This window comes from Globicephala melas, chromosome 19 (genome assembly GCF_963455315.2).
Source record: "Globicephala melas chromosome 19, mGloMel1.2, whole genome shotgun sequence".
Taxonomy (NCBI): Eukaryota; Metazoa; Chordata; class Mammalia; order Artiodactyla; family Delphinidae; genus Globicephala; species Globicephala melas.
Window position 1 is genome coordinate 59,455,521 of NC_083332.1, and position 70,847 is coordinate 59,526,367.

Sequence of the window (70,847 nt, forward strand, 5' to 3'; positions counted from 1 at the left end):
TCCCTGCAATGTCTCAGGAAAGGGCAGCCCCACCAGCAACCCCAGTGGGCACCCTTACCTCCTCTCTCTCATCCCATGGTCTGTCCTTCAGCAAATCCTGCTGACCCTTTTCTTCAAAATACGCCTAGATGCCAACCACATCTGCCTGCTTCCATCAACTCACTGGGCAAGCCACCCTGAGTTCTTGCCGGGCTAACCCCCTACCGCCCCCTCCCCACACTCATCTCCACACCACAGACTGAGTCTCTTTCTTTTCCACATCTAAATCAGAGTATGAAACACCTCTGTTCAAACCCTGCAACGAATCAAAAAGACCGACCATACCCAGTGACGGCCCGGAGTGCAACAACAGGAGCTCGTACGTCTCTGCTGGGGTTACAGGAGTGGCTCAACCACTCTGCAGGGCTCCTGGGCAGCTTCTAACAGAGCGAAGCACAGTCTGCCCTACGAGCTGCCAGTTCCCCGACTCTAGGTGTTTATTTACCCGAGAGAAATAAAAATACATACCCGCAAAAAGACTGAGACACGACTGCTCAAAGCAGCCTTCTTCACAGTAGCCTAAAATGGGAAACGACCCAAATATGCACCAACAGAAGGATGGGGGGTCAAGCTGTGGAATCCTCACGCAACGGAGGAAACACTACTCAGCGGTAACAGCGATAACAGAATGACGCAATGACACGTGCAACAACAAGGGCGAATCTCAAAGACACTGTGATGAATAAGAGAAGTCAGAGGAAAACTGACATGCCAGACGATTCCACTCCCATGCCGTCCAAGAACAGGTGGAACCAATCTACAGGGGCAGGAGCAGCAGCTGGCTCCTGGGCAGGACCCACGGGATGACTAGTGATTTCCATGCCTCGTCAGCGCACGATTGCCCAGGCGTACGAGAGGCCTCAGGCAGACTGTCTCCACACCTTCCCTCTGACTCTGGCCCTCCCATGACACAGGCTGTTGCCCTCTAACACCTGGGTTAGAATAGGCCAAAACTGACAGAAAGGGATGCAGCGCCAACAGAACCAGCGCCTGGTGGGTGGGTGGGGAGGCCCCTGCTTAAAAAAACGCCCTTCAGAGCAGAAGGGACTGGAGTTTCCTGTCATGTTTCAGGACCACCAGATTCACACACCCCTTTGGGACAGGAAGTAAAGACAAAACGCGCGAGCAATCTTTCTTAAACTGTATTTGAGTGCACCTGGCTCCAAGTGTCCTAGCTTCTAGGAGGTAGGTACCCCCGGGTGATTTCCAAAGGGAAGGGGATAATCAAAATCTCTCAGAGGCTTTTCAAATTTCATATGCCCCCCAACCCCGACCCCAAATAAATGTGACATTCATTCTTTACTAGTAATGAGCCATTCATAGCTCCAGGTGAGAAAAAGACTGCAACGGTTCAGGATGAAGACCGTGTGCCTCTTTGATGTGGTATTTTCTTCTCGGTTTTTTTCCAACAGCTTTACTGAGGCATAATCGACATACCATACCATTCACCATTCAATGGTTTTTTAGTATATTCACAGAGTTGTGCACCCATCACTTCAATCAACTTCAGAACATTTTCATCACCCCAAAAGGAACCCCATAATGGTTCCATCACCTGCTCAAACCCTCATCCTTAGGCAACCACTAATCTTCTTTGTCTGTGGATCTGCCTGCTCTGAACAATTCATATAAATAGAAGAATACAATAGTTGGTCTTTGTGTCTGGTTCTTCTCCCACTTAATGTAACATTTTACAGGCTCATCGGGACTTCCCTGGTGGCGCAGTGGTTAAGAATCTGCCTGCCAATGCAGGAGAAACGGGTTTGAGCCCTGGTCTGGGAAGATCCCACATGCCACGGAGCAACTAAGCCCGTGCGCCACAACTACTGAACCTCCGCTCTAGAGGCCTGTGAGGCCGTCGTGCCTAGAGCCCGTGCTCTGCAACAAGAGAAGCCACTGCAATGAGAAGCCCACGCACCACAACAAAGAGTAGCCCCCGCTCACCATAACTAGAGAAAGCCCATGCGTGCAGCAATGAACACCCAACGCAGCCAAAAATATAAATAAAAAATAAAGGTTCATCTATGTCTGCACCCTGTGTCACAACCTCATCCACTTAGGTGGTCAAAAACAATATTGCCTTGGATGGACGATGCCTTATTGTCATGCATTCTCTCTAATGTAAGGTAACGACTCTGCTCCTCATGCTGGTCTCTGGGTTTTAAAAAAATTTTTTTTGATATATTTACTTTTATTTATTTATCTTTGCCTGCATTGGGTCTTCGTTGCTGCATGCAGGCTTTCTCTAGTTGCGGCGAGCAGGGGCTGCTCTTCATTGTGCTGCACGGTCTTCTCATTGCAGTGGCTTCTCTTGTTGTGGAGCGCGGGCTCTAGGCATGCGGGCTTCAGTAGTGGTGGCACACGGGCTCAGTAGTCATGGCTTGCAGGTTCTAGAGCGCAGGCTCAGTAGTTGTGGCGCATGGGCTTAGTTGCTCTGTGGCATGTGGGATCTTCCCAGATCAGGGCTCAAACCTGTGTCCCCTGCACTGGCAGGTGGATTCTTAACCGCTGCACCACCAAGGATGTCCCTAGACTTTAAAATAAACACTGTTACAAGAGACAAAGAAGGACACTACATAATGATCAAAGGATCAATGAAAGAAGAAGATATAACAATTGTAAATGTATATGCACCCAACATAGGAGCACCTCAATATATAAGGCAGATACTAACATCCATAAAGGGAGAAATTGACAGTAACACAGTAACAGTAATAGTAGGGGGATTTAACACCCCACTTTCATCACAGACAGATCATCCAGACAGAAGATCAATAAGGAAACACGAGCCTTAAATGACAAATTAGACCAGATGGACTTAATTGATATTTACAGAGCATTCCATGCAAAAGCCACAGAATACACATTCTTTTCCAGTGCACGTGGAACATTCTCCAGGATTGATCACATGCTAGGCTACAAAGCAAGGCTCAGTAAATTTAAGAAAACTGAAATCATATCAGGCATCTTCTCCGACCACAACACTATGAGATTAGAATCAGCTAGAAGAAAAAAACTGTAAAAACACAAATACGTGGAGGCTAAACAATATGTTACTAAACAACCAATGGATCACTGATGAAACCAAAGAGGAAATTAAAAAATACCTAGAGACAAATGAAAACAAAATCATGACCATCCAAAATGTATAGGATACAGAAAAAGCAGTTCTAAGAGGGAAGTGTATAGCAATACAATGTTACCTCAGAAAACAAGAAAAATCTAAAATAAACAACCTAACCTTAGACCTAAAGCAACTAGAGAAAGAAGAAAAAAACAAAACCCCAAGATAGTACACTGAAATAATAAATATCAGAGCAGAAATAAATGAACCAGAGACAAAGAAAAAATAGAAAATATCAATAAAACTAAAAGCTGGTTTTTTGAAAGGATAAACAAAATTGATAAATCTTTAGCCAGACACATCAAGAAAAAAAGGGAGAGGGCTAAAATAAATAAAATTACACATGAAACAGGAGAAGTTACAACAGAAATACAAAGGACCATAAGAGCCTACTACAAACAACTCTATGCCAGTAAAATGGACAACCTAAAAGAAACGGACAAATGCTTAGAAAGGTACAACCCTCCAAGACTGAACCAGGAAGAAACAGAAAACATGAACAGACAAATCACAAGTACTAAAAATGAAACTGTGATTAAAAAACTCCCAACAAACAAAATTCCAGGACCTGATGGCTTCACAGCTAAATTCTACCAAACATTCAGAGAAGAGTTTAACACCTAACCTTCTGAAACTATTCCCAAAAATTGCAAAGGAAAGAACACGCCCAAACTCATTCTATAAGGCCACCATCACTTTAATATCAAAACCAGACGATACCATAAAAAAAAGAAAATTACAGGCTAATATCACTGATGAACAGATGCAAAAATCCTCAACAAAATACTGGCAAACTGAATTGAACAATACTCTAAAAGGATCATACACCACGATCAAGTGGGATTATCCCAAAGTTGGAAGGATTTTTCAATATATGCAAATCAGTGTGATACACCACATTAACAAACTGAAGAATAAAAACCATATGATCAGACTTTCCTGGTGGCGCAGTGGTTAAGAATCTGCCTGCCAATGCAGGGGACACGGGTTTGAGCCCTGTTCTGGGAAGACCCCACATGCCGTGGAGCAACTAAGCCTGCACGCCACAACTACTGAGTCTGCGCTCTAGAGCCCACGAGCCACAACTACTAAAGCCCACGTGCCTAGAGCCTGTGCTTTGCAACAAGAGAAGCCACCACAATGAGAAGCCTGCGCACCACAACGAAGAGTAGCCCCTGCTCGCCGCAACTAGAGAAAGCCCACGCGCAGCAACGAAGAACCAAGTAAGCCACAAATGAATAAATAAAACAAAAACAAACAAAACCATATGATCATCTCAATAGATGCAAAAAGGGCTTTTGACAAAATTCAACACCAATTTATAATAAAAAACTCTCCAGAAAATGGGCATAGAGGGAACCTACCTCAACATAATAAAAGTCATATATGACAAATCTACAGCTAACATCATACTCAACGGTGAAAACCTGAAAGCATTTCCTATGAGATCAAGAACAAGATAAGGGGCTTCCCTGGTGGCGCAGTGGTTGAGAATCTGCCTGCTAATGCAGGGGACACGGGTTCGAGCCCTGGTCTGGGAAGATCCCACATGCTGCGGAGCAACTAGGCCCGTGAGCCACAACTACTGAGCCTGCGCGTATGGAGCCTGTGCTCCGTAACAAGAGAGGCCGCGACAGTGAGAGGCCCGCGCACCGCGATGAAGAGTGGCCCCCACTTGCCACAACTAGAGAAAGCCCTTGCCCAGAAACGAAGACCCAACACAGCAAAAATAAATAAGTAAATTAATAAACTCCTACCCCCAACATCTTCAAAAACAAAAAAAACAAACCAAAAAAAACAAGATAAGGATGTCCACCCTCTCCACTTTTATTCAACATAGTTTGGAAGTCCTAGTCATGGCAATCAGAGAAGAAAAAGAAATAAAAGGAATCCAAATTGGAAAAGAAGTAAAACTGTCACTGTTTGAAGATGACAGGATACTATACAAAGAAAATCCTAAAGATGCTACCAGAAAACTGCAAGAGCTGATCAATGAATTCAGCAAAGTGGCAGGATACAAAATACATACACAGAAATCTGTTGCTTCTATACACTAACAACGAAAGATCAGAAACAGAAATTAAAGAAACAATCCCATTTACCAGCACATCAAAAAGAATAAAATTCCCAGGAATAAACCTACCTAAGGAGACAAAAGACCTGTACTCTGAAAACTTTAACACACTAATGAAAGAAATCCAAGATGATACAAACAGATGCAAAGATATACCATGTTCTTCAACTGGAAGATCAATGTTGTCAAAATCACTATACTTCCCAAGTCATTCTACACAATCAGTGCAATCCCTATCAAATGAACAGCGGCATTTTTCACAGAACTAGAACAAAACATTTTAAAATGCGTATGGAAACAAAAAAGATGCAGAAGAGCCAAAGGAATCCTGACAAGAGAAAACGAAACTTGAGCAATCAGGCTCCCTGACTTCAGACTATACTACAAAAAAGCTACAGTAATCAAAAAAGTATGCTACAGGCAAACACAAAAAATATAGATCGAACACAAAACATATAGATCAAAGAAAGCTCAGAAACAAACACACAAACTTATGGCCAATTAATCTACGACTAAGGAGGCAAGCCTACACAATGGAGAAAACACAGTCTCTTAAATAAAGGGTGCTACACTGATGCACAGTGTACCAGTGTGTACAGGACAGCTACATGCAAAAGACTGAAACTAGAACACTGTCTAACAGCATACACAAAGATAAACTCAAACAGAATTAAAGACCTAAATGTAAGGCTGCGATACGAAAAACTCTTACAGGGAAACATAGGCAGAACACTCTGACATAAATCACAGCGAGATCTTTTTGATCTGTCTCCTCAAATAATGGAAATAAAAATAAACAAATGAGACCTCATTAAACTCAAAAGCTCTTGCAAGCAAACAAAACCATAAACAAAACAAGACAACCCACAGAATGAGAGAAAATACTTGCAAACGTTGTGACCGACAAAAGCTTAATCTCCAAAATTTACAAACAGCTCATGCAGCTCAATATCAAAAAAAACCCAAACAACCCGATATAAAAATAGGGGAAGACCTAAATAGACTTTTCTCCAAAGAAGACATACAGAGGGCCAAGAGGCACATGAAAAGATGCTCAACATCGCTAATTATAAGAGAAATGCAAATCAAAACTACAATGAGGTACCACCTTATACCAGTCAGAATGGCTAACATCAAAAAGTATACAAACAATAAATACTGGAGAGGGTGTGGAGAGATGCTGTTGGTGGGAATGTAAATTGGTACAGTAACTATGGAAAACACTATGGACGTTCTTTAAAAAACTAAAAATAGAGCTACCATAAGATGCAGCAATCCCACTCCTGGTCATATATCTAGAGAAAACCATATATCTAGAGAAAACGGTTCGAAAGGATACATGCACCCCAACGTTCACTGAAGTGCTGCTTACAATAGCCAAGACAGGAAAGCAACCTAAATGTTCACCCACAGATGAATGGATAAAGAAGATGCGGTACATATATACACTGGAGTATTACTCAGCCATCAAAAGGAATGACATAATGCCATTTGCAGCAACACAGACAGACCTGGAGATTATCATACTAAGTGAGGTAAACCAGACAGAGAAAGACAAATATCATACAATACAGCTTATATGCAGAATCTAAAACAAAATATGCAAACTGACTTATTTACAAAATAGAAACAGGCTCACAGACTTAGAAAATAAACATACAGTTACCAAAGGAGAAAAGTGGAGGGGAAAGATAAATTGGGAGTATGGGACTGACATACACACACTACTATATTTCAAATAAATAACCAACAAGGACCTACTGTATAAAACAGGGAACTCTGCTCACTATCCTGTAATAACCGAAATGTGAAAAGAATTTGAAAAAGAGTAGATACGTGTATATGTAAAACTGAATCACTATACTGTATACCTGAAACTAACACAACATTATTAATCAACGAAACCCCAATATAAAATAAAAATTAAAACCAAAACAAAAATAAATGGGACCTCATTAAACTCAAAAGCTTTTCACAGCAAAGGAAACCATAAACAAAACGAAACGACAACCTACAGAATGGGAGAAAATACTGGCAAAGGATGTGACCGACATGAAATCAATCTCCAAAATTTACAAAGAGCTCATGCAACTCAATATCAAAAAAGCAAACAACCCTATCAAAAAATGGACAGGAGACCTAAATAGCCTTTTCTTCAAAAAACACATACAGACATCCACAGGCACATGAGAAGATGCTCAACATCGCTAATTATTAGAGAAATGCAAATCAGAACTATAATATCACCTCACACCAGTCAGAACGGCCATGATCAAAAAGCCCACAAACAATAAATGCTGGAGAGGGTGTGGAGAAAAGAGAACCCTCCTATGCTGTTGGTGGGAATGTAAGTTGGTGCAGCCACTGTGGAGCACAGTATGGAGGTTCCTCAGAAACTAAAACTAGAGCTACCATATGACCCAACAATCCAACTCCTGGGCATATACCCGGACAAAACTATAACTGAAAAAGATACACGCACCGCTGTGGTCATGGTAGCACTGCTTACAATAGCTGAGACATGGAAGAAACCTAAATGTCCATCTTCATAAAGAAGATGTGGTACGTATATACAATCAAATACTACTTGGCCATAAAAGAGAACGAAATAATGCCATTTGCAGCAACATGGATGCAACTAGAGAGTATCATACTACGTGAAGTCAGAAAGAGAAAGACAAATACCATGTGATATCACTTACACGTGGAATCTAAAATATGGCACAAATGAACCTATCTACAAAACAGAAACAGACACAGGGATCAGATTGGTGGCTGCCAAAAAGGACGGGTGAAGGGAGAGAGCTATGGACTGGGAGTTTGGGGTTGGTAGATGCAAACTATCATACTTAGAACAGATAAAAAACAAGGTCCTAGGGCTTCCCTGGTGGCGCAGTGGTTAAGAATCCACCTGCCAATGCAGGGGACACGGGGTCGAGCCTTGGTCCGGGAAGATCCCACATGCCACGGAGCAACTAAGCCTGTGTGCCACAACTACTGAAGCCCGTGCACCTAGAGCCCGTGCTCCGCAACAAGAGAAGCCACCGCCATGAGAAGCCCGCGCACCACAACGAAGAGTAGCCCCGCTCGCTGCAACCAGAGAAAGCCAGTGCGCAGCAACGAAGACCCAATGCAGCCAAAAATAAATAAATAAACTTTTTTTAAAAAAAAAAAAACCAAGGTCCTACTGTTTAGCACTGGGAACTACATCCAACCTCCTGGGATAAACCATAATGGAAAAGAATATTTTAAAAAAAGAATGTATGTATGTGAATCACCGAATCACTTTGCTGTACAGCAGAGATGCACACATTATACATCAGCGATACTTCTATTAAAAAAAACAAATAAAATAATTCCATTTGCAGCAACGTAGATGGACTTGGAGATTATCACACTAAGTGAAGTAAGCCAGACACAGAAAGACAAATATCACATGATATCACTTATATGCAGAATCTAAAATAAAATATACTTAGAAAACAAAGTTACAATTACCAAAGGGGAAAGGTGGAGGAGAAGGATAAATTGGGAGTATGGGACTGACATATACACACTACTATATTTCAAATAAATAATCAACAGGACCTACAGTGTAACACAGGGAACTCTGCTCACTATCCTGTAATAACCGAAATGGGAAAAGAATTTGAAAAAGAGGAGAGACATGTATATATATAACTGAATCACTTTGCTGTACACCTGAAAATAACAACGCTGTTAATCAATTAAACTCCAAAGTAAAAGAAAAATTAAAACAAAAATAAACAAATGGGACCTCATTAAACTCAAAAGCTTCTGCAAGCAAAGGGAACCATAAAAACGAAAAGACAACCCACAGAATGGGAGAAAATACTTGCAAACGATGCCACTGACAAGGGATCACTCTCCAAAATTTACAAACAACTCATGCAGCTTGATAAACAAATAACCGCATCAAAAAATGGACGCAAGGGCTTCCCTGGAGGCACAGCGGTTGAGAGTCCACCTGCCGATGCAGGGGACACGGGTTCGTGCCCTGGTCTGGGAAGATCCCACATGCCGCGGAGCGGCTGGGCCCGTGAGCCACGGCCGCTGAGCCTGCGCGTCCGGAGCCTGTGCTCCGCAACGGGAGAGGCCATAACAGTGAGAGGCCCGCATACCGCCAAAAAAAAAAAAAAACATACAGACGGCCGCAGGCACATGAGAAGATGCTCAACGTCGCTAATTATTAGAGAAATGCAAATTAAAACTACAATGAAGGCTTCCCTGGTGGTGCAGTGGTTGAGAGTCCGCCTGCCGATGCAGGGGACATGGGTTCGTGCCCCGGTCCGGGAAGATCCCACATGCCGCGGAGCGGCTGGGCCCGTGAGCCATGGCCGCTGAGCCTGCGCGTCTGGAGCCTGTGCTCCGCAACGGGAGAGGCCACAACAGTGAGAGGCCCGCGTACCGCAAAAACAAAAACAAAAACAAAACTATGAGATATCACCTCACACTGGTCACAATGGCCATCACCAAAGAGTCTAAAAACAATAAATGCTGGAGAGGGTGTGGAGAAAAGGGAACCCTCCTACACTGTTGTTGGGAATGTAAACTGGTACAGCCACTATGGGGAACAGTATGGAGGTTCCTTAAAAAAACTAAAAATAGAGCTACCATATGACCCAGGAATCCCACTTCTGGGCATATATATGGGGAAAAAACATGATTCGAAAGGATACATGCACCCCAATGTTCATTGCAGCGCTGCTTACAATAGCCAGGACATGGAAGCAACCTAAATGTCCTTTGACAGAGGAATGGATAAAGAAGATGTGGTACATATATACAAAGGGGTATTACTCAGCCATTAAAAGGAATGATATAATGCCATTTGCAGCAACACAGACAAACCTGGAGATTATCATACTAAGTAAAGTAAGCCACACAGAGAAAGGCAAGTATCATATGATACGGCTTCTATGCGGAATCTAAAACAAAATGTACAAATGGACTTATTTACAAAACAGAAACGGACTCAGAGACTTAGAAAACAAACTTACGGTTACCAAAGGAAAACGATGTAGGGGAAGGATAAATCGGGGAGTGTGGGATTGACATATACAGTAAGTTTCCCACATACAAACGAGTTCCATTCCACGAGGGCATTCGTAGCCCCATTTGTTCACAAGTCCAACAAAGTTAGCGTAGGTACCCAACTAACACAATAGGCTATATAGTACTGTACTGTAATTGGTTTATAATACTTTTCACACAAATAATACATAAAAACAAACACAAAAAATAAACATTTTAAATCTTACAGTACCCTGAACAGTACAGTAGTACAGTACAACAGCTGGCATAGAGCTGGCATCGAGTGAACAGGCAAGAAGAGTTACTGACTGGAGGAGGGAGGGGAGGTGGGACATGGTAGAGCTGAAGGACCGTCAGCAACAGGAGACGGAGGGCAAGCCGCAATGTCACTCACGCCTGACGTTCACGGCACAGGTTCTGGTTCTTTGCTGGATCGATTCTATCTACCCTCTTGAAAAAACGATCCAGTGATGTCTTGGTAGTGGCTCTTTTTGTCTCCTCACACATGACACGGTAGCACTGGACTGCATTCTGATCGGCTGCTGCAACCTTCGTGTACCGTTCTGTGTTAGGGTCCTGTGCCTCAAAAACCAACAGTGCCCCCTCAAATAAAGAAAATCCCCTTGCAATTTCCTGTGTTGTGAATCTCTTCGATTCTTCAGTTACTTCTTCCTCTTGTCTGTCTTTGTCCTTTCTCTGGGCCTCCAATTCCTTCAGGTCTTCACTAGTAAGCCCCTCGTTTTGCACAGCAACGAGTTCAATGAAGCTGTCCTCTTGCAGATCTAGCTCCAGCTTCTTGCTGAGGGTCACTACGTTGCTGAAGACCTCTTTGGACTCCTCATCCACCTTCTCAAAACCAAGAAAATCGTGAACAAACTGCGGGCAAAGGTTCTTCCAAACCCCATTCATGGTGACGGCCATAACGTCATGCCAAGAAAAGTCAATCTTTTTTACGGCCGTGTAGATGTTACGGTCCTTCCAAAACTGTCACAAAGTTGTTCCTGCTTGGTCACTTGCCTTTACTGCCTGACGAAAGTGTGACGTAAATAATATTTCTTGAAAGTCACTATAACTCCCTGGTCCATATGTTGGATGAACGACATGGTATTCAGTGGCAGATGCACTACTTTGACGTTGGGATGAAAGTCATTCATGAATGGTGGGTAGCCCGGATCACTGTCAAGCAGCAAAAGAATGTTGAACGGGATGTCCTTCTCCAAGCAATGTTTCTCTACCTCTGGGATAAAGTGGTGGAAAAACCAATCCTGGAAAATGGCCTGTGTAACCCAGGCTTTGGGGTTACCCTTCCACACAGCAGGAAGAGAGCCCTTGGCTACGTTTTTAAGGGCTCTTGTGTTCTCTGAATGATAAACTAACAGAGGCTTCAGCTTCACAGCACCAGAAGCATTGCCACCAAACAACAGAGTTAGCCTGTCCTTTGCTGCTCTATAGCCTGGCATCAACTTTCCCTCCTTGCTGATGTAACTTCAGTCCGGCATCCTCTTCCAGTACAGTCCTGTCTCATCCACATTAAACACCTGCTCGGGTAAATTCGCGCCTTCATCAATAATTTCTCAAAGCGTTTCAGGAAATTCCCGGGCAGCTATCGTATCTGCACTCGCTGCCTCACCACTTACTTTTACCTTGTGAAGTTGGCTCCAGGCTTGAACCGATGAAACCAGCCGTGGCTGGCATTAGAAGATGTGCCCTCTGATTCTTCGCCGTGTTTCTTCTTCAAGGCTTTTGGCTTTCTCTTGAATCAGCATTAAGCTGAGTGGGACTCGACGCTGATGCTGATCCGTCATCCACCTATTGAGAAGTTTCTGCATCTCCTCCATCACTTTTCCACGCTTCTTTGATATCACTGTCAACATCATCGGCACAGCAGCCTTCACATGTTCCATGATCTTGTCCTTCTTCTTTAGGATCGCGCTGGTGGTTAACGATTCTTGTTATGAGAACGAGCGACGTCTGCCATCTTTTCGCCTCGCTCCACTCTCTCAATTATTTTCACTTTTGTTTCCACTATTATTGCTTGGCGCTTCTTAGCAGTACCAGCTACATCACCGCTGCTTTTATGCCTGCTTCCGGACACCCTGGGCTTGAAGTAAAGATACTGTACTAGTGTACTCTATACAGTAAAGTACACCAAAGCACAACCACTTGTAGAGGATGCACGCACATGGCAATGTACGACAGACACGTGAACTAACAGACGTGACTGGACATGTGAACGCACGTTCCCATCTTTGAAAGTTCGCAACTTGAAGGTTCATATGTAGGGACTTACTGTACACACTACTATATTTAAAATACATAACCAACAAGGACCTACTGTACAGCACAGGGAACTCTGATTAACATTCTCTAATAACCTAAATGAAAAAAGAATTTGAAAGAGTTCATACATGTATAACTAAATCACTTCATTGTACATCTGAAAATAACACAACATTGTTAATCAACTATACTCCAAAATAAAATAAAAATTAAAAATAAAAAACAAAAAGGGACTTACCTGGTGATCCAGTGGGAAAGACTCTGAGCTCCCAATGCAGGGCACCCTGGTTTGATCCCTGAACAGGGAACTAGATCCTGCATGCATACCAAAACTAAGAAGCCTGCAGGCCACAACTAAGAAGCCCACATGTCAAAACTTAGAAGCCTGCATGCCACAACAAAGACCTGGCACAGCCAAAACAAATAAGTAAAAAATAATAAATTTTTAAAAATTAAAACAAAAACAAAAAAAACAAATGGTACCTCACTGAACTCAAAAGCTTCTGCAAGCAAAGGAAACCATAAGCAGAATGACAAGACAACCCAAAGAATGGGAGAAAGTATTTGCAAACGATGTGACCAACAAAAGATTAATCTCCAAAATTTACAAACAGGTCGTGTCGCTCAATATCGAAAAATCAAACAACCCAATAAAAAAATGGGCAAAGACCTAAATACACTTTCCTCCAAAGAAGACATATAGATGTCCACAGGCACATGAAAACATGCTCAACATCGCTAATTCTTAGAGAAATGCAAATTGAAACTACAATGAGATATCACCTCATACCAGTCAGAATGGCCATCATCAAAAACTCTACAAACCATAAATACCGGAGAGGGTGTGGAGAAAAGGGAACCCTCTTGCACTGCTGGTGGGAATGTAAATTGGTACAACCACTATGGAGAACAGTACGGAGGTTCCTTAAAAAACTAAAAATAGAACTACCATATGACCCAGCAATCCCACTACTGGTCATATATCTGGAGAAAACCATGGTTTGAAAGGATACATGCACCCCAATGTTCACTGCAGTGCTGTTTACAATTAGCCCAGACATGTCAGCCACCCAAATGTCCATCAACATATGAATGCATAAAGATGATGTGGTACATATACACAATGGAGTATTACTCAGCCATTAAGAAGAATGAAGTAATGCCATTTGCAGCAACACAGAAAGATCTGGAGATTATCATACTAATGAAATAAGCCAGAAAGGGAAATACAAATACCATATGAGTTATATGTGGAATCTAAAATATGGCACAAATGAACCTACCTACAAAACAGAAACAGACTCACAGACATAAGAGATCATACTTGTGGTTGCCAAGGGGGAGGGCGGTGGGGCAGAGGGATCAAATCGGAGTTTGAGGTTAGCAGATGTAAACTATTATACAGAGAATGGATAAACAGCAAGGTCCTACTATACAGCACAGTGAACTATATTCAATACCCTGGGATAAAGCATAATTGAAAAGGATATAAAAAATGAGTGTATGTGTATAAGTGAGTCACTTTGCTGTACAGCAGTGACACAATACTAAATCAAATATACTTCAATAAACAAAAATAAAATTTTTTTTAAAATCTTGAAAAATCTAGTCCATTTCCAGCAAAAATCAAATTTCTAAGGAAAATAAGGGAATATTTAAAGCTTCTATCATGGGAAAAAATGCACTATGGAAATATCTGTCTTGCCACAAATAAATGATCTAATGTACCACTCTTTAGGAAAAAAAGGAATGTATATATGTGTACATATGTGAGTCACTTTGCTGTACAGCAGAGATTAGCACAACATTGTAAATCACCCATGCTAGCACAGGGAGATCACCTCGGTGCTTTGTGACAACCTAGAGGGTGGGATAGGGAGGGTGGGAGGGAGATGCAAGAGGGAGGAGATATGGGGATATATGTATATGTATTGCTGATTCACTTTGTTATACAGCAGAAACTAACACAACATTATAAAGCAATTATACTCCAATAAAGATGTTAAAAAAATCACCTATGCTTCAATTAAAAAAATTAAAAAATAAAAAAAGAATGAAATAATGCCATTTGTAGCAACATGGATGAACCTGGTGATTAACATACTAAGCAAAGTAAGCCAGAGAAAGACAAATATCATATGATATCACTTATATGAAGAATCTAAAAAAAGAGAGAAATGAACTTATTTACAAAACAGAAACAGACTCACAGACTTAGAAAACAAACTTATGGTTACTAAAGGGGAGAAATAGAGAGAAGGGATAAATTTGGAGTTTGGAATTGACATATACACACTACCATATCTAAAATAGATACCCAACAAGCACCTACTGTATAGCACATGGAACTCTGCTCAATATCCTAGTAATCTAAATGGGAAAAGAATTTGAAAAAGAACAGATACATGTATACGTATAACTGAATCACTTTTCTGTACACCCGGAATTAACACAACATTGTTTTGTTTTGTTTATTTATTTATTTGGCTGCGTTGGGTCTTTGTTACTGAGCGCCGGCTTCTCATTGCAGTGGTTTCTCTTGTTGCAGAGCACGGGCTCTAGGCACGTGGGCTTCAGTAGTTGTGGCACACAGGCTCAGTAGTTGTGGCTTGCGGGCTCTAGAATGCAGGCTCAGCAGTCGTGGCACACAGGCTTAGGTGCTCCGCGGCATGTGGGATCTTCCCAGACCAGGGCTCGAACCCGTGTCCCCTGCACTGGCAGGCGGATTCTTAACCACTGCGCCACCAGCAAAGTCCCAAACACAACATTGTTAATCAACTATACTCCAATATAAAATAAAACTTAAAAACAAAAATAAAAATAAACAAACAGACCTCTTTAAACTCAAAAGCTTTTGCACAGCAAAGAAAACCATATACAAAACGAAAAAACAACCCACAGAATGGGAAGAAATATTTGCAAATGATGTGAACAACAAAAAATTAATCTCCCAAATTTAGAAAGATCTCATGCAGGTCAATATCAAAAAAAAAAAAAAAAAAACCCATCAAAAAACAGACAGGAGACCTAAACAGCCTTTTTTCCAAAGAAAACATACACACGTCCACAGGCACATGAGAAGATGCTCAACATCTCTAATCATTAGAGAAATGCAAATCAAAACTACAATGAGATATTACCTCACACCAGTCAGAATGGCCATCATCAAAAAACCTACAAACAATAAATACTGGAGACGGTGTGGAGAAAAGGGAACCCTCTTGCACTGTTGGTGGGAGAACAGTGTGGAGGTTCCTCAGAAAACTAAAAATAGCATTACTACATGATCCAGCCCATTCCACTCCCCGGCATCTACCAGGACAAAACTTAATTCGAAAAGATCCATGCACCCCCATGTTCACTGCAGCCCTGTTTACAACAGCCCAGACATGGAAGCCACCTAAATGTCCATCGACAGAGGAACGGATAAAGAAGATGTGGTACGTATACACAATGGAGTATTACTCAGTCATTAAAAAAAGAAAGAAAGAATGCCAGTTGGAGCAACATGGATGGACCTGGAGATTATCATACTAAGTGAGATAAGTCAGAGAAAGACAAATATATGATAACATTTTTATGCGGAATCTTAAAAAAATGATACAAATGAACTTATTTACAAAACGTAAACAGACTCACAGACTTAGAAAACAAACTTACGGTGACCAAAGGGGAAAGGTGGAGGGGAGGGATAAACTGGTAGTTTGGGGCTGACATATACATACTATAATATTTAAAACAGATAATTGGGGGGAGGGAAAAAAAGATAATCAATAAGGACCTACTGTACAGCACAGGGAACTCTGCTCACTATTCTGTAATAACCAAAGTGGGAAAAGAATTTGAAAAAGAGTAGATACATGTATATGTACCTGAATCACTTTGCTGAACACCTGAAACTACCACAACACTGTCGATCAACTATACTACAATATAAAACTAGAATTAAAATTTAAAAGTTTGTGGAAATATCTTAAAATCAAAACCTGAACTAGAATTGGTACACACACCCCAAACGACCATGACTAACAGTGGTCCGCGGCCTCGCGCAGCTGAGGCTGGGAAGCATTCATTGATTTCACCTGATGAGCGACGCCGCGTCCCTGGAAGGACCGCTTGCCTCCACCCGCGGGAGGGCGACCCCAGCCCCCACGGCCCACCCCCCCACCACACCCCGCTCCCCCTCCACGTCCTCACCCACGTCCATCCACTCGGGGGGGAGCAGCCGACACTTCTGTCTCTGTTTCAGGTTGATCGCCAGCCACAGAGGCACCTGCACTGGTAAGCCGGGGTTGAAAGGCCCCAGGTCGCCCTGCAAGCAAACACACACACACACCGTCCCTCAAAACTGCACCGCTGGACCTCTGTTGTCCACGGGCTGAAGCCCGAGCGCGCTCTCGGCCACACTGCGCCCCACCGCTCATCTGCGCTGGGTCCCGAACGCCGCCAGACGACACCTGTGGGCGCTGGACCCGCCGCCCAGCCCCCCTCCCGGAAGCGGGAACCGACCAGGGAGAGCCGGAGGCCCGGCGGGTCTCACCCCGATGAGGTAGATCTTGTCCAGACTGAAGTTCGGGATAATGGTGACCAGCTCCTTCTCGGCCAGGAACTCCACCTCGGCCGCGTCCATGGTGGGGCCCGCGGCCAGCCCGGGATTCGCCGCCGCCGCCGCCGCCGCCGCCGCCGCCGCCGCCTCCGGCCCCTCAGCGTCCGGGAAGACGCGCTACAGCCGCCGCTTTCCCGCCACCGAGCAATGCCCAGCCTCTGGCCGGAAAAAGCCTCGGCCGGCCTATAGAAACGCGGCGTTCTCCGCGGGGCGGTGGAAGGCGGGGACCGCGGATGCTACGAGCCCGCGGATTGGCGAGCCTGAACGAGGCTGCGGGCGGACCCCGCCCCTCTCGTGGGCAGGCCCCGCCCCCTCCCGTGTCCCGGCCCGCCCCTCCCGTGGGCCAGCGCGCCTGGCGCCGCCGGCCCACCTGCACCTAGTACAGCCTTCGGCGTCCCTTCACCTGCCCCGGGCGCCCGCCCGCTAACACCGCGAGTCAAACTGCGGGTGGGCTTCGGGGCCAGGAGTATATGCATGTAATTGGTTACGGCGTGACCTGGCTACACAGACGCGGCCCCGGGCCGCAGCGGAGCGAGCGAAGGCGTTGTTTCCTTTAACTTCACAATCTTCTGTCTTCCCTGTACACGGGGTTAATATCTATAAAAATGAAGATTCCTGGGAATTCCCTGGCGGTCCAGTGGTTAGGACTCCGCGCTTTGGGCCCGGGTTGATCCCTGGTTGGGGAACTAAGATCCCACAAGCAGCGCGGTGCGGCCAAAAGAAAAAAAACACGCAGATTCCTCCACTGCACCCACATATTCCAATTCGGAAACCACGGGGGAGAGGCTCACAATTTGCACTTTGGCAAACTCCCCAGGTGAGACTTGTGAAGGGTCAAGTTTCCCCGACTGGGGCAAATAACGTATTGATGAGCTCATCTGTTGGCCATTCCGGGTGCCCTCTATACCGTGGGCTTATGTGAACCTTTACAACAGGGGTTCTAAGACCCGCCTCTGTCAGCATCCCCTGGGAGATTCCGAATGTTCACATGCACACACCTGCAGACTTGTGATTCAGGGGTCTGGGTGAGGACAGAGTGTTGTTTTTAATCAGGGATTTCGATGGGGTGATAATAGGCCAGGAAAACTTCCCGGGAGGTGAAGCAGCTAGAAGAAAACTGGGGTGGGGTGGGGGTGGGGGGTCAGGAAGGGGCGGGGGGCGGGGGGGAGTTGAGTTCAACACCATGATCATTAGGCTCTAAGAAAAAACATATGTGACAGGAGGATTTCAGGGTTCTAGATCCCAGCAGGAAAGCTGCCTCACCCCAGAAAACAGCACGCTTTCCTCTCTAACCACCCTGAAACCTGCCCCATGTCAGGTTGTCGGGAAGATGAAATAAGGCCATACTTCAGTTCTGCTCACTCGCATGGCCTGGAAAGTTGTCTGTTGTTTATCTGCATTGGAAGCTGTCATTGCAGGCCTGGAGATTTCCTTCATTGTGTCATTTGTAAAGACAAATACTTTCAAAGAAAATAAAAGATCCCTCGGGATGCTGTGTGAGAGCACGTGACCACTCTGAACTTCAGTCTCTTCATCTGCAAGCAAGGTAGGAAGAGGAGTACCCAGGGGGGTTGGGGGGAGGGGAAGCTGTAGGCCACCTGGCCCCTCCTAAAATAGAAGCTCCCTCAGTCATCTGCAGAGAGTGTGTGCCAGCTTGTCTGGGTTTTGACTGATGCGGGAATGTTTTCCTGACTGGCAAATATCTTCTGCGTTTCAAATTGGGTGAGGCTTCCCTCGCTGATTTTCGCAAAACTTTTTGTAAAAGAGCAAAGGAAAAAAGCTGGCTGGAAAGCCGAGGTTCAGAGAGGCCTCAGCAGAATGGGCAGGAGAGCTAGCAGAGCCCGGTACCTTGGTGTCCTTATGGGTAAGGTGGGGACAGTGCCGCTGCTTACCTTGCAGGGCTGTTGGGAGAACGAGACAAGGGGGGTGCAGCTTTACACACTGCAAAATGGTGGCGTCCTGGAATCGCAAACTTGAGCAGAGACACCAAGGTCCTTAGGGGGCTTATTAAAGCAGCACAAATCACAATAGCCAGCAGGTGGAAATACCAAATGTCCATCAGCTGAGGGTTGGATAAACAACATGGGGTCCATACTTATTACGGAATATTATTCGGCCACAGACAGGAACGAAGCACTGGTTCATGCTACAACGTGGAGGACCCTTGAAAACGTTATACTGCATGAAGGAGGCCAGATGCAAAAACCATATATGATCCATTTACATGAACTGTGCAGAAGAGGTAAACCCATAGAGACAGGAACTAGATTAGTGGTTACCAGGGTTGAGGGAGAGGGGGATGGAGTTTCTTTTGAGGTGGATGGAAATGTTCTGGAATTAGACAGTGGTGATGGTTGTTCAACTCTAAACATACTAAAAACTACTGACTGAACTGTAAACTTTGAAAGGGTGAATTTTACAATATGTTTTATTATTATTAAATTATTATTATTCCTCAAGAAAACTGTGATTTAAATGCCCCTCCCTAAGCTCCAGACCCAGGCTTTCTGACTCAGTAATCACACACTTTACACGCTCCCCAGGAAGTTCTTATAATTGCAAAACTGGGGAGGGAAGTGAATCCAGTCCGGCCCTGAGCTGCTCCCAGGATCCAGAGAGGACTCCTGATAGCCCATCCTCAGGCCTGGCCTCTGAAAGTCGGGGAAGGAGAGAGGGAAACAGACAAGAGGAAAAGTCAAGCGGAAGGGGGGATGGGGCGGTACTTTAGACGGGGTAGTCGGGGCCCTTGCACCATCATCTCCTGTTGGAACAGTGCCTCCCCAGGAAGCTAGATGACCCCTGTGGTAAGGAATTAAGAGGTGGGGACAAAATAAATCGGGATGGAGGGGCACATCTCCTGGGCAGAACTCCAGATGGTGTGATAAAGCTCATCACTCCTGAAGTGCGGGCCGCCCATGGCCACTTCCTTCTAAAGAGAACAGGATGGAAACAGGGAAAAACAGAGAAACCTGACCAACAAGCCCGCAGCCAAGTGCTCAAGATCAACATGAGGGCTTCCCTGGTGGCGCAGTGGTTGAGAGTCCGCCTGCCGATGCAGGGGACGCGGGTCCGTGCCCCGGTCCGGGAGGATCCCACGTGCCACGGAGCGGCTGGGCCCGTGAGCCATGGCCGCTGAGCCTGTGCGTCCGGAGCCTGTGCTCCGCAACGGGAGAGGCCGCAGCAGTGAGAGGCCCGCATACCGGAAAAAAAAAAACAAAAACATAAAATTAAAAAGTCTCCCCTCCAGGTTCCCCCGGGGCACCTAACCGAGTGTCCCCCTCAGGGTCGTCAGCACTGCAATACCTTTTGGTCACATTTGAATTTAGGCCACAGAACAGTGCTGCCCGAATGAGTCAGCAAGCCGGCCTCCTGACTGTAAAGCAGTGGATCTTTCTGAAATGCTGGAAATGTCCCGTAGCTGTCTGATCCAGGACAGTAGCCACTAGCCCCACGTGGAAACTGGGCGCTTTCGGGGGACTGGCGTCCTCTGCAGGGGCGGGGCCCCACACACGGGGCCCCGCCCACCAATGCACCTCGATGATCGTGGGGTTGAGCACAATGGGAAGGGCCCGTGGTCCCCCTGCACAGAGCATCTGTGTTCAGTCCCAGGTCCGTCTACCTCAGAGGTCTGAACCTCTGCCACGGGGGAGCGATATTCTTACAGCGAGGAGACAGTGGTCCAGGAAAACAAAGAATTAATTACAGCGAAGAATCGAGGAGGTGGGCGAGACCTTCCAGGGACTCTCGGCCCTGCCTGTGCAGGAGAATCTGCCGGATCCCCGGCCACACCTGGACCAAGGGAATCGGAACCTCCGGGTGGGGCTCAGGCCTCGGCCGTGGCTGGGAGGCCAGCCACTCTCCTGTGGTCTCCAGGGGACTTTAGGAGAAGCAGTGACTTGCCGCTGGTGGTACCTCCCATCTAGAATTACAGTCACAGCAGCAAAAGGGAAACGCAGAATGGAAAACACCTCCTCCGGAAAGTCTCCCTTCCTGGCCCCAGCTGAAAGGGGCAATGCGGTGGTACCTACCGAGCAGGGCCCCGATCATACCACAAGGCTGCTTCCCTACCTGGGCTCCCACCAGAGAGTACGGCTCCTCCTGGGACGTGGACACCCCCTGCCCCTCTGAGGTCTCCGAGGCAAGGCGACAGCATGAGCCCCGCAGGCCTGACGTCACCTGCTGTTTCTGGCCCTTGGCGGCTCCCACTGGTGGGGGCCCAGCCACTTCAACGGGTACCCGTTCCATCCTTCATCTCCTAGAGCCCTTGAGCCCTTGAGAGGTGGGCCGGGACTGACACAGGTGAATCCTCAGCTGCGTCTGATGCAGCCGTGTAGACAGCGGGGGCTCCTGCACGCAGCGGCAGTGTTGTTTCTTCTCACGACAGCCCTCACGGTGTTCTCCCTGTTGAGTGCGGTGACGAGTGGAGCAGGAAAGACAGGCGGCGGCCAGTTCTCCAGGGCTGCTGTGTAAGCTGCTACCAGGACCTGGACCAGATCCTGCGCCCAGTGGCAGGCTGTGTGAGGGATGCAGGTCGGGGAGTGACATGCGCCGATTCGCAGTTTAGAAAGAGAACTCTGGGGGATGGAGTGGGGGTGGGACTCGGTCTGGCAGCAGGAGACTCACCTGGAGGCTGGGAGCAGACGTCTAGCAGAGCTGTGGCACCTAGGGCACAGCCACGGGGATCTAGAGGAGGAACGGTCTGAAACCAGAGCCCATGGACTGTCTGCCAGTGTCCAGAAAAGCCAGGTCCGGGGGTGCCTCCGGACCCCACCCAGGTGACCACAGCTACCTGTGGCTCCATACAGCCTGGCAGTGTCCCCCCCGCCAGCCCCATCCCTGGGCCTGCGAGACCCTCCCTGCCGCTCCCCGACCACCAGTGTCTGGCGAGGGAGCCATCCCGCCAGTCGCACGGTGCACATCACGGCTGAGCCAGGGGCTCTCAAATGCCTCCGACATGGTGCGAATACACTCTTGTGTCTTTTTGCCATCTGCCGCTGTCATTAAAAACTTACATTTCCATCTGTTTTCACACTTTTCTCGCCTCCCAGCTTCCCTTCCCGGAGGCATGTAGCACGAATCCCACACCGAGGACCCGAACGTTCCCTCGCCTCTTGGAATCTGGGAGCTTCTCCGCGACGCACAGGGGTTAGGGGTAACGGCCTTTGTGGGTGACCAGAGCTGTTAATTCCTCTTAGGTCGCTACTGACAGTGACCTCTGCCCCTCCCCCCACTCCTCCACACACACTTTGCGGGGAGCCACTTAACAAAACTTTTTTGTTGGTCGTTTTCATCTGTATGTGTGGCTTTGGCATTAAAAATACATGAAAAATAAACTGCAGGGCTTCCCTGGTGGCGCAGTGGTTGAGAGTCCGTCTGCCGACGCAGGGGACACGGGTTCGTGCCCCGGTCCGGGAAGATCCCACATGCCGCGGAGCGGCTGGGTCCGTGAGCCATGGCCGCTGAGCCTGCGCGTCCGGAGCCTGTGCTCCGCAATGGGAGAGGCCACGGCAGTGAGAGGCCCGCGTACCACAAAAAAAAAAAAAAAAAAAAAAATATATATATATATATATATATATATATATATATATATATATATATATATATATATATAAACTGCAGACATTAGTAACCATTCCCCCAGAATGTATTTCAGGAAGAACAGACTAGAGAAATAAGGATCAGAGAGCCATGTTTAGAGTTCAAAACAAGTTGTCATTCTAGACCAGCCCCGAAGAGACACCCACCCCCAGCTATATGGCATCCCTGACCTTTCATGAAGAGTCAAGTCCACGTAGAACCCAACAACCCCACAAGGTCGTGACCACAAACTACTCCTGGTAGACCTTCTCAAATACAGCTTTGCAAGTGTCAGCATAGTTACTAACATTCTAGAGGGCTTTTTAGACCCTGTGCCAGGCGTTATTCTAGGTTCTGTACGCGTGGTCATCCGCTGCATCTTCCCAACAACCTAGTTACTACCCTCATCTGAAGACTGGGGAAAACTGAAGCTCAGAGAGGCAAAGTAACTTGCTCCAGGTCACCCAGCTGAGACATGGAGCCCGGGGATGGACCCCAGGAGGCAGGGGCCAATTCAGGATAAGGAGAAGGTTTCTGCTGCTGGGCCCCCGGGGCTCAGACCCTGCGGAACCTGGGGCAGCTAGGAAGCCGGGTGCCTCACAGTGTGTCCCTGAGCCAGCAGCACTGCCGCCCTGCGAGCTGGTTAGGGATGCACAGCATCAGGCCCTACCTCAGACCACCCTGCGACGGGATCTGGATTTGAACCAGCTCCCCACTGCGAAGCACTGGTTGCCTCACGGCCCCCACAAGGGACAAGGAAGGTGGGGAAGCTACCCGCTAACTCCCATCCACAGTGGGTGAGGGGTACTGCCAGGCGGCCCTGAGAGCCTGCACCCCAACTGCTCCTGCACCGAAGGAAGCCCTTGGAAAGAAAGGTGCGGGTGCGGCGGCAGAATCCTGCTGGCACATAAAGGGGGGGGCACTGCCCCTGCAGATGTGGTCCCAGGTACCCTGCTCTTACCACCCACCCCACATTCACACCCTCAGTCTCCCAGACTCCTCACATCCCCGTAGAACTGTGCCCATTCCCCAGATGAGCAAATGGAGGCCCAGGGAGGTTGGTGCCCTGTGTGATTGTGACTCCCATTTACTGACTGTCTGCTCTGTGCCAGGGACCACGTGGGGTTTTACGTAGATCATTTTCCTTCATCCACATGTGTACCCCACATGGGAGGTCCTGTTACCCTCACTTTTACAGGTGAAGAAAAGGTTCAGAGAGGTTGAACGGCTTCCCAAGGCCACACAGCACCATGCGACTCCGGCTGACACCCTTGCACCCCTAATCTTTCTCACGGCTCCTAAGAGGGATGCTGGGGCTGCAGTGGGGTCCCATGCCCCCTGACGTCATGCCCTAGAGCTTGCACGGAGCAGGCCCCCTACACCTCACCCCTCCCTCACGGGGAGACACAGCTTGCTTGAAGGCAGAGCCTCAGGGGCAGTGAGTAGCATCACGGAGTTTCCTGCAGCCTGGGGTGCAGATGTCACCAGTAAGGGTCCCCCTCACTCAGCCGGCACCGTTCTGGGGTGCGTAACCCGGGCTGGCTTCACCAGGGCCTCCAGATTCAAGAGGCCCAGAGCCCAGGACTGGTGTGGGTGCCTGGGACCTCAATACCTTTCTTTCTCCAGGAGACCAAGGGGACTCGCCTGGGCCCTGCACGAAAGCCAAACCAGCACCCCAGGGCTGCACAGCCTCTGGCCGCCCCTCCACCTCGCCTCCAGCCCACAGCCCTCTTCCCACTGCCATGGGCACTAATGGCCGCCCCTCCACCTCACCTCCAGCTCACAGCCCTCTTCCCATTGCCAGCACGCCAAGGCTGCACAGCCTCTGGCCGGCCCCTCCACCTCGCCTCCAGCCCACAGCCCTCTTCCCACTGCCATGGGCACTAATGGCCGCCCCTCCACCTCGCCTCCAGCTCACAGCCCTCTTCCCATTGCCATGGGCACTAAGAGCCTTGGATGAAGTGGCAATGAGCCAGGGCAGGCTGCTAAGTGGGCTGGAGGCCTCTGAGTGGTGCCCAGGAGGTGTGTGGGCTCCTCCAGCTGTGGACGGAGCCAGCCCTCAGGGCGAGCACCCAGCCCCGAGACCCAGCCTCCCCTGGGTTCCAGAGGGAAAAGGACGGGGACAAAGTGTCAGCGTCACATCCAAGCAGATATGAGGGGCACTGGGAATCCAGGCGGAAAGGGATGCTTTGCCTGGACAATCAACGAGAAGTATGTGCTGGGAGGCAGCTCTGTGGGGATGGTAAGAGAACAGGGTCAGGGCCTCCCTGGGGGCGCAGTGGTTAGGAACCCGCCGGCCAATGCGGGGGACGCGGGTTCCAGCCCTAGGCTGGGAGGATCCCACATGCCGCGGAGCAACTAAGCCTGCGCGCCACAACTACTGACCCCACGTGCCACAGCTACTGAAGCCCGCAAGCCAAAACTACTGAGCCCACGCGCCACAACTACGGAGCCTGCACTCTAGAGCCCGTGCTCCACAACTACTGAGCCTGTGCTCTAGAGCCTGCAAGCCACAGCTACTGAGCCCATGCACCACAACTATGGAGCCTGCACTCTAGAGACCGTGAGCCACAACTACTGAGCCCATGCTCTACAACTACTGAGCCTGTGCTCTAGAGCCCGCGAGCCACAAGTACTGAGCCCGTGTGCCACAACTACTGAAGCCCGCGCGCCTAGAGCCCGTGCTCTACAACAAGAGAATCCACCGCAATGAGAAGCCCGTGCACCGCAACGAAGAGTAGCCCCTACTCGCCGCGACTAGAGAAAGCCCGTGTGCAGCAATGAAGACCCAAACGCAGCCAAAAATAAATAAATAAATTTATATTAAAAAAGAAAAGAGTATGGGGTCTGGGTTCAAATTCTTACTATCTGATGGCCTTGGGCAAGGGATCTAAGCCTCTAAGTTCCTCAAGTGCCCCATCTGTAAAATGGGGATAATAATAGTGTCTATGCCGGGAGACTGGATTATTATTCCCAGCCCGTCTCTCACTCCCTTTAATAGACACGTCCATCCCTTCCTGTGCCATGGGACCGCCCAGCTCACCCACGTGGGGTTTGGCCGTGGGACTTGCTTGGCCCACACGCCCAAGCTGAGAATGCTCTCGCACGGCCTGGCTCGTGCTCTGTGCGTCTGTCACAAGGACGCACTCCAGTAGCTGCTGGCCACAGAATGAGGCGGCACAGGACACTCTGCAAATCAAGAGGCCAAGACCATCCAAAGACCCGTCACCAGCCAGACCAGCCCCTCCACGATAAGCGATTCTCTGGAGCCCACCTGTGTACCCGGGTGTGCACCACCTTCTCTGCCCGCCCAAGAAGCAGGGTCCACTGCTCGTTACACGGGGTCTTTACTTACAGTGCAAAAAAGAAATTATAAATCACTTTTTGGACTGTTTCAATGTCGGTAAGACAACTTGTAAAAAATGAAGCCAGCCCTTTGCAAGAAGTCCTTATATGTGCAGACCTCCTGGGCACCCATCTGCATGGCCCAGGCCGCTGGGAGTCTGTCTAGAAGAAAGCCTGTCCCTGGTACCCAGATGGCCGTCACTGTGCCTCGCGGTCGGCAAGAATATGTAGGCATCAGAGGTCCGGTCCACTCAACGGGGCCTGGGAAATGTCGTTCTGGACGAGGGCAGGGCCGCTTCCTCGCTCCTCTCGCCACGCCTCTGCTGGTCCAGTGCCGGAATCTCTCTGTCTTCCCAGCCAGCGTTCTCAGCACATCTGTCCCAGGCACCCCGGGACACGCCAAGCGAAGGGCAGCCAGGGAAGGATCCAGTGCAGGCAAATCCCCGACCCACGCGTGCCTTCTCCTCAGGCCTCAGGGTCTGCTTCTCCATCCTCCGGGCCCGACCCTGACTCCTCCAGCCAGACTAGGAGACAGAGGGGGGCGTCAACATCTGGATGGACCCCACCACCACAGCCAGGCCCCTTTCCCTGGGAGCTCTATGGCCGGTGCCTCTGGGCGCCTTGCTTTGTACCAACGCCCCAGCTCCCTGTGCGTACGGCACTGGTGTCAGCCGCTTCTGAGAGGGGACCCCAGTGATGCTGGGTCTCACCTGGGTCCCACGGGATTTCCCACCCATCCTCTGCCCACACCCAGCACCGAGCTCCCCCAGATCTCCGGCTGAGGTCCCTGGGATTGTACCCCTGGCTTGGCCTCTTCTGAGTGCCTGTCTGGAGATGCCTTCAGGCCCGAGGCTGGGCGGGAGGTCCCCGCTTCTAGACGGGGAGTTGAGACCCAGAGAGAGGTGACCTTCCCCCAGTGAGCAGGGTAGTCTGGGCAGGGCAGGGTTGTCTCCAGTCCCTCGCTGTGGGGGGAGCCCCAGGTATCTGATCACCACTCAGAGCCCACAGCCCTGGAGGAAGTGCTGCCCTAAATATCGCTGGTGAGAAGACCAAGGACACAGGCCGCGTGCGGGCTGTGAAGTGAGGCCCTTGACCTTCCTTGTCACGAATGCTCACGGCCTCTCTGAGGCACAGCTGTTCTCTGTGAGACAGGGGAGCCGAGGCCTCGTTCCCAAAACCACACGCTAACGCGTGGCAGAGCCGGGATCCAAATTCAGGGTTTTGTGCCTCCGAGGCCTGTGCCCTTTCTCCTACACCTCCCTCTCTACATGGGGAAAAGCAGAGGGTCAGGCCTGAGCTCTGCCACCGGACAGGACAGGAGGGGTCCCCTGGGCTGGTCCCTCGGCACTATTCCACCCTGGGACTCCGTGGGCTCTCAGGGCCTCTGGGCTCTCACCCCGCGGACCCTGAGGAGTAACCATGAGTCTCCTCGGCACTCACACTGGCCCTAGGAGCAGGGAAGGTGGTTATGATCCCATCTTACAGATGAGAACACTGAGGCACTGAGAGAGAAGGGAGCGTAATGGCAGAGCCAAGGACCAGGGCCTCGGCTGCCCACACTCAGCTCTCTGATTAGACGCTGAAGCAGAAACCCAGCTCTTCTCCCACCCTGCTGTGTGCCCTTGGGTGAGTTGCTGTCCCTCTCTGAACCTCAGTTTCCCCAGCTATAAACTAGAGATAAGGGTGGTACTCACAGCCCACAGGGTTGGAGGGAGAATTAAATAAGATTTGTGGAAAGCATTTAGCCCAGTGCCGGGCACTTGAAAAGGTGACACAGGACTGTGACCAATGGCTATCACTACTGTGCACGGCCCAGCTCCAGTAACCACACGGGGCCTGGCCCGAGCCCGACGGCTTCTCCAGCTCATTCCCCCTGGTGGGCAAGCTGACATCCAAACTGAGAACTTCTGGAAAAGCCTCCCCAAGTCCCCCACTGTCTCCCACCAGTCCCACATCAGCCTTGAAGGCCCGTGTCCCCTGCAGGAGCCAGGCAGGGCTCGCGTCACGACGGTTGATTGGCTGAATGACGGTAGCCACTGAGACGGGGTCTAGCCTGGCAGTCCAGAGCGCGAGCTCCAGATCTCACGGCCTGGGTCTGAATCCCAACTCTGCCACGTACCAGCTGTACGGCGAGTGTCTCAACCTCTCTGAACATCAGTTTACCCATCTACAGAATGGGGATGATGAAAACGGGACCTAACTCAGAGTTACTGTGAGACCTCAAGGAAAAAATAATCATAATCAGTAAGTCCCCTACATACGAACCTTCAAGTTGCAAACTTTCAAAGATGCAAACGTGCGTTCGCACGTCCAATCACGTAAGTTAGTTCACGTGTCTGGCGTACATCGTCACGTGTGTGCATCCTCTACAAGTGGTTGTGCGCTTGTGTACTTTACTGTACAGAACTGTATAGAGTACAGCAGTACAGCATCCTTATTTCAAGCCCAGGATGTCCGGAAGCAAGTGTAGAAGCAGCGGTGATGTAGCAGGTACGGCACTACCCAGACATCGCTGGACCGTTTTTTCGAGAGAGTAGCTAGACTTGAGTCCAGCAAGAAACCAGAACCTGTGCCGTCAACGTCAGGCACGAGTGAGACTGCAGCCGGCCCTCCGTCTCCTGTTGCTGACGGTCCTTGCCAGCCCCTGGGTGCCAGGTGTTGTGCTCTACTACTGTACTTTTCAAGGGACGGTACCGTACGATTAAAAACGGTGCCTTTATTTTTTGTGTTTGTTTTTTACGTATTATTTGTGAAAGGTATTATAAACCTATTACAGCACGGTACTATCTAGCCAGCTGTGTTAGCTGGGTACCTAGGCTAGCTCTGCTGGACTTCAGGATGCGCTCTCGGAATGGAACCCGTTCGTGTGTCGGGGACTTACTGTATTATTCGCAACAGCAGCAATAATTCTGTTCATGAAAAATGTCCCACTGGCTCCGATAGTGTCCAGAAAGGGGCCGGGGGTGGGGACACAGCAGTTTGGGCGGCTCCCTCTCACCCTCTCTCTGGGAACGGTCCCATCCCTTCTCTCCTCCCTGCAGTGCGCTGCCACGGAAGGCGCGGAGATCGGCCACAGCCCGGGCGCGGGGGAGTTTCCAAGCCTGTCCTGTCCGGCTGAACCGCGGCGGCGGGCAGGACGGAGGCCCAGTTCCCCAGCTGCAGGGGAAGGCACCTCCGTCCGTCACCTCCGTGGGCCCGCCCAGCCCCATCCATCACTCGCCCGGCTGTCGGCAGGGGCTGTCTAGCTAATTACTTAACGTACCACTATTGCTGAGGCTGGTGCCACGGCGAGGGGCCCACGGTGGAGTGTACGCAGAGCCGAGTGTAAATTTTTAATAAACTGGGGGTGGGGGCAGACCCACAGCCCGGAAGGGGGCCCCCCAGACCCCCTGGCTTAGCACGGTGGCAGGGTGGCCTCACCTGCCCTCCGGGAGTCCCTCGGCAGGATCACGCCCGTGGGGGTCGGCGGGGTGATGATGATGTTGGGCACATCCAGGTGCTTGTCGCTCAGGACGGGGGCCTCATCGTGGCTGCTGCTGACACACATTTTTAAGCCTGAGAGGGCAGGCCGTGGAACACACACGTACACACACGACAGAGAGACAAGCATCAGTGGCTGCCGGGGACTGCCCCCCACTCCTGCCGGCCGCCCTTCTCCAGCACGGTGTCCCCACGCCACACGCGAGGAAACTGCGCCTCAGGGCGGCGCAATGCCCCCTCCGACCCTGCGCAACTTGGCGAGGGCGTGAGTTTGCTTTGCTTTGTTCACTACTGTGACCTGGGTGTGTGACACGCAGTAGGTATTCAAAACACGGCTCTGAATGGATGAAACCAACCGGGCTTGAACCGGAACCCAGACCTGTCCGAATCATAGCCATGTGTGAAGTGACCTCTCCCACAATTTATTTCCTGAGAGAGTTCGCGTGAGATCAGTATCGTTTCTTCCTTAAGAGTGATGAACTCACCGGAGAAGCTGTCTGGGCCTGGAATTTTCTTTGGGCACTGTGGTTTCTTTAATAGAGACGGGGCTATTCAGATTTTCTGTTTCCTCTTGCGTCCATCTGGCTACGTTGCATTAATCAAGGAATCTGTCCATGTCTTCTAAGTTGTTGAATTCCTTCTCTTCTCTCTCCCATAAACTCAGTCCAGGTAATCCAGCCCAGCCCAGTTTTCATCTCCAGCTGACATAAAAGTACTCTCGCCAAACCCCTTCCTTATTCTCCCCATCTGAGTCAAAGCCGTCACCATGCGCTGGAAACCAGAGCCTCGGCCACAGTCCTCCTGTCCTCCTTGCCCTCCAACCCTCCCGCCAGTTTAATCAACCACCAAGCCCGCAGATTCCACCGCCTTAATACCTGGGACATCCTTCCTCTCCCCCTCTCACGCCCCTAGCTAGCCTCTCCGCCCCCTGGCTTACCCCTCGGCAGCCCGCCCTCCAAACAGCATCAGAAACAAACCTGATCGTACCTCGCAGCTGCTCAGAATTCTCACCAGCTCTTGTCAACTAGCTACAGGCAGCATTTTTCCAAAAGTGTGTCCCCTGCAACACTGGCCTCCTCAGACTCCCTCAGGAAGGGGGCTCCATGATCAAATGAGTCTGCGAATCCCATCTACTCTGTCCTCTTGGAGAGTCCCATGCATGTTAGAGAATTAAAGGCTCTGAGAAGTCCTGCACTAAGGAAGCTGCTTTCACTGTGCTTCAACCCGGGCTTCCTGAACTTAAATAACCTTGATGTCTGTTTTTGGAGGGACACCTGTTACCATCTCACAAGACCATGAGTCATGAGATACGTTTTGGGAAATGCTGATTATAAATTAGAGTCAGCCTCTTAGCCCAGCCTTCAGCCTTCACGGTCTGGCCCAAACTCGTTTTGAAGCTTCATTCCCTGCCACCTGCCCACATGCCCCGAAATGCCCACAGTCCCCCAAATGCCCTGGGCTCCCCAGCCCTTTCGTGCCTTTGCACAGGCCGCCCCGCCTGCCTGGAGTGCTCCTCGTTGCTTTGGTAGGGTGGTGACCTCCTACTCATCCTGCAAAAGCCAGCACAGTACGCTCTTCTGTGGGGGAAGATGTCCCGGGTATCTGACCTCGCTCCTTCAGTCTGAGGTCTTCCAGGGCTCATCTCACTGTATGGCAACGACTAGTTCTGTCTCCCTTTACTGTGCGCGTCTGGAGGACAGCCTCTACTCACTCAGCCATGTGTCCCTTGAAGCTAGCATTCTGCCTGGGACAGAGCAAGTAGGGGTGCTTTCAATTTTAAATAAAAAACAACTTCAGGGGCTTCCCTGGTGACGCAGTGGTTGAGAGTCTGCCTGCCAATGCAGGGGACACGGTTCGAGCCCTGGTCTGGGAAGATCCCACATGCTGTGGAGCAACTGGGCCCGTGAGCCATGGCCGCTGAGCCTGCGCGTCCGGAGCCTGTGCTCCACAACAAGAGAGGCCGCGATAGTGAGAGGCCCGTGCACCGCGATGAAGAGTGGCCCCCGCTCGCCACAACTAGAGAAAGCCCTCGGACAGAAACGAAGACCCGAAACAGCCATAAATAAATAAATAAAATTTAAAAAAAAACACAACAACTTCAGGCACTGCTGAATTGGGTAGTTACATCTTTGTCTCTTATGTCCCATCACTGCGGGGTTTTTTCCCCCCCCAAACAGCCCCAGACTGGATTGCATCAGCTCAAGTATCTGAACCCCTAGCCAACATGAGGAGCCGAGCAGTGGGGTGGCCTTCCCTGACCTCCACTGGGAGAGTGCTCCCTGACCACTGTAGGGTTGGGGTGGTGGTTCTCAAGTATGTCCCCAACAGGTGGAGTCTAATTCCCCTCCTGTCCAGCACGGGAGAGGACTGAGGATGGACTGAGGATGAATTCTAATGCCTAGAAAAAGAGGGAAGGGATGGCGTGTGACTTCAGGAGAGGTCATAAAAGACACCGCACTTCCTTCGTGCTCTCGCTCTGGGGAAGACAGCCGCCACGTTGTAAGGATGCTCAAGCAGCCTGAGGAGAAGCCCAGGTGGTGAGCCAACAGCCGTGGGAGGGAGCCACTTAGGAAGTGAGTCTGCCAGCCCAGGCAAGCCTGCAGATGAGACCACAGGCCCAGCCGACAGCTTGACTGTAACCTCACGAGACCCTCTGCGACAGAACCTCCAAGCTAAATCGTCCCTGAATTCCCAACCCCCAGAAACTGTGAGATAATAAATATTTAAGCCACTAAGTTTGGGGGTGCTTTGTTACGCAGCAGTAGGTAACTGATACAGTCAGCACAGCTTGCCTGTCCTTGAAACTCCATTCCTGTTTCCCCGCTAGGGAGTCCCTGTGGCCCCCTGAATCTAACAGGCTGGTTAGTTTTGTAGAAAGAGGCCACGTCCCCTGCATCAGACTACAAGCCCCTCAGGAGTACCCACCAAGGCCACTGCCGACCTTCTTGAAAGCCTTAGTATGCTGTTTCTTCCTGCCATCTTACACAGAAGCCCAGAATGTAAAACACATAAAAAGAAGCCACTTGGAGGAAGCCCTCCTGTTATCACTGCACCAGTCAGCCTTTAAGGATCATTGGCCACGTGCCAGCCACTTCCTCCTTCAGGCTTCATGGCTACCCCGTGAGATGCAAACTCACAGACTGAGGACCAGAGAGGGTAAGAGCTTGCACAGCGGTGAACACCCAGTGCACAGGCAGGGGCAGGATCTGAACCCAAACCCGGGTCTGTCTGACTCCAAAAGCTTCTGCTTCTTGTAACCACGATCCTATAACAGAGCCAGGAAACTATCTGAAAGGTGCCTGAGAGTAAATATGTTTTACTTTGGGGGCTATGCAGTCTCTGTTGCAACTTCTCAGCTCTGCCACTGAGGGCAAACACAGCCACAGACAATATGTGAATGAGTGGGCGGGGCTGTGTGCCAATAAAACTTTATTTACTCAAATAGGAGGAGCAGCCAGCTCTGGCGCAAGGGCTGTGGTTTGCCACTGCCAGCTCTATAACACCCAGGGGTCGGGGAGTTTGGATCAGGGACATGCCTGACGTCCTAACAGGCAACAAAGGAACCTCAAAAGCCCGAGGCTCGTTAATGCCAAAACCAAAACCCAAATCCCAGACCTGGCTGCTGCTGCCGCCAAGTGACAGGTGCTGGGCGTGAGGAAATGAACGGAATGAATGAATGGGAAGTACTTGCCCAGTGAGCTGGGGCCAAGACGGTGTTCGGTCCCTGCGAGCTTCCTCTAGAATCATCCACAAAGTGCGTCTCGGGGAGCACCGGCCACAAAAGCAAGGTCTGGTTACTATTACCTGGAACCGAAGGGAGTCTCCCTGCTCGGTCTCCAAGGCCCCTTCCTCGGCGAATATTCCAAAGTTCTAAAATAAAAGGCTAATGGAGAAAAACCACACTCCTCCCAGGGCCACCATTTGCATTTTAACATGTTCTGGGAGCTCAGTGACAAAGCCCACATTCTTCTGTTGTGGCCTCTCCCGTTGCGGAGCACAGGCTCCGGACGCAAAGGCTCAGCAGCCATGCGCGGTATGTGGGATCTTCCCGGATGAACCCGCGTCCCCTGCATCGGCAGGCGGACTCTCAACCACTGCGCCACCAGGGAAGCCCCAAAGCCCACATTGTTAATCAGGAAGCATCAGGTCGCTTGGTGGGCCCTGGAGAGATGCTGGAGGCTGAGAGGAGAGAGGGGAGGAGGGAGGGGAGGGGAGGGGAAGGGGGGAGAGGGGAGGTAAGGGGGAGAGGGGAGGTAAGGGGGGAGGGGAGGGAGGGAGGAGAGAGAGAGGAGGAGATGGGGGAGGAGAGAGGAAGGAGGGAGAAGGGAGGGAGGGAGAGAAGGGGGGAGGGAGGAGCGGGCGGGAAAGGAGGGGGCCAGGACTCCTGCCCCTCTCAACCCCCCAGGCCCCCCAGCCTCAGAGCAGAGGTGGCTGAGCACGAGGGAGCAGCTCTCAAGAGATAAAGCCGACTTTAGGGATTAAAAACAAAAGCCAGACTTGCCCCAGACAAGAAGCTCATTTGTGCTAAAGCCAGAATGGTTATTTGTTAATTATGTGCCCGTCTCAGGCCAGTGAGAGCCCATTTCCTGAGGGGAAGGGCTTGGCTGGGATCCCAGGGGGCAGAGCCCCAGGAGGGAGGAAGCAGGGCCCCAGAGCCGCTGAAGATTTTGACTGGGCATGTGATGGGGGGCTTGCATAGGAAGCCTTCCGGGCTGGCAGCTGTCACCCGCCTCAACCAGGCCCTGCTCTGGGGCACACGCCGTCTCAGTTGTGGAGACGGAACAAGCTGGGCCTGAGCTCTCTGGCCTCCTGGCGCCCACTTTCCCACGGGGGAAAGGCGGAGGCTGTGATGGGAGGCCAGGCCGACTGCCTCTGAAAACCTGGTTCGGCCCTTGCCCATGCCCCGCTCCTGGGCAGTGGTTTTCCATCTTGGCTGCCTACTGCGGCCACCTGGAAAGTTTAAAAAATATCCCGGGGTGGGGGGGGACCCTGCTTCCAGGGGGCCAGATTTCACCGTGCTACACAGGCCACCAGGACCTTAAAACGTTCCTGGGTGACTCTGACAGCAGGGCTGGGACCCCCCGAGCTCGGGCACCGGGGAACACACGGCTTTCCTCGTATCCACGGCTGGAGAAATGGAGCTCTGATACCAATCTTGTAGGAATGAAACACAAGGCATGGGGCGTGGGGCTGCCCAGTGTGGGAGGAGTGGCCTGGGGTCAAACACCGGGGGAGGTGAGCACTGCTGCCGCCTCCCACAGAGATGAGCCACCCCTTCTTAAGCACCCCCCGTGCCAGGCTCTGGGCGGAGTCCACATTAATCCTCACACCATCCCTCGGATTGCACGCTAGGGTCATGGCCATTCTCCAGCGAGAAAACCAAGGCTTGGAGAAGGAAGGTGACGTGTCTGAGGACACGCAGAGGCCAGGTGGCTCCCAGGCCTGAGCACCCACCTCACTCCTTCCGGTATCAGCCACCACTTCTCATCCTTCAGAAGCCCTGAGCCAGGCCTATCCTCTGTTCAGGATGCCCCAGGCACGGGGGACACCGCACCATTCCCGGCCCCCGAGCCACCCAGAGGCCGCCAAGAGCAGGCATCGTGGCTTAAGGGCGCCCTCTGCTGGCTCTTTTTAAAATGGCGCTCGATCAGCACCCTGGTGCCGGCTCGCAGACCCTGCCTGGGACCACGTCCCTGGGACCATATCCACTCTTCCCCAAGGCACCATCACACAGTGGCCCTGCCGGACCCACAGTGCAGTGGGAGGCCAGAACGTACACCTGGATTCCTCCACTGGCGGGGCTCCACCTCTAGGCCTCCTTTCCTCACCTGCAAAAATGGGGGTACTTCATATTCGCCACCTCCAGGGGGCGCTGAGAAGATTAAGAGCCACACTGAAGCCTTCACTCCAGCTTAGGGGTCTGACTGTTACACGCATTTCGCAGGTGAGGAAACCACAAAACCCGCCTTGCAGTGCACACTCAAGAAACACAAGCTGTTATTATTAACATGATATTCTAACCTTAGCACTTATTCACCGACGCAGCCAATTCTGAGCACCACCCGCCCTCTGCGTGCAGGTCAGGGACCTTGTCTCATCCCTGCAGTCACACAGCTGTCTGTGGAGTGACTCTGAAAAGATATTCCTGGTTCCAACTTAACACTCAAAGGAGACCCTTCCTCCTCATTGGGTTGTAAGGGCCACGGGCTCGGGAAGGAGGAAAAACCGAATCTGAGTCTCGGTCCTCCTGCTTCCCTTCTGTCACTTCCCCGAGCCCGGCCTGCTCAACTGCAGGGTGAGGGGATGCTTCCTTTCCCCTGCAGCGCACGGATAAAGCCCGCAGCACAGAGCCAGGCCCAGGGGAGATGCTCAGTCCACAGGCAGCTACTGTGCACCTACTGTGTGCTGGGCATTGTTCCAGGTGCTGGGGACACAGCAGAGAACAAGACCGTCTCAGCAGATGCTTCTCTGCTTCTCCCATCACACACTGACTTCCTTTGCCTCTTGCTTCAGGCCCCAGCAGCAAACCAGGACCCCAAAGAGTTCAGAGGAGGCTGGAAAAAATAACGAGGGTCCCCTCTGATCCAAGCCATTGTCGGGAGGGGCCCACATGGGTGATCTACGACAACAGGGCTCCCGGGAGGCCAGGGTCTGTGTGAGCATTTCGCAGGGATTATTTGGTCCTTCCAACGAGGCCCATCTTCCAGATGGACACCCTGGGGCACAGAGAACTCACAGGGGATTTGACACACAGCCTGTCCTCCTGGGGGCCAGGAAGCAAAGAAACCCGTTGCAGAGCCCGGGTCAGTGATAGGAGCAAGCGGCAGATGCTGGCAGGGAGGGCTCTCGGGTGGGCAGCAGCACACACAAAGGCCCTGGGGCCAGGCGGAGACGGGGGCTGGCACTAATTCCTCGGAGATGACCGGGTGTCTGGATTTAGTGCAGGTCTTTCAAAAAACACAAATGGACAAATGCCTCCGAGGGTTCCAGATGCACTTAATCTTTTTCTTCTTTTTTTTTTTTTAAATTCCAATTAAGGGGAAAGCCTTGCATTATTACGAACGAGGCCAGGGCGGATGGATGGGGGTTTTACCATTTCTCGGCAGCCCGGGCCCAGCGGAGATGGCAGTGGATGTTTTAAATCTCTTTTTAATTAAGGGAAAAGCCCCAGCTTGCGTCAGGGATGAGCTACTGAAGAGAGAAGCTGGGAGGAGGAGACAGAGAGCAAGAAGCTTCGCCACGGCCAAGTGGGAAGTGTATTCACCTCTCCGACAGCAACCAACCGCCTCCCTGCCTCTGCTGGACTCCGCAGTCCCTCCCCTCCCCACCAGCCCTGCCGGTCCTGGTGGGCGGGCCTTTCTCCTCCTCACACCAGCCCCTTGGGAAGGCTTCTCCGGGGCCAGCCCGGCTCCATCAAGTCTCCACTGTGTGATGGGCAAGCAGCCCCGGCCCCAGCCCTCAGTCTTCTGGCCTCTAAAATGGACTCAAGAGTAGGCCTGGGGACTTCCCTGGTGGCATAGTGGATAAGACTCCGCGCTCCCAATGCAGGGGGCCCAGGTTCGATCTCTCATCAGGGAAGTAGATCCCACATGCATGCCGCAACTAAGGAGCCTGCCTGCCTCCTACAACTAAGACCCGGTGCAACCAAATAAATAAATATTAAAAAAAAAAAAAAAGAGTAGGCCTGCCCTCAGAGGATGACGGAGAACTGAAGGCAAAGAAAATCCACAAAGCCCTTGATGCCTGCCTGAGCCGTGGGAAACGCGTGACGTGTGTAGCGCTGGGTCCTCAGCCTCGGCGCTGCTGGCGTCTGGGGCCAGGTTATTCTTTGTGGTGGGGCCGTCCTGTGCTCTGAAGGGGGCTGACCGGCCTCCTGGCCTCCAGATGCTGTAGCTCCCGCACCGGTGACAACAAAACGTGTCTCCAGACATGGCCAAGTGTCCCCTGGGGGCAGGGTTGTCAGATGAGATTCAGGACAAATAATTTGTTTTAGTATATGTCCCATGCTACATGTGGGACGGACGTACGTATCCTAGGCAATTAGTCCTCGTTTATCTGAATTCAAATGTAACTGGGCATCCCATTTTATGTTTTTTTTCCCTCCTAAATCTGGCAACTCTACCTGGTGGGGGGCAAGATACCCCAGAGCTGAGAACCACCGTCAGAGCTGTTACTAACTGAGACGTTATTTGGGTACTTCAGAGCAGGTGCCTGGGAGCAGGTGGTTTCCTTTGTCCCGAGGGGCTCCACTGCACATCTGCGTGGCTGGAGCCACGGGAAGTGGCTCGAGGATGACCTGAGCCAGAGGACTGGTCTCCCCAGTTCGCCCTTCACCGGCTGTGCGGGCTGAGCAAGCTTCTTAACTTCTCTGAGCCTGTGTTTCCTCAGCTGCAAAGAGGCTGCAAGTGGCGGGCCCCTTGGTGGAATAAAGATTTGAAACTTCGCCCTAGATACTAACCCATAACCTGCAGGGCTCTCGTCAGGACATGTGACATCAGGCAGAAGGTGTCTGGGGCAGCCTGGCTAACAGCAGGGGGCCAATCGTTATTAATGCTATTAGTAGTTATTACTGCTATTAATAGGATATTGGGGTTATTCATGTGCAAATAGGCAAGGAGATCCCAGTTAGTCCCAGAGGAAGGAGGTGGCTGGCGTTATCCAGGGCAAACCGGGGAGCACCTGGGGGAGTCCGGGCCCCGAGGATAGGGACGTGTCCGCCAGCTGTGGGCAGCTGAGGCCTGAGAGGGGTGCAGATGGGCAGCTAGACAGCAGAGCGCTCCAAAGCCGGGGAGGCAACAACGGCTGCCTCCGAGCAGGTGGCTGGGAGGGAGGTGAGAGGAGCCTGACTTATTACTACATATTCTCTTGCACATTTTACGTGACGTTTTACACATTCAAAAGATAAAATAATTTAAAAGAGAAATAAAACATCTTCTGAGGAGGGGTGGACATAGACAGATTTAGGAGGTGGCATGGGGAAATGGGGGTGGCGGGGCATTCCTGCTGCAGGAAAGGTCTGATCAAGTTGAGGAGGTGAGACAGTAAAAAGGCAGTGAAAGGGCCGGGGGGAGAATTCGGAGTACAGGCCTGGAGAGGCAGGGAGGGGGATGGGAACGCCACCAGGAACACTCCTTCTCCCTTGAATCACTGAGAAGCGTGGCCCAGCGTGTGGTCGCAGGAGCCCAGGAAGCTGGGAGTCAACCTCACAGAGTCCCGGGCAATGGGGTCGAGCCGGTCTCCCCAGGCCAGAGACACGGGCAGCTGGAAGAGACTCCGGAAGGTCCATCTGAGTCCTGCTCTCACCTCACTCCCCAGACACCCAGCTCTTTTTCACCTCTTCACTTGGAGACAGCCATGATTACTGTTTTCGTGTGTCTCCTTCCAGAATATTCTATGTATATACGTGCAAATATGTTCCCAGGCATGTGCCTCTTCTTTTTCCAATACAGGTGGTGGCAACAGAGCCACTGTTTTGCACCTTGTTCTTTTCACTTCACTGCAAGAGTTGGAAATGGCTCTCTATCCGTTCAGACAGAGCTGTCGGTCCTTTTTCACAGCTGTAGAGTATTCCCCTGCACGGCTCACCCTTCTGACCCACAGGTGGGAAGCCCACGGCTGGGCCCTCAGAGTGTGTCTCACGGAGCCGAGGCCGGCCGTGGCGGGTGGCTGTGACAGGGGGCTCTGGCTAAAAGGACAGGTGTCCTCAGTGCTAGGCCCTTCCTGTCCCACAGCGCCTGGTCTGAGCCTTCGGCCCATGTAGATGCTGGGCTGTGCGGCCCAGACCCACCCCCCAGGGCCAGGCTAGTCCCCAGCGGCCCGGATGCTGCCCGCGGCTGGTTCACAGTTCAGCCCCTCCCAGGGCCTACCCTCAGCCCAGGAAAGGTGTCCACCCAGCTGGGTGGAGCTGGGGTGAGGCAAGCAGGGCGCTTAGGGTGCACAGCTTAAGGAGGCACCTGCTCTCGGGGCCAGCCCTCCCCAGTAGGTGGCCAGGCAAAAGGCCTGTCCCCCGCCATCCAGGACAGCTCCGCAGGGCCACTCAGCTCCCAAACTCCCATGGGACAGGCGGAAGCCCAGCCCTGCCCTCAGCCGGCGTGGCTGCCCACGGTAGGCGTTGATGCCACAAGCGCTCGCCAGGCCGCAGGTCCGTCCTGCCACCTGGGACAGACTGAGGACAGCTGTCCATTTGTGTGCTGGACTCCCGGGCAAGTCAGTGACCTCTCAGGGTGGACACCAGGATCACTTACTCTTGCTTTGGCCGTGGAAGGCCTGGCCCACGGTCATAAATAAAATTTCAAAGCCATTCCAAAAGGGAAGAAAGCTTATGGGCGCATCTTAGCACGTCTGCGTGCGCACCTTAGCACGTCTGCGTGCGCACCGCACCCCGGGCCGCAGTCCCAGCTCCTGGCACGCCTCTTCCCCTCCAGCAGCAGCCCTGACTCGGGTGGGGTCTAACTCTGCCTGTTTCACAGTTAAAAACAAAAAGCACTGATTCAGGGAGTGCTTGAAGACCCTCAGCCAGGTCACACGAGCCAGCTTCACACCCACCTGTCTCGGGCCCCGCGAAGCCCGTGAGGCAGAAGCATTAGGATGGGCGGGGGGCGGGGGGGGGACGGCCAGAGGTGGACATGGGGCAGCTCCGTCCTGGCCCAGAATCACGTCTACACCCCAACCGTGAGGCTGAGGAACCACGGCCCAGGAGGCAGAGAGGAATTCCACAGGCCCGGGCCAGCCGCGTGGCAGCAGCTCATAACTGGTGAACACGGCCCTCGCCCGGGAGTCCTAAGCAGTGCCAGGTCCCTGTCCACTGAGAGCAGCAGAGCCAGGCGGCGGGTCCAGCCCCACCTCCCCACCTCCGTGTCCCGTCCCCGCCTTGCTCCGTCTGGCCTTCATTCCACAAACACTTCTGCAGCACCTCGCCCAGGCCAGGCCCGGAGGAAACTGCAGGCACGGCACCAGGCGGCAGGGGCTCCTCGTGTCCGGGGTGCCCGGTCAGTTCCCGAGGCCCTCAGGGCCCCAGCGCGGCCACATTCTAGCCGTGTGACCTGGGGCACAGAGCTTCACCACCCTATGCCTCGGTTTCCCCCTCCCTACCCGGGGGGGCATGAGCAATCGTCCTCAGAGCCTTGCTGAGCGGATGGCAGGAGATGCGGGAAGGCAGGAGTGGACCTCCCTACCGGGCCGAGGGGCTGAGAGGGCACAGCGGCCCCGGCCACCCAGGGACAGGCCTGGGAGGGTCCCACATCTTAGTTAAAGTCGAGAGGGTGTTCATTCCGCAAACATTTACTGTGTCCCTACTGTGCGCTGACCCACAGCCGGGAAAAGGGCTCCAGGGATGAGTAAGGCTGCGTGATTCCTGACCCCGTGGAGCCCCGAGAATAAGGAGGAGACAAAGGTTAATCCCGGGTGGGCCCCAGTTAGGGACCGAGCCGCGGGCCCTCCCTCCCTCCTTTGGAAGGAGGCAGGTGCTGGGTTTAATAAATTCCTGGCGTGAGCCAGGAGGGCCGACAGCTCTCCCCCGGGAAGGGGCGGGGCCAAGCTAAGCCCCATCTGCTTCAGCGTTTAGAACAGGCTTTGACTGCCCACCCCTCCTCTGAGTAGGCTGGGGGTCTCCTAGCCCCCCGAGCCCTTCTCCCGGTCAGAGATCTGTTCAGAAGGTTCCAGAACAAGCCCTGGATTGGAGCCTGCATCCCTGAAGCCCAGTCAAGCTAGCCTGGCCCTTGTCACCTTTGGGTGTCAGTCTATACCCCAGGCCCACCAGAAAAGCAAGGGCACGGGCCCCAGACAGTGGTTCTCACCCCAGGCTGCACAGGACAATCACCTGGGGAGCTTCTTCCAAACTAAATCCCGGCGCTGGGCAGCGCACCAGGGCTGCCGCCTCCTGTAGGCGCCGTGAGTGATCCTGATGTGCAGTGGAGGATGAGACCGCTGCTCTGCAGTGATTCCAGTGCCTCCGATTACTCGGAAAAGACGTTCTTGATACAACGCTCAGCTCCCATGGCCGTGCCTGTCCCAGGGACCTCCATTCCCCCTGCTTGGTCCCCGCCCCTGCCCCCAATTCCAACCACATTTGACTCTTCGCTGCTCATCAGCTCACCAAGCCTGTTCCGGTCTCAGGGCCTTTGTTGCTGTTCCCTCTGCCTAGACACTGTTCCCTGCGTTGCGTGGCTGGCTCCAGTGTCGGCACTACAGAGAGGCCTTCACTTACCTCAAGCCCCTCTATTGCACCTCTTTGTTCAACCCCCTTTGCAGCTCTCACCACAAAGTCTACCAGCCCGGGTTCCCGTGTTCACACATTCATTTCTGTCCCCTGTACGTGGAGGCAGGGGAGCCGTGCTTGTCGCTGCTGTGTCCCTGGACCCAGTGCAGTGCCCGGCACGTGGCAGGCGCTCAAGGACCGTTTGCCGAACAAATGAAAAGTCACACAGGAGCACAGCTCTGGCCTGGGCCGATCCTCCAGGGGGAGAGAGCGCCTGCTGTGTGTCGGGCTCTGTTCCAGGGTGCGCAGGGGTGGCGAGGTTAGGGACACCCCAGGATCCCCACAGGCCCATTTCACAGGTGGGAACACTAAACCTCAGCAAATTAAGATATCGAGCCTTGGCCATTCTCTACCTCCGGGTGGATCCCACCGTGTGACCTTCCCTTTAAAAGTACGGAGCCAGCACGGTTCTGAAAACTGCTCAAGATGTATTAGCCAAACGAATGCCTTTGTCTCCTACCCTTGTGTTGCGCTCCTGTCCCCGAAGATGACTAAACCCCAGCTTCCTCCAGCCCCATCCGGCCAGAGCAGTCCTCGGTCTGCCCACCCGCCATCCCCCTTCAAACCCTCTGACACCTTCCTGCTTCTGGCGTTTGCCTGGGGAGTGCGTGTGGCCTGGGACACGGTCCCGTCCCACTCTTTCGCAGGCCAGCTCCGCCAGGCGTGCGGCTTCCTCAGCGGTACCACCCCCGGGCTGGGTGGGCTGGGTGGTGCTCTCTGTCCTAGCACAGAGCAGCTTGTGCTCGGACGTCGGTTCCAAGTAACGTGCATCTCCTCCTTACTTTCTGGGCTCCAGGGGTTCAGTGACCGTGGCCGCCTTGCTCAGCCCTGAAGCCCTGTACACCCGGCTGTGGGTTGGCACACAGTAGGGACACAATCAGTGTTTGTGTGATGAACAATCTCTCGACCAACTCTGGACCCCGCTGCGGGACAGCTGGAAGCATGTGTTTGCACTCGAATGGGGCAGTGCGGGGTGACTCTCACTTTTGCTGTGGTCCGGGGCTGGTCTCGGGCCTCCAAACACCAATCAGAAAAATCGGCATCGTAACTGCCACCTCCCAACCACCTAAACCTGGATTACGGGGAGCGGAGGCTCTGAGCCCCAGAAGGGAGCCGGGAAAGATGCCCGAGCAGTCAGGGCCCCCAGTGCCCAGTGTCCTGGGGAATGCACCTGTGTCTTCCTCACTCCCCACCCTCAACGTAATCATACACTCCACAAAACAGACTCTACAAAAGCCCCGACATCAGCCGAATCTCTACAGTGAGGCATCCTCAAAGCACCTGACCTGTCCTCCTCAGGACAGTCAAGGTCACCAAGACAAGGAACTTCTGAGACACTGGCCCAGCCCAGAGGGGCCTAAGGAGACGTGATGACTAAACGTAAGGTGGGTCCCAGATGGGCTCGGGGGACAGGATAGGGATGTTCGGTAAAAACTAGGAAATTAGGATAAAGCGTGGACTCTAGTTAAAATAATGTTATCTGTATCGATTCGCTGACTGTAATGAATGTACCACACTAATGCAAGATGTTAAGTCCAGGCTTCAGGTTGGGGACGCCCCGCTGAGAGCCACACGGCCCCATCATGTTTCCTGGCAGTGCCACCTGAGGCCGACCGGGACAGACATGCTCAGAGAGCAGGAAAAGCACTCCCCCCTCCCCACCGCCTGCAGAGCCAAGCCCCTCCTGACCGGCCCTGGGGCCTCAAGCCTCGGTCCCTGTGCCTCGGCCTCCCCATCTATAATGTTACCTACGTTGTCCAGCTGTAGTTGAGGACGAGATGAGCAAACTGGGGGAAGACGCTCAGGGAACAAGGCCCGGATCACGGGGACAGACACGCCAGCCCTTACGTGAGAAAGTGCGAGGGAGGTGCTCTCTGGACGGCGGACCGTCTCCACGGGTCACAGCTGCTACAGCCAGGCCCTTGAGCACAAGGCCCCCACTCAAAGTGTCCCGCTGTGCCCACCCTCCTCTGGAACCAGAAACAAAAGGACTTGGGCCCAGCTGTGCTGCTGTCTCCCATGTCACACTCTCGTGATCGCCCACCTTGGGCTGAGTCTTTATTGCCAGACAGGCAACGAGCACGTTCTAAAAATAAGACAGAGAGCTACGTGCTTGTCCCACACGCAGGAGGCTCAGAGGTGAAGTGACTTGTGGTGGGCGGAGTAGAGTTCCCTCCAAATTCACATCTACCCAGAACTTCAAAATATGACCTTATTTGGAAATAAGGTCTTTGCAGATGTAATTACTTAAGGATCTTGTGACGCAATCATCCTGTATTTAAGACTGGCTTTAAGTCCAAAGATGGGTGTCTTCATAAGACAAAGGGGAGAACAACGTCTTTCTAAGAGAAAGGACACAGGGAAACACAGGGGAGGAGGCCGGGTGAAGACGGAGGCAGACGCAGGAGGGATGCGGCCACAAGCCAAGAACGCCTGGAGCCCCCAGGAGCCAGAAGAGGCAGGAAGGATTCTCCCCTCGAGCCCCCAGAGGGAGCACGGCCCTGCTGACACTCTGATTTCACACTTCTGGCCTCTAGAACTGTGAGAAAATAGATTTCTGTGGTTTTAAGCCCCCCAGTTTGCGGTAATTTGTTACAATGGCCCCAGGAAACTAAAACATCGTCTTCTAGGGTTAATGTGGAGATTTAGGAGAGCGTGTGGATAAAGCCTCTAGCTACAGTGGTCACTTCAAGTGTTGAATTAAAATGTTTTCCTCTGAAGAGGCCATACCAGCGGAGGCTAAAGCTAGGCTTCAGGGACAGCCCGCCTGGGTTCCAATCCCACCTGGGTCCCAGCTGTGTGGCCCCGGGCAACTACATGACCTCTCTGTTCCTCAGCTTCCTCACCTGGAAACTGGGAATCCTAGAAGTACTCACTTCGTGGTGGGAGGAGGGATAGATGACTTGACCCACTCAGAAGGCACAGAAAAGGGCCTTGCCTGGGCCAAGCCCCCAGGAAGAAGCCACCATTTATCCATATTACTTGACCAGGTCATTCTGATTTCTGGAATTTACCTCAAACAAATACTAATTTTAAAAAGTTAGAAAGCAAAGATGATCAAAATGACATGATCCACGAAAGCAACACGCTGGGAACAACCCCAAGACCCACCCTTGGCAGAAGTGGACACACACAGGCATTAAAGAATCGTGAAAGTGATACTGGCTGGAGACGCGCAGCACTCGCACCCAACATTAAATAAAATATAAACAGAAGACGGTGCGCAACTGCACGTCCGTCCCAGCACCAACAACCAGGCGGAAGCACACCTGCGGGCAGCGAGGGAAGGGACACGGATAACCGTGAACTTCACCGGCGCAGGCATCCAGTCCTCTGCAGTTCCCCGTAAGAAAGAGGTTCCCAAGAGGGAGAGGACCCAGGGCTCCTGGGCTGGGGGGCCTGGGTCATCCTGGTGAAGCACAGGGAGAGGGGTTCTGCGCTCCCCCCACCCCCTGTGCCCTGAGTCACACCTAACCCTGTGTGGGCCTCCTCACCTCCAGAGACCAAGGCTGGGGGGGTGGGGCTGGGGGAGGGAGAAGGCGGTGGGCCAGCTCCAGAGCGCCAGTGAGGGAAGATGCATGAGCGCCCCTCGCTGGGCGCCACCAGCTCCCGTACCCCTCCCAGCGCCCAGCTCCGTCGGGGCCCTGTGAAAAGCTCCCAGCCCAGGGGCACCCGGCCTGCTGCCCGGGCTTCAGTCCTGCAGGTGGGGGGCTCTCCCAGGGATCCTCAGCAGCTGTAGCTCCTGGGTCTCCTCCCCTGGCCGACCCCCAGCCTCGGGCTGGAAGGCAAGTGGTCCCCAGAGGCCCCTCCAGGACCTCGGTTTGTCAAAGATGTCCTGACACACAGCCAAGTGTGGAAGCAGCCCAGTCTCCATCAAGGGATAAACGGATAAACCAAACGTGGGCTACACACACCACGGAATATTATTCAGCCACGGAAAGGAAAGCTATTCTGACACACCTGCTACAACATGGACGAAGCTTCCCCGTTATGCTGAGTGAAGTTACGCCAGACACAAAAGGACAGTGGCCGTAGGATTCCACTTATGTGAGGCACCCGGAGGGGGCAAATTCAGACACGGAAAGTAGGCTGTAGGGGTCAGGGCTGGGGGAGGGGAAGGGTGAGTCAGGGTTTAATGCGGACCGAGTTTCAGTTGGAGAAGACGGAGAAGTTCTGGAGACGGATGGTGGGTGATGGTTGCACAAAAACGTGAATGTACTCGATGCCACTGAATTGTATGCCTAAAAATTGGTAAGATGGCAAATTTCATCTAATGTGTATTTTACCACAATCAAAAACCAAAACAAAACGCTTGTCCTGAACGCCTGCTCTGTGCCCGGCACTGGGGAGACCCACAGCAAAATCTAAGGGAAAAGGGTCCTTGAGCGCCAAGCGTTCGGAGCTAACCCTCCCGGATGCCCGCTCGACAAACACCTCCCCCCGCTCGTCCAGGGGGACCACTGCTCCCCACTGGCCCACAGTCTTGGAGGAGCTGTCCGTCAAGATGCCCTGCCTCCCTCCGAGGGCCAACCAGAGGCTCAATGGAGCTCACTCAACCCAGCTGCAGGACTTGAAGGCTGGTCCCTCATCCTGGGGGGGCCCCTCCCATACCTCCTGACTTCCTGTGCCAGAGGATGGAGCTGGGGAAAGGCCTGAGACAGGCAGGAGGGGAGTCAGGGGCTGGTGGGCGTGCTGTACGTGGGGAAGGGGCCACCAGGGCGACTCCCAGATTTCAGGCTGGGGAGACGTGGGGTGGGAGCATTCGTCACCCCATAATGAGATTCGCGTGGGCCGTGTGGGTCTGAGGTGCCCTTGAGACATCCAGACGCTGGTCCGAAGGGTCCAGAGCACGAGACAGAGGTCTGGGCTGCCTCCGCCGGCGCCCGTATCACCCCTCAATGACTCAGTGTCCTAGAACTTTCTCCCCGCTGGCCTTTCCCCTCTCCCAGCCCTCCTTCCCCGGCACCCGGCAGGTGGGACCACCTATCTCAGTGATAACAGGCCCCTCGGGGTGGACAGCAAACACCCCCGTGCGGGCGTGGCACCTTCCTCCAGGACCTCTTACCCCCTGACTCTGCACAGCCTGGGATTCATCCCTCCGAGGGGCCAACCAAAGCGTGGGGGGGCCCTGGGACGTTCCCCCATCACTCAGCTCCAGGGAAGCGGAAGGCCTGGAGGAGCGCTCAGCGCACTCGCACGGCGCCTACTGCGCACAGGTGCTCCTTTACTGGGCGTGCACCTTCCATCTCAGGGACGGCAACACTGGGGTCTCAGGGTCCACTCTCTCTCCTGCCTCCCCCCACCTCCCCCGCCCCGCCCCCCTTAAGGGCTGGAGGGAGAGCCACCCGCTTACCTTTCAGGCAGGTCAGCTTCAGCCCCATGTCGGTGCCTCTGCAGCCTGAGGAGAGGAGAGGCTTGTTTGTATCGGCCACGCGTGTCCAGGCCCCGCCCCCGGCCTGATGGGTGCACAACAGGAAGTAGCAGCGGAGAGAAGCCGCGGCCGAGGCGCTTGCCCGCTACAGCTGGGCTGCATTTGCTCAGAGCCCAGGGTGTGCCGGCGGAAAAAACTTTCAGGCGCCTCAAAGCTAAATATACCGGAGGAGGCCCAGAGCGGCGTAGGAGCCAGTGAAGGTGCCGGTGAGGCCTGGCCCGGGCAGATGAGGCAGAACCAGCAGAGCGTGGCTGGCTTTGGGGACAAGGGGGCCCTGAGCTCGCAAAATGGGTGTGCCTTTTGTTACAATGCTGCCCCTCTTCTAAAATGCAAATTCTTCAGAGATCTAACAGATGAAGGGACCCCAGTCCCCTGTTAAAATTTCCCAGCCCGTTCCCACGATCTCCCTGCAAGGGGATGGTCCTAAGCATTCCGACTAGTTGATGGGTGGACAGAGGCAGCGGCTCGACACTCAAGCCTCGGGTGCGCCCCTGGGAGGTGCTATCACTGCCCCCGTTTTACGGATGTGGAAATCGAGGCTCAGAGAGGTGTCAGCAGCTGCCTGAGGCCACTCAGCTTACTAGAAGGAGTGGAGCTGGGATTCCAAGCTGCTACTGCCCTGACCCCCGCCCGCCCACAGGGGTCTGTGAGGCTCTTGCAGGCTCTCTGAGAGGGTGAAGTCGGGGATCCCTTGCCTCCCAGGGCACCTGTGTGCTAGGCTGGCAGCGGCGGGGGGTGGCCGCGAGCAGCGCCCACACATGTCTGACGGGCCCTTGTGCTCGCAAGCCCGTCGTCTCTTTGTCCTGCACGAGGCTGAGACCCAAGGCAGGCGCCCCTGACGGCCACCTCTGGCTTTGCCAGCTGTCCCTGGATTCACCCCAGCCCCTCCTTGCTTTCTCTGCCCCGCTTCGCTATTCCTTGGGCTCAGACCTCCCAGCCCCCTTCCCTATTTCCCTTATTGATACATTTCTTGCACATTTCCCATCCTGGCATCTGGTCTCAGAAGACCCAACACAAGTGGATTCAAGGCCACATGGGACCCCGCACCTCAATGTAGGCAAACTGGCAGCAACAGAGGTGTGTTGCAGGAACAGAATGTACCACGGCCCAGAGGACAAGAGGGGCGTGGCCCGCGGGAGGAAACAGAGGGTGGGGGTGGGGGGGCGGGCAGGTACAGGCCACAGAAGGGCCAAAGCTGAGCCGGACCGTGGGGTCTCTGGAGGCTGGTTACACAGTTCAGAGGTTCTTCTGAGCGCTCCTAGGAGCCTCCACATTCTAGGGGGCTGTGCAGGCCCGTCTCCTCCCCCCAGGCCCTCGCTACCAGCAGCCCTGGCACCAAGAGCTTGTTAACAATGCAGCATCTCAGCTCTACCTGGATGCACTGAGCCAGAATCAGCATTTTAACAAGGCCCCTCGAGGTCAGAGCAGCTCGGCTCTGGGCCAGAAACTGTGGAGCCTGAGTGGTGAAGACAGCGGGGCAGTGAGGGTACGGAGGGGGAAGCAGCTGGAAGTTGGGGTGATGCACAGGCTCAGGCTTGTGAGAGGGCTCGGTCTGCAGGAGGGGCCGAGATAAAGGCTTCAATTTAGCCAGGTTGAACTTGTGGGCCGGTAGGAGGTGGACACGAGACGTCCACTAGGGGATGGACTGGGGGACTAGGAGGGAGGGAAGGGGAGGGGGAGGGGGAGGGGGAGAGAGGGAGAGAAAGGGAGGGCGGACAGACAGACACCTTGGGGAACAGATTCAGGGCAGCTGTGTGCTAAGGGAAACGTTTCCCTGGCTGGGACCCGAGCCTGGCTCAGCCATGTGACCGCAGGCAGGTTTCTCAACCTGCCAAGCCTTCACTCTCCTTATCTGTAAAACGGGGCTGATGTGCGTGCAATGGTGTCAACTGGATGTCGGGAGGGGGCGACTGCGAAAGGGCTTTGCTCCGCGCGGCGCACAGCAAAGGTCCCAGAAGCGTGGGCTGCCGTTATTTCTGACAGTGATGGAGGGGAGGGAGGTGGTGTTTTCCCACTGGAGCCTCTTCTCCAGGGCCGCACCGCTCAGAGCTGCTCCCGGTCAGGTCAGGTCGGGTCGGCAGCTCCAGCACCCCCACGGGGAGGCTGTGAAAAGCGTAGGCTCTCAGACCCCGCCCGCCCGCACGCTCAGGAGCTGCATCCCAGCAAGAACCAGGTGATGTTCTGAGCAGGTGAGAGTCGGTCGCCAGGCGCTTTCCAAAAACACAGAGGCCTGGGTCCCTCCCCCAGAGATTCCTGGTAATTGGCCTGCGGTGCGGCCTGGCACTGGGATTTTCAAAAGCTCCCGGGGTGGGGGGCAGTGGGGGCACTCTAGTGTGCAAGATGAGATGCCAGGGAGAATGCATCTTTCCTTAGGAGAAAGGGGGACTGGGGCTGGAGGAGAGAGAGCCCCAGAGCAGACCTATGGGAACACTGGGCACCTTTCTGAGCATCCGCCCTGTGCCCAGCACCCTCCAGAGAAACTTGACAGAGATTCACGGTCAGTCAAGGCTCACAACAGCCCGGTGAGATTGGGACCGTTCCTACCCTCACTTTGCCAATGGGGAAACTGAGGCACCAAGAGGTTATTAGTTAACCTGCAAAAAGGTCGTACGGGGAGCAGATGGTGGGCTCGGAACTTCAAGCCAACCGCAGGGCTTACCTCCGTCGTCTCTGCCCACCCCACCACTCTCCCCCAAGCTGGGTCTCCTGCCCAGCGGTCTGCCCCTGAGGTCGGGACCCCTGCTAGGCACACTTAACATCACAACTGTACAGACGCTGTGCGCAGCACTCTGATTCCACAGTCTATGGCTCTTCCATTCTGTCTCAGCTAAGTGCTGGCCACAACCCATCCAATAGAGTTTACAACACATCCCAGTGCAGGGTTTATAAAACAGTGATTCGCGCTGAAGTCCTCATTGATAAAGTGATGTCAGGACTTTGCTGTCAAATACAACAGAAAAACAGCGGCTGTGATGTGGGGGGGGGCTGGGGACGCCATTTGCTGTTGAAGCTGGGACATGGGAGTTCGTGACATACTTTTGTGTCTGTCTGAAAAGTAATAAAATGGTCAAAAGAAAGACAACTGCCTAGGAGGTGACGGTATGAGGCCAATGTCGAGTTTTCTGATTTTGATCATTGGGCTGTGTTTTGCAAGAGACAGTCCTTGTTCTTAGGAAACACACACTGAAGTGTTCAGGTTCCAGGGCCATCATTTCTGCAGCTTCACTCACAGAGTTCGGCCAGAAATCTTAACGGGCCTCAAGCCCATAAAGCAACGGTGGGCAAACGGTGAAGGATACACAGTAGCACCTCCTGTTCCCGCACGTTGTCTGCAAGCTTGAAACTATTTCAAGAGAAGCATTCGACAAAGGAAAGGAAAGCAGAGTGCAGCTCAACCAGAGTTACCCAGCCCCCGCAGCTGGAGCATCAGATCGGGCTTTCCTACAACTTCTCTGATGTGGCTGGAGGGGCAGCCAGGGACTGCAGCTCTGGCTGGGGGAAGGCGCTGTGTCACACTGTCTCTCCCAGAAAATAGTCCTGAATTGACGGGTTTTATCCCCAAAGTTGTCTTGTGACCTTAAAAATACCTATCTCTGCAGGCTTCCCTGGTGGCGCAGTGGTTAAGAATCCGCCTGCGGTGCAGGGGACACGGGTTCGAGCCCTGGTCCGGGAAGATGCCACCTGCTGCGAAGCAACTAAGCCCGTGCGCCACAACTACTGAGCCTGCGCTCTAGAGCCCGCGAGCCACAACTACTGAGCCCGTGTGCCACAACTACTGAAGCCCACGCGCCTAGAGCCCGCGCTCTGCAACGAGAAGCCACCGCAATGAGAAGCCCGCGCACCGCAACGAAGAGCAGCCCCCGCTCACCGCAACTAGAGAAAGCCTGCGTGCAGCAACGAAGACCCAACGCAGCCAAAAATAGATAAATAGATAAATAAATGTCTATCTCAAAGCACTCAGGGAAAGAAAGAAGAAGGCAGGAGGGAGAGGACCTGGCAGCCTGGATTCAGGGGACACTGGGGGACAGGAAGCCGTGCCAGGGTCAGGTAAATGTCGCATCAGGAGGCCTTGTCTACGTGTAGTGATTCTATTTCTGGTTTCTAGAACTCCCAAACGGAGTTTTCACTAACCGACTTTTCTTATCCCAGTGCACATTGCTGTAACGCCCCACAGGGGCAGAAGGAAGGTGGGAGTGGCTGAGAGGAACTGGGAGTCTGTGCAAGCTGTGTGACCTTAGGCCAGTCATTTCCCTCTCTGAGCCTGAGACGCTGATGCTCTGCCTCCCAGGCTCTGTGTCCTCATCAGGCATCCGGGCCCAGCCTCCAGGACAGGGCCTGGGACAGGTGTCACCGTCATCATCACCTCACTGTCAAGCATACATGTCATCATGTCACCATTCAGCACCCTCTGAGGGTGCTGTGTGGGAACAGAACCAGGGGCACCCTGCCACGTGGTCCCGGATTCCGAGGTGTGGCCTGTTGCAGCAGAAGGAATCGTTCCCCAGGGTGATTTATGCAGGACTGTGGGCAGAGCCCCACCCACTCTGCTCCCTTCGTGAGTGGGCTGGGGGGCAGCCCCCCGCAGGGATGGAAGATGCTTTTGTGGGAGACACCCCCGTACGTGGGATGGGACGGGATGTCTGGCGATGAGGGAGGCAAGCCTGATGCTTCATCTGTCCAAACGGTAGCCACACCGACACCTAACCGTGGGGAGTGGGGCTATATCCCCCCAAACGCCACCATCACAGCTGACAGGTGTCAGGCTAATGCTTTCAAGAGGCCGAGCCCATTACAAGAGTTCCTAACCCTGACAACACCCCACGAGATAACATCATGCCCATCCCCCATGTACACAGGAGGGAACGGAGCTCCAAGCGGTCAAGCGGCCAGGGAGCCGCAGCCCCTAGCCCGGCTGATCTCGCCACACCGCTTAAGTGTCTATCATTCTACTCGCGGAGGTCTACACCGTCTGAATTTGTTACAAAGATACACATTTTTGTAATTAGAAAATAAAGATTTAATGGGCAGAAAGGAAAGATTTCACGAGAGGGGGCCCCCTTAGCTTGGCACGATGGTAGGGAAGCAGTCGGACCCAAGAGAATTGCTAGTTTAGGTATAAATGTTCTCTCTTTTCACACATTCGCAGGAGTGTGAAAAACCTCCCTTTCATATTGAATCGGGGTCTGTTTATGTTCCATTCAAAATATCAGATTGTTACTTATTTGCACAACAGCCTGAGTTAGAACAGGTTCTTTCTTGCACCCAGGCATAAAAATCTCCCTACCGCCAAATGGCCACGTCAGGATCCTCTCTGGTGACAGGGATGGGCAGCGAGTGATAAAAACTTACGTCCTCCTGCAGGGGGTCTGCCCCTCCCCTGAGAGGTGGAGAGAGAGATGGGATATCTGCTGCTTTGCACCCCACACGGCCTCTCTAAAGCCATGGGGAAAGGACACACCTGGCCAAGGTGTCCGTTGCTGTCTTTATAGCCACCTTGCAGGTAAGAGCCACAAACGACCAGCTCGCAGCCGTGAGTGCTGGCCAGCTCACCCCCTGCAGGTTTGCAATACGAAGAGAACAGTCAACAAATGTGTTCTCTGCACAGAGTAAAAAGTAAAGAAGATGTAGCCCTGTGAACCGGAGACACAAGAACCACCCCAGGGCCGAAGGCACCCTGCTTGTAGAATTCCGGCCAAGGTCGGCTGAGTCCCTTCAGTTTCTGCTTTGGTGGATCATGGAGGTTGGGCTGTAGAGGATGAAATGAAATAAAATCCCTCCCGGCATGAATCCTGCAGATCTGGAACTGGAACTGGTCAAATAAAATACAGGATGCCCGACTACTGCATGGGACATACCCCCACTAATCATCATCTATCATTTATCTGCCATTCACGTCGAACTGGGCATTTAATTTGCTAAACCTGGCAACCCTACACAAAGGCTGTCACCTGGGTTTCCCAGATGAGGCCATGTAGAAAGGGAAAGTCAGTGAAAGGCAGCGTCGGGCTAGAAGCCTGAACTTGGTCTCTGGGGAGTCAAGCTCCCAGATGAAATCAGAGTAGCTCTGTGGAGGTCATGACTCAGCCCAGGCACAGGGCCTCACACCCTGAACCAAGATCTCACTTGAGGACCAAGGAGAGGCCAGGTGTGAAGAATCATAGCTGAGGAATGTGACCCTTTGCCTAGGTGGGTGGACCCACCAGAGCAGATGGAATCAGGTTCCCCTCCCAGCTGGGGGAGTCTGGGCAAGCTCTCCGTGCCTGTTTCCTTACTGCAAACACAGGGGAGACGTACTAACAGACTGGCCAATCAGGGCTCCCAGCAGGCACGCGACACATCTTGGTTTTCTTCCTTTTTTAAAAAATGCACTTTCCTTTTGCAACAGGATTAGAATTCCTGCAACACCAGCCAAAGGGACTGTGCTGGGAACAGATGCTACGAGCGTTAACATGCTTCCCATCCTGGTACACAGAGTGCAAACACGAGCCTCTCCCTGGCTTTAGCCCACACACCTGCAGGAGGCCTGGCCCACAGCTGCTTGCCGACGGGAAGCGAAAGAGGATGGGCCTGGGGGCGGGGGCAAGGTGCCCACCAAAATCCCCACCCGCTTCGCTGTCACCCGGCAGGGTCTTGGGCCACCTGGGGTCTAGCCATGGCCTTCCGCTGACTGCCCATGTAAGTCTGAGCACAATACTAGCCCACTGCCACCTCGGGGCCTCTGGGAGATTAAACTCAACACTTAGGATCTGTGCAACTTTCCCTACGTTATACATCAATAAAAATGTTTCAAAATAAGGGGTATTGTACTAGAAGTTAGGCTAATGGTTAATTCATCATGGGTTAAGTAGAAAACATGTCATTGTTTTTACAGCAACCTTGAAGTTAGGAGTCACAAACTCCTAATCACTCCCTGCAGGTTTGCAGGGCGAAGAGAAAAGTAAACTATTGTGTTCTTTGCACCAAATAAAAAGTACCTACAATGTGGCACTGCCTGTGGTACACACAGAACCACCCACGGCTCCCAGGGGAGACTGCGGCTCCATGGGGTACGAGTGGGTTCCTGTGGAATTTCTGGTTCTTGATCTGGGTGTACACTTTCCATGTCTACACGTTACTGTGTGTATATTATACATTAACAGTATTTTCATGGGGGAAGGCTTGTACCTGGTGGTCCTACGCCGTGAGGGCTGGGGGTCCACGGCCCGGCCTTGCCACTCACCGCCCGCGCGTGACCTTGGATCAGTCACTTTATCGTTACAAGCCTCTGCGTCCTCATCTGTAAAATGGAGATAACAGCATTAGGTCAGAGAATGAACACAGAAAACGCAGGTGATGGCTACCATCATTTAGTGCTCAATAAACATGAAATAGCACCGCTGTCTTTCCGTGGCCACCGAGGGGAAGTCCACAGGTGTTCTCAACCTCAGGGCCCACGGAGGGCACCCCACTGGCCAAGAGAAAGGCTTCCAGGGAGAGGAGATTAGCCTGGTGGAGGTTTCAGCCTCCTTGGGGCGGGCAGAGGGATTAAGTCTTTCCACAAATACATGGCCTCCCTCCCATCCAGGGTGGGGACACAGAACCCAAGGTGGGTGTGGCCTGGACAGGTAACACGGTGCTTTCTGGAGTTAACCTGGCCTGGGACAAGGGCTCCCCAAGCGCCCCTGGGGGCTGTGCAGGAAACCCTGGAGCCTGCCAATCCAGGTGGGCCACTCCGAGCCTCAGTTTCCTCATCTGTAAGATGGGGTGTTTTTTCACAAAGGCTGCACAATCACAGGAGCGTTTCCACCGGGCTGCCTTCACCTCCTCGTCCCCCACCCCCATCCTCAGTGAGACAAGGAGGCTCAGCTTGCACAGACTTTTCTGAGCCGGGGAGCAGTCTGAGAGAGGTCCCAGCCGCCCTGACCCCGCCCACCAGGCTGGCCACGCCGGGCTACAGGTCAACCTTTGTAAGGAGTGCCTCCCCCCAGGTCCGCTGAGCTCAGCAGGCCAGGAGAGTCGCGAGTGCGTTCACACTCAAATCTCCCTTCGAGATTGCAAACCTGCTTTGATGCTCTGGGAGCGAAGGGGGCCCCTAAGTGAGGCGGTTCATAAATAATATATTCTGAAATACTCGATAGAGGGGAAATGGTTCCTCTCGAGGCCTCCTGCCCCCACCCCCCGCCGGGCTCCTTTCCAGCTTTCAGGAGTGGCGGTCTGGTCCGTCCCCCAGGAGCTCGTGACAGCGCGGGGTGGCAGGTGGGGAGTGGGGGGCCGGAGGCTTCCACGCGCGGGGACACACCCCTCCCCCGACCCGCCCAGTCTTAAGCTGCAACACGGCCGGAGGAGGCCCAACTCTCCCCAAACCCGCGTATCCGCAGAAAAGTCTGCAAGAAGTTGGAGGGGCACGCCCGAGCCCGCGGGGGTCCCCCGCCGCCCCCCGGGGCCCCCGCCCGCCCCAGGGACGCCACTCCCGCCGCGGGGGCTGGCGGGGCGTGGACGCTGCTCGGCGGGGCTGCGGCTCTCGGGAAGAGCGGCGTCTTCTAGAAGGGTGGGGTGGGCAGCGCCGTGCCAGGCACCGGGGAGCGCGGCGCAGGGCACTCACCGCTTCCTGGTGGGCTCACTGTGGGGCCCGCCCCGGCGCCGCTGGCGGCGGCGGCCGGGCTCGAGGGGCCGCGGCGACAAGCCTTCAAGAGAGAGCAGCGGAGCTCCTGGCCCGGGCCGGGTAGCGCGCTGGAGCCCCGCTCCGCCCCGGCCGGCACTCGGGGCAGCCGCCGCCGCCGCCGCCGTCGCCGCGCGCACGCCTCCCACCGCCCCCTCCCTGGCCCCCGAGGGCGGTGCTGACGGCGGCCCCGCCTCGCCCGCGGGCGCCGGATCTCACCGGCCCGGCGCGGGGGCAGAGCGGGTACCGCCCGCCGCCTCCTTAGGGAGCGGGCCAGGGGTGCGCCGGGCGCCCGCGCCTCCGGCCTCGCGGACTCCCCTACCCTCCTTAGTTTCCTCTCGCCCCGGCCCGAGGGTGAGGTCGAAGCGGGGGAACCCAGGGAAGGTCTGGGCCGCGGCCCGGGGGGCGCTCTCGGCCGCGCGCCCCTTCCGAGGCTGGGTGCCGGGTCCCCTGCGGCTGTGCCCCCCCAGCCCTGGGTGGTGGAAGTTGAGCCTCGGGGTTCCCTCCACACCGGACGCCTGTGCTTGAGGGGGAGGGGGGAGGTGTGGGGCTCCAGCATCTCGCCACCCCCACCCTGGGCCCTGGGGACACGTTGACAGTACGCACCCTCTCCCCACCCCGGCTAGTCGCTGGCCTGTGGGGCTTCAGATGGCCCTCGTGATCAGAGGGCAGCTTCCCCGGTGTCAGCGTCTGGCCCTTTGGCTCGCCACACATGCTTTTGCACCCCACTTCTGGGGGTGAACCAGGGGGCGCGGCCCAGCTGGAGGGTGTTAGGACTTGCCTCCTGGCCGCTGGGCCGCCTTCGGGTTTCTGAGGACGCCCAGCTGGTAGTCATTACCCAGTTCCCAGAGGTGTGGGTGCAGAGGCCTTTTACCAAGTGGGTTTCTCAGGAGGCCTCCCACAGAGAGGAGACCTCTGCAGGCACCTACCCAGCGTGCCAGGAAGAACAAAGCCAACCCCTAGCAAGTGTTTCCCATGTCATTGTCACAAGCCTGTCCGGCCAGCTCCGTCTTACAAGCCCAAGATCCCCACACCCCCTGCTCTGTGTCCTTCTGGAGGCTTCGAAAGGGAAACTGAGTCTCAGAGCAGGACAGTGACACCCCTTCTGTGAATGCAGGGAAGCATGGGTTGCAGGAAATAAGAGTCAGCGCCCTAGCCGTGTTCTCCCTTTGAGTCATTCCTAAATAAGAGTCAGGGCCCTAGCCGTGTTCTCCTTTTGAGTCATTCCTAAAGTATTACAATCTTTTGGTTCCCCTGAGCGTATCCAGTCCAGAGGGACAGGCAGGAAATGTATCATGTCCCCCCCCCTCCAAATAGAAGGACAGAGGTGGGGGGCAGGGTTAGGGGCTGGATGTCCCTCCACCCGTCCCCGTCCCTGCCTTCCGCCTCGGGAGGGAAGGTGGCCTGCGAGGGTCCTGTGCCCTGGTTCCTCCCCAGGGAGCTGTGGGGCAGGGCTGCTTCGCATCGTCTCCTGTGATGGTGGCAACAAAGGCGTGGGGAGGCCTCCAGAGACGGCGGGCACAGCCAACCACATTCTTGTCACGGAAGCGAGGCCCCTTCTGCCGGCCGAGAAGCCCTGAGCAAGCCGAATGCTGGGCACTGGTTGTGACATCAGCCTGTCTCTGGGCCCCAGTTCCCACAAGGAGAAATGGCGACCCATTGATTTCTTTTTTTTTATACGGCAGGTTCTTATTAGTTATCTGTTTTATGCATATTAGTGTACAGACCATTCATTTCTGTAAGCACTTTTTGAGCATCTATTCTGCGCCGGACACCGGGTACCGCAGTGAACAGCATAACTGGCACTGACTGAGCGCTCCTTAGGCACGTGGCCTGCTGTCACCGCCTGCTCAGGACAGCCCTGCTCTCTCCATTTCCCAGGTGTGGGGCCCACAGCAGAGGGAGGCCACAGGTCATCCCGCCGCTGAGTGGTGCGTTCCGACCTGTGCCCTGCTCTGCTGCCCCAAGCAGGGAGAGGAGCGGCCAGGCTCAGCACTGGGGGAGGGGATGCGGGGCTCATGTGAGGAGGTCCAGGCGGATGTGTTTCGTGGACTGTATGGGGTTGAGATAAGGAATGGAAAGAATCCAGTTTAGTTTGCCTCCTCCCTCAGGAGGCCTGAGAACAGCGGGGTTTGTGCCCCAGGCTCAGGAATTCTCAATGTCAGCACTTGGATGCTGGGGCTGGATAATTAGATCTGCCATTGGGGGGCTGCCCTGGGCACTGTAGCCATTGGGGGGCTGCCCTGGGCACTGTAGGTGCTGGCCAGCATCCCTGGCTTCCACCCACTAAAGGTCAGTAGCATAGCCCCCTCCCCAAGTGGTGACAACCAAAAACCTCCCCAGAGGTTGCCAGGGGACACCCTGGGGGGCACGACTCCTAGTGCCTTGAGAACTCCTGAGAGTATTCCAGTGGGTTCCAGCCCTGGCAGCATGCCAGGATCCCCGAGGGTGGCGCTTAACCAATAAATAAATACAAATGGATGAAGCGAACACCCAGGCTCGGGTTCACCCCAGGGACCCTGACCTAATTGGTCCAGTTAGGGCCAAGGTATAGGTGTTTGTTCCGTAAAAACTCCCATGTACGTTAATCGGCTGATACCACGGAGAACCTCGATCTGAGGGTCAGAGCCCACTTGGAAGGATAGAGGCTTCAGGCACAGATCTACCTAATGCAAATCTGTGTGGTCTGGACGGGTCCTGATTTGAACAAACCAATCAGAAAATATATTTGTGAGATACTAGGAAATTAAACATAGTCTGGGTATTAGATCATATTAAGAAATTACTGGGGCTTCCCTGGTGGCGCGGTGGTTGAGAGTTCGCCTGCCGATGCAGGGGACGTGGGTTCGTGCCCCGGTCCGGGGGGATCCCACATGCCGCAGAGCGGCTGGGCCCGTGAGCCATGGCCGCTGAGCCTGCGCGTCCGGAGCCTGTGCTCCGCAACGGGGGAGGCCACAACAGTCAGAGGCCCGCGTACCGCAAAAAAAAAAAAAAAAAGAAAAGAAATTACTGGGACTTCCCTGGGGGTCCAGTGGATAGGACACCATACTCCCAGGGCAGGGGGCCTGGGTTCGATCCCTGGTCGGGGAGCTACGTCCCACATGCATGCCGCGACTGGGAGTTCGCATGCCACAACTAGGAAGATCCCGAGCGCCGCAACTGGGACCCGACGCAGCCAAATAAATAAATAATTTTAAAAAAGAAATTACTACTAATGTTAATAGCTGTGATAGTGATATCACTGTGTTTTCTAAAGCCCTTATCTGTTAGTGATCCATGTGGAAAAGTATGAGTGAATTAGTATGAAGATGAGGTTTGCTTTAAAAGACATGGAAAATAAAAAGGTGGCAGAGTGAGGGTGGGAGGGGTAGAGGGAGGTGAAAACAATGGCAAATGTTGATAATAGTTGAAGTTAAGTGGTGGGTACGTGGAGGCTTATTATACTATTCTCTTTACTTTTGTGTGTGTTTGAAATTTTCCAAAATAAAGTGGGTTTTCTTTTTAAAGAGAGAGCGCCCACTTGGACACCATTTTCCTGGCAGCCAGGTGAGGTGCCCAGGAAGTTGGTCCTGTTTTGGGGTGGGGGGGGTAGAGGAAGCTGGTGGTGGGGACCCCACGGGCTCTGGAGGAGAGTTCAGCTCAGTGGGCTTACCTTGCACCGCGCACCTGTAAGCGGCTGCAGTGACTGAAGAGGAGGGGTCAGCCTTGAACCCACAGACCCTGGATATCAAGGTAGCAGCCCACACCTGTCTGTGATCAGAATCACCCGGAGCTTTGGGAAAAGGCAGGTGCTAGAGGCGGGGATTCCTCAGGCGTGGCTCCCGCGGGGTGGTGATTTGGGAAGTTGGGACCCTGATGCTTGTCCCCCAAAGCCCTCCCTTCTCAGCCCCTTGGTCTGCAGGGGACGCAGGAGAAAGGTAATTAGAGCAATTCCACCCTCTCCTCCCCTTGGGGACCCACTTCCTGTGCATGATTCTACAAGGATTCCAACGTGCACTGAGCACCTGCCATGTGTCAGAAACAGTTCCAGGCTCTGAGGATACAGGGAGTGAACGAGACAGTCCCTGTCCCCTATGGATGTCAGAGTCTAAGTGCTAAGGAGGGAAAACAAAACAGAGGAGCTAAAACTTTAGACGAGGTGGACGAGAACTCGCAGAAGGTGGCCTTTGAGAAGCCCCCAAAGGGAGCCGGGTCCCGTGTGAGTAACAGGAGGAAACGCTTGCTGTGATGGTTCTGGGTCCAGGGCATGGCCCATGGAGGGCAAAAAAGGACCATGTTTGTAGGACAGCTCCTCCTCCTGAGATGTCCTTCCCCCCTGCCCTTGTCCAGTTAGCTCCTCCCCGCTTTCACGGATCTAGGCAAGTGTCCCTTTGCCTGGCAGACCGCAGGCTGCCGTGGGTTCATCAATGCGATGACTGAAGGTCTGGGTCTCACTAGCAGGGAAACCCCCGGAGGACAGGGACCAGGTCCGCAGCACTGGCCTCACAGCCTCGGCCTGGGGCGCAGGGCCGAGCACAGGGCAGGCACTCCGGACACACATGTGGAACGCATTGGGGGTTTGAACAAACCAATAAAGAACGGCAAGTCCTTGGAAGGTTTCCGGGGACCGGAGGACCAGACGCATCGCAAGGAGAGCAGCAGGTGGACAGCCCATTCCCAAAGGGAACCATCTGCTTGAATGCCAAGACAGGGGAGCTGCCTGGGGCAGCTGCTGGGGAGGGAGCGGCTGTAAGGTTGCCCAGCCCAGAACAGGGAGGAGGCAGTTCTGTCTGCACAGCCCCGCCCACCTGTGCCCCTTCTAGTTGCCAGCAAGGGGCAGCGTGGATGACGACAGCGGTGGAGGCCAGGCAGCACCGGAGCCACACCAGGGAGGGGACCAGAGGGAGCCGAGGGGAGGGGCAGGGCTGAGACGACAGTGCTCGCCCCGGACATTTTCTGAGCCTGGAAGGACATCAGGGTAGGCCCAAGGCTCAGGAGGGGCCGTTGCTGGCTAAAGACCATCCCAGCCCAGGACGCCTGTGAATAGGGGCGCTTGGGAGCCCCCAGCCGAGGCAGCAGCATGGGAGAGTGGGTGTCCTGCACCCACTGGACTGCCAGCAGACCGTGCAAGGGTCTGAGAAGCTGGGCCTTCCTAGTCACCACAGCATGACCTCCCCACGCCCAGAGAGCGCTACCCAGTCACACGTGGCATTGGAGGATTTCGGGCCCAGAGGGGCTCCACAAGCTGTCGAGGAAGGTGGGGAGCAGGGCTGGTGGGGGGGGGGAGGGGGGAGATCGGTCCATTCACAACCCCCCAGGCCTCACCTGCAGCTAATTCCCTATTTGAGGCATGTCTGTGAAATTCAGTTTCATATTCAACAATCATTTGTTGGTCATAGTGGTAGGTTAAAGACGGCTGCAGGCTGCAAATTCTTCCTCCCTCCCCCACTGAAAGGTGACATTTATTTCCCCTCCTGGACCCTATGGCCTTGAGACTGCACGGCCAACAGAATGCAAGAGAAGCAACGATGTGCCTTTTCCGGGACTAAGCCCTACGGAGACCCGGGGGCTTCTGCTTTCTCCATCTGGGAAGATTTGCACTCGGGAAGGCTCCCTCTGAGAACCCCATCGCCATGCTGAGACGCCCAAGCCACAGGGAGAGCGTGGGTGTAGACTGCCTGTCAGAGCTCCGGCTGAGCCCCCAGCTGACGCCCAGTCCCCCACACCCGCCATGTGTGTGAGCCAGGTTGGACATCCAGCCCAGGCAAGTCCCCACCAGGTGACAGCAGCCCCAGCCGGTGCCATGAGATGCCCAAGAACCACCCGGCCGAGCCCAGGCAATCCACAGAGTTGGGAGAGAATACACAATGGTGGCTGTTTTAAGTTACTGCTGTCTTACGTTTGGGGATGTTTGTTACAGAGCAATCGGTCGCTGAGCCAGGCTCCTACTAAGTGTCAAGCAGAGACGTGATCTAACTGCAGCTTTCATTTGCTGCAGTTAGATTTATGAACTGTTCCAATGTCCAAAAAAGCAGAGAGTATGAGAAAGTATACACCTATAACTTGCTACCTTTGCTTGAGGTTTTTTCCCCCTAAGAATTCGTTGTTACAGGTATTTGAAGATCTGCGTGTCACTCCCCATCCCATTCTCTCCCCTCCCTCCCATCCTGACATTGGGGTTAGCCTTCTCCGCTGTGCTGTTACTGTTCTGCTGTCCACCTGTGCACCCACAGACAGTCTGCAGTCTTGGCTAATCTCCACAGCCATCTTGCCAGGGAGTAGGCACTGGTATCCCATTGTACAGATGAGGAAACTGGGGCTCAGAGAGGTGAAACGGCCTGGACTGAGGATGTCTGGCTGCAAAGGGGCGGGGCCGGCCTCTCTCACCAGGACCCACCGGTACGGAGTGGGCGGCAGGCAGTTCCTCTCTTTCTGGGGAAACCCTTGTGTGCATGTGTGTGCCTGCACTTGTACTGCAGGATTTTGGAATGCAATGATATGATGCCTGGAATTTATTCAGAGGATGGGAGATCAGACGAGAATGGCCCTGGAAAGGCCAGTGTTGGATCCGGGTGATGGGTATGTGGGGACTGGTTGTGCTGTCTCCTCTCCACATGCAAGTTTGAAAATTCCTGAAGTTAGAAAAGCAACGCAGGTCCTGGGGAGACAGGTCCCAGGTGAAAGGTAGGCGGGCCACGCGGGCGGGGACACCCCAGCCTGCAGGCCTGTCTGCCCGAAAGCATCACCGGAGAGCCACAGACTTGCATTGTAGCTCCGGAGGCCAGGCCGTCAGAAGGGGCCCAGGGCTTAACCCCACCCCGGAAGAGGCTGAGACGCCCCCTTCCACACCCCAGGCTGGGTCTGGCCCCTCCTCAGTGCTCCCAACTCCGCCCGGGGCCCTCCAATCTCACTTCGTCTCCCCCCAGAGCACAGGCTTGGCTTGGGGCAGTGGTGATGAGTCCCTCATCTCTGCATCCCCTGCTGGCTGGGGCCTGGCCCGTGCTGGTTTAGTGTCCCCGGGGGACAGCTTCTGCCTGGGCTTGCTGGGTCCAGGGAGGGAGCCTCACTTTGCCTCCGGGGGTCAGCCATTGGGAGGCGAGGCAGCAGGTCTGGAACCCTCACTTGGGGTGACACCTCTGTGGCCCCTCGCAGTCTGTGGGACCTCCAGCAAGTCACTCAGCTGTTTGAGTGTCTGTTTTTCACCCTAAAATGGAGTAAGGAGCATCAGCTCCAAGGGCTGCGGTAAGGATCCAAAGTGAGAGTGAATGTAAATTCCCTGAAGGATCCACAATCCATGGTTAAGGGTTGTTTTGAGCTAACTGGGCGCCAGGCACTGTTTTAAGTACAGCTTTGCACAGCTTTCTGAGGTGGGCACTATCCGTGTCCCCCTTTTGCACATGAGGTGACTGATGCCCAGAGAGGTGCTGTCACTTGCCCTGGGTCTTGGGCTAGTGAGGACAGAGCGTGGTTTCTGCACTATGCCTGGCGCCAAAGCAGCGTCCACCAATAGAGGGAAAGTCACACGTATCGATGGCCACTTCATCAAAATTAAAAACTTCAAAAGACACCTTTAAGGAAATGAAAAGCCAAGCTGCAGACCGGGAGAATACGTTGGCACATCATATACCTGATCAGGGACTAAATACATAAAGGACTCTCAGAAATCAACAGCAAGACGGCAAATAACCCTATTAACAACTGACATTTAAATTAAAAAAAATTTTTTAGGGGCTTCCCTGGTGGCGCAGTGGTTGAGAGTCCGCCTGCCGATGCAGGGGACACGGGTTCGTGCCCCGGTCCGGGAAGATCCCACATGCCGCGGAGCAGCTGGGCCCGTGAGCCATGGCCACTGAGCCTGCGCGTCCGGAGCCTGTTCTCCGCAACGGGAGAGGCCACGACAGTGAGAGGCCCGCGTACCGCAAAAAAAAAAAAAAAAGATATCATAAATTTAAAAAACTTTTTTAAAGATTACAATAGATATTTCACCAAAGAAGATCTACAAACGGTCAAGAAGCACAATGTCATTAGTCTTAAGGGTTTTGCAAGTCAAAATCACAATGAGATGACACTTTATGTGCACTCGGATGACTTTCATCAGAAAAATAAAAGGAAAATACCAAATGTTGGTGAGAATGTGGAGAAACCCTTAAATTACTGCTGGGAGTGTAAAGCGATGCAGCCACTTTGGAGTCCAGCTTGGCAGATTCTTAGAAAGTGAAACGTTTAGTTACCAATCTATCAATTCCACTTCTAGGTATCTACCCAAGAGAAATGAAAACACATGTCTACACAGAGACTTCTACACAGATGTTCACAGCAGGACTATTCACAAGAACCAGAAGGTGCAAACGATCCAGCTGTCCGTCAACTCATGTACGGAGAAGTGAATGGTGGTCCACCCACACTATGGAACATGACTCAGCCGTAAGACGGCAGGAAGCACCGCTATTTCCCGACACGGATGCGCCTCAAAACCGTGATGCTCGGTTCAGGAAGCCAGACACAAAAAGCCACACAGAGGATGATTCCATGTATATGAAGTGTCCAGACAGGCAAAAGGTATGGAGACAGAAAGAACATTGGTGGTTGCCAAGGGCTGGGGCTGGGGCTGAGGAGAGACTGCGGTGGGCAGAGGGATCTGTAGACTTATTAAAAATGATTGAGTCGTGCACGCAAAGCAGGTGAATTTTGTGGTATGTGAGTTACACCTCCTGAAGGCTGTAATGCGGCGACAACAACAACGACAGCCCCAGCTGCCACGTTAACACCTCCCGGGCGGGCACGGCCACAGGAGCCGAGGGAGGAAGAGGCACGTCCCGCAGGGACTGGGCCCTGGAATGACCAGGGGACCCCGCCTGCTGCCGGGCAGAGGTCTCTCGGGCTCCGGGGCTTTTGGAAACAGCGAGGTGGACGAGCTTCACCACCAGCCTGAGGGCTGGCTCTGCAGCAGAGAAGGGGGAGCCCGGGACCCTCGTGGAGGGGCCGCAGCACCTGCAGAGAGGAGCCGGAGGGCAAAGGGAGGGTCCTAAAAATGAGGGGTGGGCGGGTGTGGGCAGAGGAGGGAAGACAAAAAGCAGAGGTGACCCGAGAAGGAGAAGAAGGAGGGGGAGGAGGGAGAGGAGGGGGGCGTGGCCCGGCACCTTGGAGAGCACCGTGACCGCGACACCGCAGGCGGGCTGGCGGCCCAGGGACCCGAGGGAGGGGCTCACGTCGGCAGCGGGACCGAGCCTCGTGTTTCCTAGCTCACACTTGTGACGGAGCGAAAGAACGAGGAGCCATTCCTTCTTCAGTTCCTTAGGTACGGAGCATCTCACAGGTACTCGCGCTCTGTTGGGTGCCGGCAGCTTGGGGAACAGAAGAGCAGCATGGGGGCGGGGAGGGGAGCCCTGACATGTGCGGAGACAAGCATGTTGGGGGGTCACGGGGGCAAAGTTCAGGGGCACAGGGGCAGATGGCAGGGTTCAGGGACAAGCAAAAAGGCGTCCCTGAGGCAAGGTGATAGGATGGGGGTGACAGCAGGGCAGCCCTGCCTTGAGTCCCTCGGGAGGCCGGGCAGCGGAGCCCAGAGGGTGAGGGCGGCGTGAGCCGCGCCTGGAGGTCAGAGGAGGCCAGACCCGCGGGCTCGGGGGTCACAGAGTTTGGTAGCAGCTGGTCCTGGAGACGGTTTCGGCAGGCGGTGGGCAGATCAGAGCGGCTGCAAAGCTGGCTCCAGCCTGTCGCAGGGAGGGGCGGGTGGGCTGGAGGGCCGGGGAGAGACTGCAGTCAGGGGGCGGGGGCCGCACCAGGCCCTCTGGGCTCTCTATGACCCAGGAAATTGCTCCAGAGCGGGGGGGGGGGGAACCCCCAAAAAACAATAAACAGAAACAAGATTGCAGCCGCAAGAAAGCTCTTCATGTCCTGATGCGGAGAGATCTCCAAGTGGAAAAAAACAAGTTGCAGAAGGGTTCAGTCCTCTCACTGAAAAGGGAGGAGAACACAAGGCCCTGCGTTTGTTTGTTCGTGTTTGCTGGAGTGACTCTGGAGGGTTCTGCAGAATCCAGCTCCTTCGGCTGCCCGCGGGGGGAGGGAGTGGGGCTCCGGGCAGAGGCTGGTGGGGGGGGGGAACTTTTCATTCCCTTCCCTTTAGCTCCTTTTGAAACTTGAATCAGGAGAATGGATTACTCAGTCCAAAAGTTAAAAAAAAAAAAAAAATCCATGGGTTTTAAAGTATAGAGAAACCTGCAAGATAGAAGCTAATAAAAGTTTACTTAAGACACTGCAACATTCTTCTGAGTTAAATTTGGTCTTCACAAAGTTTCAGTTCTTTGAAGACAAATCGAGGTTGCCCTTCACGAGCATTCCTGAGCGTGCTTGACTGTGCTTGTTAAATTTAATAAGTTACTTATAGCCACATAATTTCAAATGCCAAACTAAAAGAATTATTTTAAAAATGTTCCAGAACCAAAGGTGTTTAATGGTGGGTGTGGGTGGGATTTCTCATCAGTCTTCCCGCCGCTGGGATGGGACCTCCCACAGCAGATGTGGAGCCCCCGCCTGGGCTGGGGTTGAGCTCGTGGGTGTGGAGAGATACAGAGGGGTTCCTGAGAAGTGGGGGAGGGGTAGGCATGGATCTGGGACAAGAGAGACGTGGTGGGGACAGCAGGAATGGAGGAATTAGCTCTGATTTTGCCAGATTCAGGGCAGCAGCCCATCCTGGAACCATCTTGAAGATAAAAAGATCGGTACCTTGTGATCTGTAGGGAATTTGTTGCTTTTGCTAGACATTCTTGTTCATAAACCAGTATGTCCTTATAAGGACAGTAAGCGCTGTTTATTTCAGGGCACATCCGGGGACCTCCCTATCCACACCCCACGGCCCTGTGCCAAAGTCCACCCAGGGGTTAGAGGCAAGACCTGGGCCAAAGCTTTGCCCTTCTTTTACATGGGCTTGAATAAGCTTGGCTTTCCCAGCTCAGCTCAGTAGAAGCATTTCAAAGGGGATGTAGATGGGCCATGGGGAAAGTGGGTCAGGGATGATGAAGGAGGTGGGTGCCCTGACGGAGCTAGAGCACACACTGGTGAAGCGCCTGGTACCAGGAAGAAGAATGAAGACCCAGGAAGTGTGGCCACTGGGGACGGCGTGGAGGGACAATCCTCCCTGCTCGACAGAGTCTGAGGGCATCGCCGGTCACCCGTCCGTCCAGGCTCGTCCAGAATAAACCCCATCGTTAAATACTTCCCACCTAAAACCATTAAAATATGTGGAAGCATTGTGCCTGAGGGGTCAGATTCGGTTACCCGAAACCTTAGCTTAAGTCAACTAGACTTCTTCCCAAAGATTCCAAACGGGTAAGGTTTCTGCACATCTTTGGAAAGAGCGGGGGATTCCCAGGCAATTCAGACCGGCCTCCCCACCTGCCAGGGGTAACTCCGTGGAACGGTGCAGGCTGGAGCCTGACAGCGCTTTCTTCAAGTCCTGCCGGCTCAGCCACCCAGACAGGCAGCTTCAAAGTTAACCTTTCTCAAGGCATCAAAGCGGGTGCCCTGGTGTGCCGGGCCAGGCCCCATGCCCAGGGGCCGAGTGCAGCTCTGCTTTCTTCCGGGAGGCCTTGGGCAGCCAGCGTCCTGGCTTGCAACCCTCAGTGTGGTCTCGGCCTCCCAGGGGGTTTGGATGAATGTACCCGGGACGGTGCCAGGAGGGTGCGGACGTCACACACAGTGGCTGGCAGGGGGCTGACCCCGAAGGGGCCTGAGCCGTTCTGCAGGACGTTGTTTCCCTAGTCAGCGTGGGGCTTTCCGGGAGGCACTGCTCAGGGGGAGGTCAGCCTGGCAGACACCCAGTGTTCCCTGCACAGGCGGCTGGCTCCTGCGGCCTCTCCCTCACTCCCCTGGGGCAGGAGGAGAAGGGAGGAAGGGAAGGGTGTCAGGGACCAGCCGCTCTGCACAGTCTGAGAACATCAGGGATGGGCCAGAGGGGGCTCAGATACACCGCAGTTCTGTTCTCAAAGCGTCGGGTCACACACCCATTCATTCATCAAACTTTCCCCAGGCACCTGCCACAGGGTGCCAGCCTGGTAAAGTCTAGGGCTATTTCTATCTAACAGAAATCTATTTCGAGCCACAGGTACCATTTATCATTTATGATTTCCTAGTAGCCTTGTTAAAACAAGTGATTTTCATTTTAGGAGCATATTCCATTGAACCTGATTTATCCAAAAATGATCACTTCAACATGTCATCAATATAAAAATTATTAACAAGATAGTTTACATGCTTTCCTTCCGTGCTAACTCTTCCAAAGCCGGTATGTATGTTACACTCAGAGCGCATCTTGATTTGGCCCAGCTGCACTTCAAGTCCTCAGGAGACACACATGGCTGCCGGCTGCCATATCAGGCAGCAGGGACCTAGAGGTGCGAGAAACAGTAACACCCAAACCTTCTGCTGAACGGGGTCACTGCTCCTTGGGGCGGACGGGGCGTGGGGGTGTGCAGACATGTAAATAACCGATTATGCAAATCAGAGCTTGCTAAGCGCTACGGGACACAAGAGCAGGGGTGCTCTGTCTAGAGTATCCTCCGTGGGCCCCTGGTCCCTGCTTTGCCATTTGATAACCGTGCACAGTGCCTGGCCAGCTCCGGCCACTGGTACGCATTTAAGGAATTACTACGAGGAGGTGCCGCTCCACATCCACTGAAATGAAAACTTAAAAGTGCTGGTCCTGGCCAGAGAGCTGCTCAGGGAGTGGAAGTGGGGCGACTGGAGGGCAACTGGGCACCATCCGGGGAAGCTAACCTCCGCCAGCCAGCCTCCCCACGGAGGGGGTCTGTGTCCTGGGAAGCCTACACACGAGCGCCAGGAGGGGGCATGGGGGGTGTTCACTGTAGCATCGCGTATAAAATAGCGAACTTCGAAAGGCTTTGTTGGTCAGAAGACCGAATAGACAATCTGTGGCGTGTTATCATGACCTGTTCGTCCGACGGAAGACCACACAGCACCCAATGTGAACGAGCTGGGTCTGCGGGCATCCACACAGAAATACTCAAAAGCATACTGAGTGGGAGAAAGCAAGATTGTATGGTATGATATGAAGTTGACTGGAGCATTTTGAAAAAGACAAAGCAGTCTATAACTGCACATAAGAACACTGTAGGACTATCTGAGGGGGTGCCCACCAGCTTCAGGTGAGTGATCGGTTCCAGAGAGAGAAAGGTGGAGTAAGAGAGGAGGACAAAGGGAGTCTTATCTCAACATTTGATCTGTTAAAAAATTCTGCAAATACAGCAAAATGCTAATATATGTTAAGTACGTAAGTGTGTGTTAAAGTATTCTCTGTACTTTCCTATGCGTGAAATATTTCATAATAAAAAATTAAAACGCCTCTGAATGTAAAAAAAAAAAAATGAATGAATGAGTGGCCTTGTGAAAGTCACCTGTCTTCTCTGTGCTTCATTTCCCGCACCTGAAAGATGGGATAATGGTACCTGTGTCATTGAGTTGACGTGGGGCAAAAACGTGGCCACTTGTTCATGACCAGCATCGGGTAATAGAAGCTCTTAGTCAGTAACGGTCCTGAGTGTTTACTGAGTGCTCGCCAAGTGCCAAACACAAATGAACTGACTTAATGACATCAGGTACAAAAGGCAGGCATCCTCGGGACTTCCTGGCAGTCCAGTGGTTGGGACTCTTCCACTGTGGGGGGCACAGGTTCAATCCCTGGTTGGGGAACTGGGATCCCACATGCTGCGCAGTGCAGCCAAAAAAAAAAAAGCAGGCATCTCTATCCCCATTTTACAGATGGGAATACCGAGGCAGAGTTAGTTAAGTCGCCCAGCGTTACCAGCTAGTAAGTGGTGCAACTGGGATTTGAACTCAGCCAGCCAGGTTCAGAACTGGCATTTTGACCCCTTCTGTAGACTGCCTCTAATCAGTGCCGATTCTCTTTCCTTTTCCAGAGATTGAAAATTATTTTTCAAGTCTGCAGGTGCCAAATCAGCCCCAGGGCACAGGGCCTATGCTAATCCCTGGAGAGGCAGGGGGTGCCCACCCTGGCCGCAGACGGCTCACAGCCCTCTCCCCGGCACGGACGCGCCCGTCTACGGAAGAGATGGGCCATATGGTCTATGGAAGACCATAGTGCCCCCCACCGACTTTAGGGGACCCCCAAGCGCACCAAGTTCCATCTGCTTATTACATGCTGCTGAGGACATCTCCCAGCTACAAAAATATCCAACAGAGTGGGGTGCACGCAGAAGGGGAAGTTCCAAGTCCAAATCCACCTTCAAGTTACCCTGGGGCCCCAGAGAGCAGCTCCCCCCCATGGAAGCCCCCCAACTACCTGGGCTGGGGAGTGAGGGGGTCACAGCCTCCCTGCAGCCTGAAAACGGCAGCGAGCTCTCCTCCACGAAAAAAAGATTTGTGCCGCAGACAAACATCCTCCTCCCCGTGGGCACTGCCGGCCGACAGTGAGAAGAAAGCGGACTTGCTTTTCCCGGGTCACTTCAATACCTCATTGAACGAAACTGGAACGGCTCCCTTTGGTTTGGTGGCGGGGTGGGGAGTGAGAAGCGGCAGCACTGCCACGTCTTCCTCTCGCATAAACTTCTGAATCTTTACATTAAAAAGCCCAGGAGTGCATTCTGCCATAACGAAATAAAGGTACGGTTTGCACAGTTCAGGAGAGGACAGGAAAGTAACGGGCACACTGCTGGGCACTTGGCGGGAGGGAGTTCCAGTGAGGACAGAGAGAGGGGGCCGCCCACGCCTTCTGGGGGTCTGGAGGCACAGCGGGGGGGGTCCCAGCGCCCCAGCTCTTACCTCTAGGAGAAGAGGTCAGTGGCCGTCTCGCGCCTCAGGCTGGGCACGGTCGCTTGCTCTTCCTGGGAGGCCATCTGGGCTGTGGCGGCTCCCTGCTCCTGCTGGCTGACTGTCCCCTGACTCTGCCCATCTGGACTAAACGCCTGGCCTTCGCAGAGAGGGGAAAT

General features: G+C 53.5%; 2 protein-coding genes across 2 annotated transcripts in view; both read right to left on the reverse strand.

The window, feature by feature from the left end:
• GINS2 (GINS complex subunit 2) overlaps positions 1-17,246 on the reverse strand; it is a 26,537-nt gene extending 9,291 nt beyond the window's left edge. The window contains exons 1-2 of the mRNA XM_030863152.3: positions 17,113-17,246; positions 16,770-16,884 (exon numbers count right to left, since the gene is read on the reverse strand). Coding sequence (XP_030719012.1) covers positions 16,770-16,884; positions 17,113-17,202 — 205 coding nt within the window. The 5' untranslated portion in view covers positions 17,203-17,246. The remainder of the gene's footprint in view (positions 1-16,769; positions 16,885-17,112) is intronic.
• Positions 17,247-26,086: 8,840 nt separating this feature from the next.
• On the reverse strand, positions 26,087-56,619 carry C19H16orf74 (chromosome 19 C16orf74 homolog). Its single transcript, XM_030863140.3, has 7 exons — positions 56,512-56,619; positions 56,153-56,423; positions 55,849-56,064; positions 54,432-54,543; positions 47,190-47,234; positions 29,521-29,633; positions 26,087-26,624 (listed from the first exon to the last, which is right to left on the reverse strand). The coding sequence occupies exons 1-7, from the start codon at positions 56,617-56,619 to the stop codon at positions 26,566-26,568; spliced, it is 924 nt and encodes a 307-aa protein (XP_030719000.2). The 3' UTR covers positions 26,087-26,565.
• Positions 56,620-70,847: the final 14,228 nt, after the last annotated feature.

What these genes read in the sequence shown, in the direction of transcription:
- C19H16orf74 (XM_030863140.3), bottom strand. Translation starts at nt 56,619, where the DNA reads ATGTGTGGCGAGCCAAAGGGCCAGACGCTGACACCGGGGAAGCTGCCC. An exon ending in AGTGAGCCCACCAGGAAGCG is followed by an intron (nt 54,544 to 55,848) that starts GTGAGTGCCCTG and finishes TCCATTTTACAG; the next exon opens with ATGAGGACGCAGAGGCTTGT. An exon ending in TCACGGCGTAGGACCACCAG is followed by an intron (nt 47,235 to 54,431) that starts GTACAAGCCTTC and finishes TCCTCTCCTCAG; the next exon opens with GCTGCAGAGGCACCGACATG.